General features: G+C 39.0%; 4 protein-coding genes across 4 annotated transcripts; 3 read left to right on the top strand and 1 right to left on the bottom strand.

Moving 5' to 3' along the window:
• Positions 1-1083: 1083 nt before the first annotated feature.
• On the top strand, positions 1084-1565 carry LOC118491398. The gene is made up of 2 exons (XM_035989159.1): positions 1084-1305; positions 1375-1565. Exons 1-2 carry the CDS (start codon positions 1113-1115, stop codon positions 1563-1565), a joined length of 384 nt encoding a protein of 127 aa, XP_035845052.1. The 5' UTR covers positions 1084-1112.
• Positions 1566-12080: 10515 nt separating this feature from the next.
• On the top strand, positions 12081-22249 carry LOC110877298 (probable acyl-activating enzyme 16, chloroplastic). Its single transcript, XM_022125450.2, has 18 exons — positions 12081-12523; positions 13439-13627; positions 13721-13835; positions 14122-14209; positions 14462-14673; positions 14839-14957; positions 15703-15852; positions 16575-16642; positions 16803-16908; positions 16996-17154; positions 17811-17864; positions 19713-19793; positions 19885-20022; positions 20318-20477; positions 20571-20650; positions 21222-21367; positions 21471-21528; positions 21998-22249. Exons 1-18 carry the CDS (start codon positions 12317-12319, stop codon positions 22088-22090), a joined length of 2223 nt encoding a protein of 740 aa, XP_021981142.1. The 5' UTR covers positions 12081-12316; the 3' UTR covers positions 22091-22249.
• A 4466-nt stretch (positions 22250-26715) lies between these two features.
• LOC110877309 (pentatricopeptide repeat-containing protein At4g14050, mitochondrial) lies at positions 26716-28694 on the top strand. The gene has a single exon (XM_022125459.2). The coding sequence runs from the start codon at positions 26792-26794 to the stop codon at positions 28619-28621; it is 1830 nt and encodes a 609-aa protein (XP_021981151.1). The 5' UTR covers positions 26716-26791; the 3' UTR covers positions 28622-28694.
• A 983-nt stretch (positions 28695-29677) lies between these two features.
• LOC110877317 (heat stress transcription factor A-5) lies at positions 29678-32852 on the bottom strand. Its single transcript, XM_022125471.2, has 2 exons — positions 32458-32852; positions 29678-30981 (listed from the first exon to the last, which is right to left on the bottom strand). The coding sequence occupies exons 1-2, from the start codon at positions 32677-32679 to the stop codon at positions 29881-29883; spliced, it is 1323 nt and encodes a 440-aa protein (XP_021981163.1). The 5' UTR covers positions 32680-32852; the 3' UTR covers positions 29678-29880.
• Between the last annotated feature and the right edge of the window lie 35657 nt (positions 32853-68509).

Below are 68509 nucleotides of genomic sequence, written 5' to 3' on the forward strand. Positions count from 1 at the left end.
GTAGAGATATATGTTTTTACCTATTTTTAGGGGTATGTTAAAAAACGACATGCGGTATGGGTTATGGTGCGGTATACCAGAGAAACCGCATGCCGCTTATAATTGGATAATGTAGTCGCTTTTTGTTGCATACGTGGCTGGACGCACGTGTGAGTTGGTGGAAGTTGGTGAGATCTTCCTGGCATGTGCTGAAATGAAAGGACGTTTGCACTGCCCGAGGCATTAAATGCACTGTAGCGAAGAGTGTAAACGTCTCTTGTGTCAGGCGCGTGGGCGGCCACGCGCGCGTGATAACCGTCAGCGGAAACGGCGCTCGACACGTGGTGTCCTATGATTCGCTCTTTTTGAACGTGATCATTTGTTTTCTCCCTCCGCATTAATTGCGATGGGTATATAAAGGGAAACCGTTCGTGGTTTCCCCTCACTTGTTCGAAATTTCAAAAATTTGCCGTTTTGAGAGAGAAACTGTTATCTGTCTTCTCCGACTATTTTTTCTGAAATTCCGGTGAGGTTGCTGGTGTTTCCGTTGACCATCTTTTGTTTTTTGAATATTTCTGATGGCTGAACCATCGAATCCACACAATGTGGAGGGTGAAAACCCTGAACAGCCGGTAATGGCTGAAGAAGAAGACGAGGGGGCTGCCGGAGTTGGTTTACCGGCGTTAAGGTGGACCAAGAAGTCTTTTGACAATCTTATGCTTACTGTCCAAATGCCCCCTGAATATGGGGCTCAATATCCATCGGAGGGTGATACTGGTGCCGACGCTCCGGCCGGTTATGTGACCATGTGGGCCGACTTTTTTGGTGACTGTAATCTCCGGTTACCGTTGACGGTGTTTGTCGTGGATGTCTTGGAGTGGTACAAGGTCCACATTTCTCAAGTGAGTCCGTTTGGTATGATTCGGATTCGAAATTTTGAGTTCACCTTCCGTGCTCTTGGTATAGAGCCTACCGTCGGAGATTTCCGACGGTTCTATCAGATGACAGTGTCCATGGGGTTCTTTTCTTTCCGTCAACGAGACGGTACCCCCAAGCTGATGACTCCCCCCAAGGGGATGACGATGTGGAAGAAGAAATTCTTCTACATCAAAGCTGCTGCCATTGTTGCAGATATGACGTTTCGGAATGTGACCGAGACGATCATCGCGGAGACCATTGCGGTCCCTAGCTCGAAGTCAGTGGAATGGTTTCCTCAGTTGCAGACCATTGAGACCGTGAAGCTGACCAATACGCAACTATGGCTGTTGCGTATGATGCTGAGGAGGAGCAAGAACTCGAAACCCGTGGTGCGGGAGAAGAGCGGTGGTACGTACTTTTTATCTGTTTACGTTCCTTATTTTTGTGTGCGTTACTGATATTTGTGTTTGCTATCAGAAAATGCTCCTGCATGGAGGATGTTTGCCCCGGATTTCCTGGGTACGGTTGAGACCGTGGTTTGTGCGGATGGTGAAGAGGATCACAATACTATCATCCGTAGTAACTTCCGGGTGCCTACTGAGGCTGCACTGGCAGTTGAGTTGCCGTCAGGCAAAGGTATAATATCCAAGCTTTGTCACTTGTGTTGATAATGTTGGTTTATTGACGTATTGATTCCATGCAGGTGATCTTGGGGCCTTGGGGACCCTGAAGCGAAAGGTGTGCCAAAGAGGCAAACTGTGAAGGGCGTGCGCTTTCGCCAAAAGAAGATAAAGGAGGTCACTACTGTGCCTCATCTGGTGCCGCAGGCAGCAGGTATCTCTCATTCCTCTTTTCGTCGACACAAGGATTATGTGATAGTATCTGATACCCTTGAGGGTTTGGGTACAGCCGCGGAGTCACGTTCTGGTGCTGCGAAGAAGCAGGCAGAAGAGGCGGCTGCGGGAGGGACAGCTGCGGGTCCCCCTGTGATTGGTGAGAAGAGGAGGCCAGAGCAGAAAGCTGCTGGTGGTGTTGAAACCAAACGTCGGAGACTAGTAACCAAAAGGTCTGCTCCGACGCAGAAAAAACCTGCGGTTGTCGTTGGTAAGTGTAGGCTATCTAGTCTTAACTGTTGTGTAACTAGTTTTGATAGCTATTTGACTTTTTTGCAGAGCCTCAAGATGAAGATTTTTCTATCTTCGATGCTCCGGAGTCCCCCCCGCGTGCCACGGGTGCGGGTGCAACGGAGGTGCCGTCGACACCTCCCGTCAAGGTGGTACCTGAGTCAACCGTGCAGAAGGAGGGTACCGCAGAGAATGCTGCGGCCCAGATATTTGATACTGTCGACTCGTCCAACAATCTGATCTCTCCCAATGAGGGAGACGATTTGAGTGTGCGGTTCACTGCTACTGGGAAGCAACATTCTGATGCTGAACCGCAAAAAACTGGCGCTGAAGCGCGGCAGCATGATGCTGGGCCGCAGAAGTCTTCGGTTGATAAGGGTACCAGCTCGTCTGTCGGTGGTGCGGGGTATGACGGGCCTCCAATTCAGCCTGGGGAGTCTGAATTGGAGTATTACTACCGCACTTATTCCCCGGGTCGCAGTATGGTGTATCACCGACCCCCCTGGACTGTTATGCAGGGGGATGATATTTCGAATGATCCTGCGGCCTGTAAGGAGATTTTGGGTGGTCTGGGGACCCCCTTTGAAGTTGAGCGCGCCCGTGCCGCACCTCGAGAGTTGCGTATAAACCAGCTCTCAACAATGTTGGTAGGGACTTCCATTGTGGCGAATGCCATTTTGGAAGACTATAAAGTGCTGGGTCGGCGCGAGGAAGATGCTGCTCGTATGCGGGCAGAAGCGGAAAAGCTGGTCCAGGCTGCCCGTGCGGGTGCGGAGCAGCTGGAGAAAGACAAAGCTGCTTTTGAGAAGCAGAAGCAGACTGCTGAGTGGGCTGCCACTGCCCAGCTGAAACAGGTGCGTACCCTTGCTAAACTCCTTGCTGATGAGTGTAAGAGTTGGAACGAAAAGTTGTCCAATGAGCGCAAGAAATGGAATGAATCTTGGGCTAAGCAGAATAACGTTCTGTTTCATACTCGGCAGGAGTTGGCGAATGTCAAGGCGGCAAACGTTGCCTTGGGCAGCGAGAAAGCTGCGGCTGAGGCCATTTCTGTTAAAGCGCTGCAGGCGAAGGCCGACGCCTTGAAGGCGCTTGAAGAGGCCAAAGAAGCCGGGGCTCGTGCCTCAAAGGCCCTTGAAGAGGCCGCGGAGAAGGAGAGCCGTTCTTCCAAGGCTCTGGAAGAGGCGAATGCGGAGCGCATTCGTTTGGATAAGGTTGTTTCCAGCCTTCAGGTATGTTTCGTTACCTCTGTTGTATATTTCCTTTATTGTTTTGAAAATATTTATCGAGTGTACTGTTTGCTGTTCTTGTAACAGGCTGAGGTTCAGGCCCGGGAGGTCGCGGTTACGGACCTTACTGCCCGCGTGTCTGCTGCGGAGAAGCGGGCGGACGCTGCTGCTGAGGCCAAGGATGCCTTGGTGTCCTCTTTTAACCAACTGGAAGCTGACCGTGAGTGGTTGCGGACTCACGGCATCGCGCGTGTAAGTATCCATTGCCTTTACATTGGCTTGGATTAGTAGTTTAAGACTTATGATCCTTTTATTGCAGATTGTCGAGGCTATAATGAATGCCCCTGAGACCTCATCAGGTTTGGACCTGGTTAAGGAACGTGCGCGTGATGCTGGCTTCAAGGCTGGTTATAACCGCTGCATTGGGCATATCAATGTATTAGCCGCAGGCGGTTATACTGATCAGGCATCTGGGTTCCGTGATGTGGATACCGAAGGTCGTCTGAAAGCGGCCGTAGCCTCCTTCTATGATACGCCCCTTGCCTGTGTAGGGGAGCTGGACGAGTGTTTGGAGGTTGCGGACTATGTCGACCGCTTGCGGATGCTTTATCCGGATGTGGAAGAGGAAGAACCCGCTGGTGGTGCCGGAGGAGACGCGGGGACCAGCGGTACAAAATAGGGTTTAGGTTGGCGAGTGTGCCTCCTTTTTTGTATTCCTCTTGTATAGAATAGGAACTTTATGTAAATTCAGTAAGTATCATGTGGATACTTGAATTTTTTGAATATAAAGTTTCTTTGTTCAGTTTGTACAAGTGTTTTTAATTCTTGCATGTCTGAACGTGTGTATGCGTAACTTTACCCATTTATGAACGGGGTCAAGTATACTCCATACTTTTGTTGTATGTGTATGCATCAATTCTGTTATTTACCGTGTGAGGGTTTTAGAATTGCTTTAAGCTTTGTAAAAGCTTATATTACCGGAACTCTACCCATTTGTGAATGGGGTCGAGTGTACTCCATACCTTTGTCGTATGAGTCCGCGTCAATTCCATTGTTTGCCTTTTTGGGCTCAGGAATTGTGTCAAGTGTTTAACAAAACTTGTGTATCCGGCCGGATAAAACATGCAAGTCTTTTTGCCTTTTGCTGGCCTATTACAATATTTGTGTGTGGTTACCACTTTGTATGGGTATCACGAATGAAGATTTTGCCAATCTGTTTTTGGGATACCGCAAAGTGGAACACGCATTTGTAATAGTAATAACAAACAATAATGTAGAAAATTGCTTATTTATTTATTTGCAAATGGCCTGCGGCCCGATAGGTTACATAAAGAAACGTAAGAACATGGCTTACATATAACAGCGTCGAAGCTGTTGTGCATTCCATGTGCGTGCGATAGGTTCGCCTTCTAGTGTTTGCAATCTGTACGCGCCTTTCCCTAAGACCTCTTTGATGAGGTAGGGTCCTTCCCACTTGGGGGCGAGTTTGCCTGGGCGCTCGGCATTAGATGCCTCATTGTCGCGTAGGACGTAGTCTCCTGGGTTGAAAGTACAAACGCGGACGCGCGCGTTGTAGTACTTTTCAAGTTTGGATTTATATTTGGCCTCGTTGATGGCAGCGTTTTCGCGCCTTTCTTCCAAGAGGTCCAAATCGATCCTGCGTTCCATGTTGTTGTCTAGTTTTTCAATAGCCAACATTCTAGGAGAGGGGAGACCTACTTCTGCGGGAATCACCGCTTCTGAACCGTAGACTAGGCTGAAGGGTGTTTCCCCATTGCTTGTTTTTGGGCTTGTGCGGTGAGCCCATAAGATACTTGGGAGTTCATCGACCCAGCCACGCCTGGCCGTTCCCAACCGTGCCTTGATCCCTTCGACTAGGCTTTTATTGATACTATCGACTTGGCCGTTCCCTTGCGGGTGTGCGACTGAGGAGAATATGTGCTCAATGTGTAGTTCCTCTAGCCATTTTTGAAATTCGTCGGCAGCGAAGTTGGTGCCGTTATCGGTGACAATGCACATTGGTAATCCGAAACGGCAGATGATGTGTTCCCAAATGAACTTTCTGGTTATCATAGCAGTGGTTGAGGCGAGTGGTTTTGCTTCTACCCATTTGGTGAAGTAATCAACCGCCACTATGATAAATTTAACCGCACCTGGAGCGTCAGGAAACGGTCCCACAACGTCAATTGCCCATTTCTGGAAGGGCCATGCGGTTGTGACGGGGACTAAGTTGTTTTTTGGCCGCAAGGTTTTTGGAGCATGACGTTGACAGTCGATGCACTTGCGCAACTCTTTGACGGCATCCAGGTGCATGCCGGGCCAGTAATACACGGCATTCATGATTTTGGCCACTACCATGCGTGGTCCAGCGTGTATGCCACATATGCCCTCGTGTATCTCTCGAATGAGGTATGTGGCATCCTGGGGGTTGACGCATCGTAGTAGTGGCCCGAGGTATGATTTGCGGTATAAGATACCGTCTCCCATCTGATAATGGCACGCTTTGTATTGTAGTTTGCGTGCTTCTGATTTGCTTTCGGGAGTCACACCGGATTGTAGATATGCGATAATAGGTGTCATCCATGATGTTGAACCGTATTGGATGACGTTGACTTGGCGCAGGGGTACCGAAGGATTTTGCAGGATTTCGATGCGTATCTCCTTTGCCAAGTGTTGGAAGCTGGTAGATGCAAGTTTTGATAGTGCATCTGCGGACTTGTTTTCGCTTCGATTAATATGGCGAATATTGAATGAAGCGAATTTGGATTTTAGTTGCAGGACTTGTTCGAGGTAGAGGATCATGATATCCCCCTTTGCGGCATAGTCGCCGCGTACTTGGCCTGCAACTAACAAAGAGTCGACGTGGGCTTCCAGATGTTGCACGCCGATTTTGACTGCTAAACGTAGCCCCGCTAACAGAGCCTCATATTCTGCCTCGTTGTTTGTGCTTTTGAATTTGAGGCGGATTGCATATGTGAGTTCTTGGCCGTCGGGGCTGACGAGTCGCAGACCCGCACCTGCACCTTCGTCGTTGGAGGCACCATCTGTGAAGAGTGCCCATGTTTCTGAGGAGGGTGGCGTTGGTGCAGGAGTTTGTGCTTCTTCGCATTCTTGGATGCGATTCACCGGTACTTCGGCGGCGAAATCAGATAAGATCTGGCCTTTAATCGCGGGGCGCGGTTTATAATGTATCGTGTGCGCGCCCAGCTCGATGGCCCATTTCGCTAATCGCCCAGAGATGTCGGGTTTGGAGAGGATCGGGCCGATCCTGTAATTGGTTAGCACCGTGATGACGTGGTTTACGAAGTAGCGTCGCAACCGTCTTGAAGCGTGCACTAATGCTAGCACCAATTTCTCCATTATTGAGTACCTCGTCTCTGGGTCGTTGAGCATCTTGCTGATGTAGTAGATGGGTGTTTGAACCCCCTTTCGCTCCACGATTAGTACCGCACCCACCGCGTTGTCCGCGGCGGATAGGTATAGTATGAGTGGCTCATCCTTGCGTGGTGCGGTTAAAGTTGGGAGTTGTATCAAACACTCCTTCATTTCTCGGAAGGCCTGTTCAGCCTCTGCGGTCCACTGGAATTGTTCTTTCTTTGAACAGCTCCTCAGGGTCTTGATGAACGGATAAGACTTAGCTGCGTGGTTGGCTAAGAATCTGTTAAGTGCCGCTAGCCTGCCGGCTAGCCGTTGCATATCCTTCATCGATGAAGGCGATGGCATGCGCTCGATCGCCTGGACCTTCTCCGGGTTTACCTTGAATCCATCTTTAGTCACGATGAACCCAAGGAATTTGCCTTCTTCCATTCCAAACGAGCATTTCCCTGGATTGAGCTTTATGTTAACGCTTCGCAGAGTTTGGAATGTTCTTTCGATATCTGTGAGCATGGTATCTTCTTCCATGCTCATGACGACCAGGTCGTCCATGTAGATTTCGACACTTTTGCTTATTTGGCCGCGGAAAGTGTCGTTCATCAACTTTTGGTAGGTTGAGCCCGCGTTGCGCAACCCAAACGGCATTTTTGTATAGCAGTAATTTCCGGTGGGAGTCCGGAATGCCGTTTTGTCTTCATCCTCGATTGCCATTTGTACTTGATGGTATCCTTTGTAGCAATCGAGGAAACACTTCCACCTGAATGGTGCGAGATTATCGACCTTTTCGTCGATTTCTGGAAGCGCGTAACAATCCTTGGGGCAGGCTTTGTTAAGGTCTTTGTAATCGACGCACATGCGCCAGCCCCCGGACGGTTTTTCTACCATGACTGGGTTGGACAACCAAGTCTGGTATTTAACTTCCCGCAGGATGCCTGCGGAGAGCAGTTCTTCGATCTGCTCTTGCATCGCCTGATTTTTAGCTGACCCAAGGTGGCGTTGGCCTTGGATCACTGGCTTGATACCTGGCATGGTATTCAAGTGATGTTGCGCAATATCACGTGGGACCCCGGTCATGTCTGCGGGTGTCCACGCGAAGATGTCTTGGTTTCTGAAGAGGAGCTGCTTCAGTTGCGCTTTGGTGGTCGGGGACAAGGCGTGACCCAATGTGACCTTTTGTTCTGGGTATCTCGCGTTGAGAACCCATTTTTCTGGCTGGTCATTGGGGGTGGGCCTTGCGACCTTGGTCGGACGTGCTTCGTCCGACATCATGACGTCCCTGCGGGCATAGATTATCGCGACCCCCGATTCGGTTGGGAAACCAACCGCAGAGTGGGGGACCGACGTAATCATATTGAAATCTCCTTGGGATTCTCTCCCGAGGAGTACGTCATATCTGGAGGTGTGAGGTAAAACCATAAAGTTTACCTCTTCTGTCCGTGTGCGGTTTCCGCTGGAAAGACGCACAGGGAAAGTAATCTGGCCTAGGGGAAAGACAGTTTCCCCTGCGAACCCGGTTAACGGGTAATCTACTGCTTGCAACCGATCTTTGTCCTCCTGGTCGAACTGGTTGAAGCATTGTTCGTAGATTATATCAGATGTACTGCCCGGGTCGATGAATAGACGCTCGGTGCAGTAGTGTGCCAGTTGACCTGAAATGACGACGGCGCGCCTATCGCGCGGTCCGCCTCGGACTTTTGGAAAGACGACTTGCTCGTCCTTCCAGTCACATTCCGGCCTTCTTGCCGCTTTCCGCGGCCTGCCCTTGCCTCCGTGGATCATGTGGGTGGAAGCCACGTGCATGGTTCGCTTCCCGGAGGAGGTACCTTCGCCGTGAGGGGTAATGCGCTTGGTGGGTTTTTGCCCACCTGGCAAAAGATGTTGCAGTTTCCCCTCCTTTAAGGCGCGCTCAATCTCCAGTCGGAGACTGATGCAGCTGTTGGTGGTGTGGCCCGAGTCCTTGTGGTACTCACAGTAGAGTGTGAGGTCCTGATTTTTCTTGGACTTCATTGGTTGGGCCGGTCGCAAGAACTGTGGGTCCGCAAGGAGGACCTCACTTGGCGACATGGTGATCTCGGTCCAGTTGCGGTCCCGAGATTCTTTCTTGGACGCCCGATTGTCTCGGGCGGGGTTGTAGTTCTTTGGGTCGAACGTGTTGGTGTGCGGGAAGTATGGTTTGGAAATATCGCGATTTCCAACGTCCCGGTTGCGTTTATTGTTACGCTTGGACCCTTGTTGGGATGTTTCGGCTTGGGGTTTTGCCTTTGCCACATGCGGTTCGAGTGACCGCTGTGTCTGGGCGTATTTCTTGACCGCAGTCATGACATCTTCCCATTTTTTGGGCAAGCCCTCCTTGCCAGAGATGGTCATGATCATCTCCCTGTCTTTGACGGCCCGGATGAAGTGGTTTCGTGCCATTTGGTCTGCCACGTCACCTATCTCCAGGCACTCTTTATTATAACGGACGACGAATGCTTCGAGCGATTCGTCGTTCCTTCGCCAGATGTTCATGACGTCACACGAATCTCGTTCGTGGCGTCGCTGCTGGCAAAAATGTGCGAGGAACTTGGTACGCAAGTCCTCGAATGAGTCCAGTGATACCACTGGCAAAGAATCGAACCATGCCCTGGCCAGGCCCGTAAGGGTCTGGGGGAAAAAATTGCACCAAGTGGGTTCATCCCACTGGCCGTTGATGCCCGCGCCCATGAAGACGTTCATGTGGTCGTCCGGGTCGGTCGAACCATTGTATTTCCCAACGTTGAATGGGAACTTTGTCGTGGTGACATGGGCGTTGGCAATCCGCGTGCCGAACTTGGAATTTTCGGCCGCTGCCTTTGGCCTGTATGGTTCGTTTGCAGGGTGCTTTGCCGCCCTAAGGTATGTGTTGCGGGGGTGACTGGGAGGAACATAGTTGCGTCCTCCCGGTCTGCTACTGGTGTCATGCGAATCACCGCGGTAGCTATGGTCGTCAGGGTCGGTATGACCGTACCCTTCGGTGTATGGTTGTGGGCCCAATCGGCTCTGAATGCCGGGGCCGCGTCTGGAGGTTGATCGCCTCCTGTCCTCGCCATGGGGGCCAAGGCGGGTGTGTACCGGTCCTCTGGTGTGGGACCCGTATGAGGAATCACCCTCGTTGAGGGTGTGGACCGAACAGTAAGACGATCCCCTTTCTTCACGCCGGCTTCTTGAAGCCGGGCGTGAATGGATCCTGCCGTCGTATTGTAAAATACGCTCAACAGGGGTGTGCGGTGCTGGGGGAAGCCCAGCTCGTATATTCGCTTCAGTACAAGCGCGGTTGTATGCTGCAGTCAGCGTAGCTGCCTGCTGCTCGTACCAGGCATGAATGGTCGTGCCTGGTGGGATCACAGATGGGAACTGTGATAAGTCATGTCCGAACATAAAGGAGGGGCTCCTTTGTGTGGACGTGCCAATGTGTCCGGGTTGGGAGGTCGAGGCATTGACCCCTACCGGGTTTGGGATTGGAGGATTTTGGTTATCCGCAGTGTTGTTTTGGTGATCAGTCATGATCGTGAGAGAGGAGAAAAGGGATGGATTAGAAAATGCTGAGTAGCGGTGGGCGCCAATGATGAAACAATGGTTAACCGGGCAGGGTTAACTCACTGGTCTCGTCAAGAAGGGTTAATCCCTTCCTCTCGAGGATCGCTGGCTGGATCACCGGCGGTTGATCTCCTGCACAAGGAAACAAGCCGTGACTCGTAACAAGGAGGATGGGGTGGGGGGTGCTCCTTGTTACCACTCTCCGGCGTGAGAATCAGTAGTTTGCTTGGGAAGCAAAGTAAGATAGTAGTAGTAGTGAGAGAGTTGTGAGAAGATACCTCAAACCTGGTTTGGGGTTGGTATTTATAGCCGAGGAGTGGAGGAGGATGATGATGGATGGATTGACGACGTGCTGCCCCTTTTCAGGTGTGTCAGGCTCGTCGGTTATGGAGGTTACGCCACGTCAGTCCATTGCTTACGTAGCTCTGACAGGTAACTGTCATTGGTGCCACTTGCACTGTGGTGTCAGTACCACTTGCTTGAGTACATAGGATGCGGTGCAAGCCGCATCGCTACGTGCGGTAACATCTGAAGTTACCGCGTCTCCTACTTGTGATCAAGGAATACGCGAGATGCGGTGCTAGCCGCATCGTCGTCTTGCCTGCATCCCTTGTCGTGACGAAAATGTCCGTATGGTGCGGTGTCAGCCGTACCACTACGTTCATCTTCTTCTATGCCTAAGGTAAGGCTTTTACTGTATTGATAGAAGTGTTCACTGGACGCGGTGCGATGCCGCGTCGCTGTGAATACTTCCGTTTTCGTACACCAGATGTGATGCTATGTCGCATCACTCTACCGTTCTCCTGTTCCATGTAAGTCCTCCTTTGTTACTAGATAGATTGGATTCAACCCTTGTGTCGATGCGTTCCCGCATGGGCACAAGTGGGTTGTTAGCTAGTGGGGGTTTTGATAAGGGTAATGGTCACTCGCGGTCGATGCTGACGCGAGATCTGGGACCATACCCCTTCAATTATCTTACACAAATCCATGGATCCCAACAGTTTGGTTCTTCAATCAAGCCTCATATTGTAGTTCACGATGAATGCTCAAACCAACAACTAAGGGTGGATCACTTTCTCTCAATCCGGCAACCAGTGACCCGTCCAAATTTTACTTTTGTTGTCAACGACACTCCCACTCACATAATTATTATGGATCTACGCTCGATTTCACTCACTAGAAAGGTAAGTTTCTCTATTTCACTCATGCATCATGATCATCTATGTGAGTGGAATCAAGCGTCTGTATGATGATTATGCGAGTGAAATTGTTCTTTGTAACAAAAGTACAAGTTCGAAATGTCATAAGTTAAATTAAGTTAAATGATCAGCGATTACTCACATTTTGAATTATTAAAATCCAACTTGCCTACGGGTATGTTTGGCATAGAGCTTTTAGGAGCTTCTAGCTTAAAGCTTTTAAGAAAAAACTGTTACTCAATAAAAAGTCTTGTTTGGTTGAAGGAGTTTGAAACTTTAGGTTAGGAGCTTGAACCTTTTGGTTGAACGCTCCTACTAGTAGCGTTTAGAAGGAGCTATAAACTTTTAGGGAAAAATGACTATTTTAACCTCTAAAGATAAAGAACTTTTTAATGCACAAACTTTTTAAATTTTTATTTATGTCCATTTTGGTCATTTTATGTATTTTATTAAAAGTTCCAGCTACTATGTCAAACATCAAATATATCTAAAAAGATACTAGCTACCACCAACTACCAACCACCAGCTTTCAACCACTAGCTACTTTTGGTAAACATACCCTACGTTAACAAACTACATATTAAAAAAAAATAAAATAAAAAACATAATAGTTCCATTCATTAAAAAAACACATAATAGTTATAGATAATAACTTTTATAGCAACTAATATAAAACAAGAAAAATACAAAAAGGACATTGTCTTCATCTAATCGAGTAATGGTATATAATAATTATAACTTGAAATGCTCACCTAGTTTCGTCTTCAAATCTGGTAAATCATCTACAATGCCGATCGTCTGAAGCATAAACACTGCCGATGTTACGGAATCTCTCTCTCTCTCTTTTTCTTTTTCTCTCTCTACGTTGTTATCAATTTCGGATAACTCAAAGCTTCACCTACTAAATCACCGATTCAATTCACACACACACACACACCTGATGATAGCTCTGTTTCAACCTCCTTCAGTCTCTAATTCGATGTCGGTTGCGATTACTTCAGTCAACAACGTCTTTTCACCGGCGTATTACCGGTTCCGGTACGTCAACGCCACGGTCAACGCCCGCAGTATGTGTTTTCATAGCAGAAAGGTTGTTCGTGATCGTGCCAGTCGGTGTTATGGAATTCGAGTTTATTCCGAATCTAAGGTATCCGAATTACACTTTTTGTGTTGATGTTTGTTTAAGAAGTTTTTTTTTTTTTTTTTTTTTTTTTTTTTTTTTTTTTTATGTAAGTTGATGCAGAATCGGATTCTGCTAGTTAGTTTGTGTGATTTGATCTGGTGCGTTGATTTTGTTGTTATTGTTATTTATGTGATTATTCTCTAAGCATAATGGAAGTGAAATTAACCTAATTATTGGAAAGTTTTATTGCATAATTTTGTATGAAAAATAGTGCATAGGAAAATGGCAAATAAACAAGTGAATTTATACATGAAGAACATTTAAAAAGGAAGATTAGCTAATTGGAATTTTGTGAGATTCAGATTCAGGAATATTGTGATGTAACAGTCGGATCGCAGTTGATGTTAGTGTTAGTGATATAAACCTGATTCTGTTTGAAATGGACGGTTCGATCTGGTAATTTGACAAGCGATGTGAAAGGTCGAAACACGAATTTTGTTTTGTGCTTGAAATCTGTATATTTAGTACCTGAAAACTGAATGTTTTTATATATAGAGATTACAATGAAAAGGAAGATGATAAAGCTAACCGACTAATCATAATGATAAAACGTCAGCGACTATGACAAATCAAATAATAATAACTGTAATAGATAATAAACTCTATTAGTGTATATATGTTGCTGAGTCAGCTGAGTTTGTTATGTTATGAGTAGTTACGAGTCTGTTAGAGATGTAGGCAGTTATAGTAGTTTGTTAGTCGAGCATCTCATGGCTTCTCATCATCACTATACATGAGACGTGCATTGCATTGTGTCATCATCACATAGCTTGATACCTTGTCTTTAGCTTCACGACTGTTTCTTTGAAGTTGTAAAAGGATTATATAGTAAGCTGTTAATAAAAATGATGATATTTTCAACATATTGCTGATTTGTAGGCAGAAGTAAAGCAAGTCAGAAAGTATTCACCTCTTCTTGAGAGCCCCTTCCCGTCAGAACACAATGTATCAACTACAGAATTTAAGGCAATTCCCGACATTTGGAGATCCTCAGCAGAAAGGTTTGGTGATCGGGTTGCATTGGTCGACCCGCATCATGATCCGCCTACAAATATGACTTACAAGCAGGTCTTCACTTTTATCTTAAACAGACAATTTTTGATTTTTATAACTACATAACTCATTAACCTGAACCTTCACTTTTGATTACGAAATTTGTAGGTGGAGCAGGACATTCTAAATTTCGCTGAAGGTTTAAGAGTGATTGGAATCAAGCCATGTGAAAAGCTAGCACTTTTTGCCGACAATTCCTGTCGGTGGCTTATTGCTGATCAAGGTGGATTGCATTTTGATAATAATTAATCCTTATAATAAACTTAATATCTGCAGTGCATTTTTATTATAATTTCATATTTAATGCATGATTATATCTGTTTGTTCCTTATATCATAACCTTGAAACTATAACATATGTGGTGCTAACAAGTCATCTAAGAAATTATTTTTTTAGAACGGCTAACTCACACGCCCTCGAAACCTAACACACCTTGATACCGCTAGGTTACAAGCCCTTTGGTTATTAAGAAATTAAACGTCTAGTAACACTAACAAGTTTGGGTGTAGGTATTATGGCCACAGGAGCAATAAATGTTGTCAGGGGATCTAGGTCATCCGTCGAAGAGCTGTTACACATTTACAATCATTCCGAAAGGTTAGCATGGTCATTCTCGTTTGACCTTTTGAGAGTCAAACAAAGTACTTTCAACTTCCAAACTGATTTTGAGTGATAGACATATAGCAAGTCTAGAATTAGAATAAAGAGGCTATGTTAGCTTGCAAAAAGATCATGTTAATTGTTAAATGATATCACCTGCTTTCTTTTATACTTTAGAGAATAGAATGACGTTATTCTTTTGTACTTTTTTCATAACAGTGTTATTCTTTTGTACTTTTTCCATAACAGTGTTGCACTTGCTGTGGACAATCCCGAATTATATCACCGGATGGCGGATGCCTTTAACTCTAAGGCATCTGTTAAATTTGTTATTCTACTTTGGGGGGAAAAATCATCCATATCTAGCCATGTGAAGGAGGGAATTCCTGCTTATACATACGAGGAGATCATTGATATGGGTCGTGGAAATCGTGCGAGTTTTGCTGATTCACATGATGCCCGTAAGTCAATTAACATTATTGACTAGCAGATTCATTAAGACTTTAACTGAGAATATAAGTGTGTGTGTGTGTGTGTGAGAAAGAGAGAGAGGGAGAGAGGTATATGGAGTTATGCGTTAAGTAATATACTGGAACTACAATAGTACTGACTTTGTAAATCTTTAGATGAACAGTATGTTTATGAGCCCATCAAGCCTGATGATGTTGCTGCTCTTATATACACAAGTGGGACCACAGGCAACCCAAAAGGAGTAATGCTTACACATAATAATCTTTTACACCAGGTATTAATGTGTATCTTTTGCACCTTCCATTTTTATCCGTATGCTTGGTTAAGAATCTTACGTTTTAAAGGGTCAGTTTAGTTATGCTTTTATCTTGAACGGGTCAAACGGTTAATCACGCATTAAAAAGATTTTAAAATTACTTTCGCAATATTATTGTTTTCTAATCATATTTAGCTCATTAATTATCTATAAAATTAAGCAAAAGAGTAAAGTATACAGATTGTCCCTGTTGTTTACCAAAATTTTGGATTTGGTCCCTAGCTTTCCAAAAGTACAGAGATGGTCTCTGTGGTTTGCACTTTGTAACGCATTGAGCCCCCAGCTAACAAATCTAAAGGTTTTAGCATGTCCAAGTTAGCGACTAAATGTGTTACAAAGTGCAAACCACAAGGACCATCCATGTACTTTTGGAAAAGGTTGGGGACTAAATGTGCTACAAAGTGCAAACCACAGGGACCATGTATGTATTTTTGGTAATCTAGGGACCAAATCCAAAAATTTAGCAAACCACAGGGACCATCCGTGTACTTTACTTTAAGCAAAATGTATAAAAATCTGTTTGGGGATTTGGCCCAACCCATTTCGGTCCACACTTAAAAAGTATCCATTTGAGCCAAGTCCCTTTTGACCCTTTACCTGAGTCCATGACCCACCCATATTTCCACCTAACATAGTTCAGTTTTATGTGCATCTATTATTATTGTATCCCTCAAATGATCATTCTGCTTTCATACTTCTTCAGGTTCATAATTTGTGGGACGTTGTCCCTGCTGGGCCAGGGGATAGATTTCTAAGCATGCTTCCACCTTGGCATGCATATGAACGTGCGTGTGAGTATTTTATACTTTCTTTGGGAATTGAGCAAGTATACACGACAGTTAAACACTTGAAGGTATTTTCATATTTCAGTCGGATTTAGACACAGATAATGGAAAATATATTACCATGCTACTTTCTAGGGGTGTGAATTTCTGACATGACCAGAATACACAACACGAACTTAACATGAAATTCGCAGGTTTGGGTTTGGTCTAAATGGGTTCGGGTCAATTTCAAGTTGAACCCGCAAACCCGTTTACTTAAACGGACCGGGTTCGTGTCAACCCGATCGGGTTGGCGGGTTGACCCATTTAACCCATTTATATTGGATATTTTATTTTTTACAATATGTTTTGCCATAAATTAAATTGGGTTGGTGTTTTATGTCATAATTATAACTTAAAAAAAGAAATTGACATTTAATTTTATAATTAAAATGTAATCGTATTATATACATTTGTGTTTTTTATAGTAAAATTTTAATTTTAATGTATTATTTTGCGAAAAAAAGTTAAAAAATATAAAATTCAGGTTGAACGGGTCGTGTTCGGGTTCATATGTATGACACGATTTTCGAGTTCGGGTCAGGTCGTGTTCTGGTTTGTCTAAAATTTTCTGGTTCGGGTCGGATTGAACCCGCCAACCCATGAACACGACCCGTTTAGCACCCCTACTACTTTCACGTGATCCTGAAAGTATGCTGTATATCCTTAAAATAAGTAACTGTTCTCTCACATTTGCTGATTACACACCCACTCTGTTCACCTGCCTTATGGTATGCAGTTGTTGTTGTAGGATGATTTGCGGGAATATCAACCACAGTATATGATATCCGTCCCTCTAGTATTTCAAACTCTGTACAGGTACATCTTTTCTGTTTATGCTCTACACTGTAGAATGTATAAATAAAAGCAGTGTGATATATTTAATTCGCTGACTGTGTATTAAAAGTACCAAAAAAACAAATCTTCATATATTATGTTTTTCTTGTTCGATGATCAAAACACGGTTCCTGCTCTCCAGTGGGATCCAGAAGCAGATATCCACCAGCTCAGCTATCCGTAAGCTAATTGCAGTATCCTTAATAAGGATCAGTATGGCATACATGGAGTTCAAAAACATTTATGAGGTTCAACCTTCAGCTTCTAGTTTTTATTTACTATCTTTACTTATTTGATAATCTAGAGTTCTAGTTAGTTTTCATATTTCTGTGTAGGGTAAATATTTGTCAAGAGATCCGAAGCAACCTTCTTTCGTTGCTGCAATCTTGGACTGGCTATATGCACGGTCTATTGCTGCAATTTTGTTACCTTTGCATTTATTGGCAAAGAAACTTGTGTACAGTAAAATTCACGCGTCTATTGGGCTTTCAAAGGTTTGATATACTACTCATCTCATGCTCCTTCAGTTTTTATAATGTTTTTAGAGTAAAATGCCAGTTTCGTCCTTGAGGTTTGGCCAGTTTTGCGACTTTGGTCCAAAGGTTTGTGTTTTCACATCTGGATCCAAAAGGTTTGAAATCTTGCTATTTTCATCCGGCTCGTTAACTCCATCCATTTTTCCCCTTAAGACAGGGGTATTTTCGTCTTTTTAGTTAACTTAAAGGGCAATTCGGTCTTTTTTACTTTATGTAAAAAGACCGAATTGACCTTTAAGTTAACAAAAAAGACGGAAATACCTCTGGATTAATGAAGAAAAATGGATGTTGTTAACGAGCCGGATGAAAATGGCAAGATTTCAAACCTTTTGCATCTAGATGCGGAAAAACAAACCTTTGGACCAAAGTCGCGAAACTGGCCAAACCTCAGGGACGAAAATGGCATTTTACTCATGTTCTTTATATTTCAAGATGCTAAGTTCTGATTCTAAATATGCTTCAAGATCTGAAAACTTTTGTGTAATTACTTATATCGTTGAGAATATTACTCAACATATAACAATAATTAATAGAGTGCAATAAATTCAGGATATAAATGGTGATTGAGGTGACGTTAAAGAAATTCTAATCAGGATATTTCTTACATTGTACAGGCTGGCATAAGTGGAGGTGGTAGCTTGCCTATGCATGTCGACAAGTTTTTTGAGGTTGAAGCTTCTGTTTCTATTACATTACCAGTAGTGGAGGCAATTTTGACCCCTTTACTTGTGAATGGGTCAATTGGGTTGTGCTTTATCTCAAACGGGTCAATAAAAATATTTAGTTAAAGGCTAACATGTTAAACGAGTCTATTTTAACTTATAAACAACAACAAAACAACAACCATACCCAGTAAATCCCCCAAATAGCAAGCTAATGGTAGGGTCTGGGGAGGGTGGGATGTAGGCAAACCTTACCTCCATCCGTAGGGACAGAGAAGCCGCTTCCAGATAGACCCCCGGCACTAGTAAAAGACATAGACACAACCAAGTAACAGACCTAAGGTTGTGGATGGGCAAAAAAGTAAGGTATAAACATACAAAGAAGTCATAAGATCACAAATAGCCATAGCTGCAGAAAGATATGACATGCAAATAGGAACTCTAAGCCCCTACCATGGTTTTAAAAAACGCTTGAGGCATGCGCCTCAAGGCGCCTCGAGGCGAAACGGCCAAAAAACGAGTCTGAGGCGCGCCTCATGGGGTTTTTAGTGTTAATACGCCTTAGAGGGGCTGAGGCGCTAAGAAGGCTGCACCTCAGGGGATTTTGATAGTTGTTTTTGATGTTTTTGACTTTTTGTGTCAATTTCAAGCATTGCATGACTTTTTTATGTGTGTTTTTTGATGATTTTGATGAATCTGATGATGAATTAGTTAGTATTATTATTTTCATAATATATGTAATTTTTATATTTATTTATTAATACCGCCTCGGCCTTACGCCTCGTTTCACCTCAAGGCTTAAGCCTCGTGAGGCGAAGGGAAAACGCCTTGAAACTCGTTTCCGTTCTTTTAAACCTTGCCCCCTACAAATCAATCAAATTAGGATCCCCCCTTCCCATCCCCCCTTTCTCTCTCTCAAAAGTCCTTAACCTTAATCCTACATTTCCATAGACCCCTATCATGTACCATGTCCGCATAGAGGTGCAACTCTACCAAATCCTGCCTAATCCGCTCATCCCAAGTAATTTTGGGCCTACCTCTACTCCTCCTCCCCTCCACAGTCAAGGATTTCACTGCTCTAACTGGCGCTATCAACTGTCTCCTCTTGACATGTCCAAACCATCTCAATCTCCCCTCCTGTATCTTATCCGATATACTAGCCACTCCTAACCTTTCCCTAAGAACTTCATTTCTTATCCGATCCAACCTGGGATTACTAAAATGTCAAAGTTATACAACGTCCCAAATCATTTTATCTAATGTTTTGGATTCTAATTGTAGGGTTGGGTTCAATGGGGAACACTAAAAAACTGGGAAACCGACTCAACGAACTCCGATTGGACTCATTCCAACGACATTGGAACCGGCTCGTCTAACCCTAACTAGAAAATCTAAGCCCTAAATCTAAATCATAAGACTAAAACGTAAAATCTAAACTGTAAACCCTAAAAGCTAAAAGCTAAACCGTAAATCCTAAGGATAAACCCTAAAAGCCAAACCCTAAATCCTAATAGCCAAACTCTAACCCTAAATGCAATACCCTAAATATATATATTATAGGGTTCAATCGAGCCGGTTCCAATGACGCTAAATGAGTCCAATCGGAGTTCGTTTGAGTTGGTTCCCCTTACTTCCCCACTTTTTTTGTGTTCCCTATTGAACCTCCTACTATCATTGTACATAGTTATTTGTATATAAAAAAACTAAAGATAGTACAATAAAGTTGTGGGTCGAGCCACGCTGACCCGGACTAAAAATGACCCGTTCTATACTAATCCCATCATCCATCTTGCCTCTGCTAATTACCATGTTGAAGAATAGATACAAGTTGTGCTAATGTTGATGTCTTTACAGGCAATTGGCACAAAAGTCCAAGTTGGGTATGGATTAACAGAGTCATCTCCTGTTGTAGCGGCTCGACGACCACATTGCAATGTAAATATACCAATCTAAGTATGACATTCTTTTAATTATATCTTTTTATGTAAGCTGGAACTGTATGACATCATAGATGTGACATTTGAAGGTTCTTGGCTCAGTTGGGCCTCCTATTCGACACACAGAAATAAAAGTTGTAAACGAGGAAACGGGTGAAGACCTTCCTCCCGGTTCAAAAGGAATTGTCAAAGCCAGGGGCCCGCAGATCATGCAGGGTTATTACAAGGTACCTCAAAAAGAAGGAAATTTGGATTTTAGTAATCCCAACTTTGACATATTGGGACTGCTTATGTGACAGTCCACGTCAGCAAAAACCAACTGATGTAACTTTTAGTTAGTATGTGATAGCTAATAAAAATAGGTTAAAAGTTGGGACTGTCACAAAACATTTCCTTAGTTGCGACTGATGCCTGCCAATATGTCAAAGTTCGGATTATTAAAATCCAATTTTCCCAAAAAGAAAAACATATAAATTGTTTTTTTAGTTTTTGGTAATTAATTTATCTTTATTATTGAAATAGAATCCCATTGCAACAAACCTAGCCTTAGATGAAGATGGTTGGTTAAACACCGGAGATATTGGGTGGATTTCCCCTGTTCATTCAGTAGGACGAAGTCGTAATTCTGGTGGCATTGTTGTTCTTGAAGGACGTGCCAAGGATACGATTGTCCTTTCAACAGGTAATTATGACATTGTTGGTGTTTTCTTTTTTTCTTTTTTTCTTTTTTTGTTTATATTTCCTTATCGGGCTGAATATTTTTAATGGGTAATAGGTGAAAACGTTGAACCGGAACAGCTAGAAGAAGCTGCCATGAGAAGTAGTTTGATACAACAAATTGTTGTCATCGGCCAGGTAACATTTTAATTTAAATTCTCCGGATTCATATCCTTTAATCTCCCTTATATGGAAGTGAGAAAATTGTCGGGTCGGTTATAGGCCCAAACGGGTCTCCACTTTTTCCCTATTTTATACAGAACTAATGGGTTATATGGTTTCCAAAAAGGATGTGGTTGTACACGGATGGTCCCTGTGGTTTACCAAAATTTTGGATTCGGTCCCTAACTTTCCAAAAGTACACAGATGGTCCTGTGGTTTGCACTTTGCAACACATTTAGTCCCCAGCCAACAAATCTAAAGTTTTTAGCATGTCCAAGTTAGGGACTAAACGCGTTACAAATGCAAACCATAGGGACCAATTGTGTACTTTCGTAAAGCTAGGAACCAAATCCAAAATTTTGGTAAATCACAGGGACCATCCGTGTACCTTACTCATCTTTTAATTTGACATGTTTGAGATAAAACATAAACCAAATCGACCCGTTGGTACAAATTGTGATCTCTATCCTTAAACATTACACACAAGTTTGTCCGCATTTACATCATGGGTGATATTTATATGTGTCGTATCACAAATGACAACCAGGATAAACGTCGTCTTGGAGCTATCATTGTTCCAAACAAAGAAGAAATTTTGTTGGCATCCAAAAAGTCATCTACGTCAGATTCAGATGCTGTTGAACTCAGCAAGGAAAAAATAACCGGCTTGTTATCAGAGGAGCTTCGAAAATGGTAATAAAAACTTTATCACAAAATACATCCTCCTTTTTTTATTTATATTTTATTACCCGTTTCCAGTGTCTCCACATATAACTAGATTCATCTCTTCATACAGGACCTCAGATTGCTCGTTTCAGATCGGGCCTATTCTCGTCGTTGAAGAGCCTTTTACGGTAACATGGCTGCATTAATTATACTCCCTTCTTATTACTTAGAGCATCACGCGCTGGTCAAACTACTCATTTGACCCGTTTCCTTGTTTCATTTCTTGTGTTTGACCCATTACAAAAATTACATAACCAAGATTGACTTGTTCATAAATAAATAAAAACCATCACTTTTAATTTTGTTGATTGTTATAACTTTTAAAACCCCTAGCAATGTTCCTTCGACATTTTTTGATGACATCCCGTATAGAATTTCAGTTTGATAGCAGGTCAACACCTTGGTCAAACTACCCATTTGACTCGTTCCTTTTTTCATTTCTTGTGTTTGACCCGTTACATAAGATACATAAACCTGATCAACATGTTTACGAGTACATGGGCCAAAAACTCACTTTTAATTATGTTGATTGCTTTAAAACTCCTGAAATGTTATTTCGACATTATTATCTTGATGACAACCCATATGGAATTTCAGATCGATAGCGGGTTGATGACCGCGACCATGAAGATCAGGAGGAATCAAGTTGTGGAACTATATAAAGAACAGATAGATGATCTATACAAGTAATCTTTAAATGGCTCTTTGTTTAAATGTAATGTAAAAATAAGTGAAATTTATTATTGTTTTACTTTTTTATTTTCTTATATGTATGAGTATGAGAGAAAGCTAATATTTCTCCTATGTTATATTTAATAAGTAAATAATAGTTCACAACTTCACACAACATATTCATTGTCTTTTTAGTTTCTTTTCACTTCATTTCACTTCTCTTTAATCCTTACGTTTTACAATAAAAGAGTTAAGCTCCCGTGAAAATAAAATAAACGTACGAAACGTATGAATACGTATGAATTGAAAGAAAGTCAAAAAAAGTGGCAGTGGCATTTTGGTAATTATCAGCAACTTCAAAATTACTCTAGTAGAGTAATTTTGAGCTTCTGTAGAGTAATTTTGTAAAAGTTCATGTAGAGTAATTTTGGTCGTGTAGGGTAATTATCAAAATTGTAGGGTAATTATCAAAATTATACTAACCCCCCCCCCCCCCCCTCAAAAAAAAACCTACCCCCCCCCCCCCCCAAAAAAAAAAAAAAAAAAAAAAAAAACCTAACCCCCCCCCCCCTCCCAAAAAAAAAAAAAACTAAACCCCCCAACCCACCCCACTAAAAGCTAAAAACTAAACCATAAAGCTAAACCCCATAACTAAATGTTAACAAAATTACTCTACAAGACATTTTCCAAAATTATAGAGTAATTTGATAATTACCCTACATTTCCCAAAATTACTCTACAGATGCTCAAAATTACTCTAGAGATGCTCAAAATTACTCTACAAGACACTTTTTGCTTTTTCCCCAGTAATTTTGAAGTTGCTGATAATTACCAAAATGACACCGCCACTTTTTGCTTTTTCCCTCAATGCGTACGTTTCGTACGTTAATATTATTTTTATTTGATCCTTTACCTACAATAAAATACCTAGTTAAAAAAACATACTTTATGTCTTGACCTAAAATAACTAGGTATTTTATGCTAAAACGTAAAAAATTAAAGAAAACTAGCATCGGGCTTTTTGGTTTAAACGTAATTACTTCATACGAATTTGTATTTAGGGTGGGGTTTGGCTACAAAGTCCATTTTTCCTACAAAGTGTACAAAGTCATAAAACACCACAATTCCAGCCATAAAACACACTCCAAACCCACAATTACAAAGTGAAGATCTCTAAAACACAATATTCAAACCCTAACAATCCATTAAAACTTCAAACATACCATCGTAGAACTATGAATATAAAACACAACATGATAATCAACATAAAAAACATTGATGTTAGTCATTTGATAATCAAAGCCTTATCATCCAAAACACAACACAAAATGCACAAATATGGCGTTTTAGTAATTTTCACTTTGTTATTTGTGGGTTTTGAGTATGTTTTATGGTGAACATTATGGTGTTTTAGACTTTTTACACTTTGTAGGAAAAATTGACTTTGTAGCGAACTCTCACCCTTGTATTTATATTTTTTTTTTACAAGTTATGTAGTTTTAGATTATTAATATGCAAATAAATTAATTAATTATTAAGTTATAGGGTAAAATACATTACACCCGTGGTTCACATGTCTGACATAATTTTTTATTTTTTATCGAGTTTAGCTTGCCAACCTACTACAAAGAAGCATTTAACACCCATATACATAAAAGTTTGTAATTAACTAGTAAAAAGGCAAGTAAAAAGAAAAAGTAAAAACATATTATATTTTGATATAATAAATTTTTAACCCAAGAAAAATATATAATATGGTTAATTGGTCAACTTTAAAACTCGATGAACCCAAATCAATCAACCAACTACCTCATGGTAACCAAAAGTACCTGAATGAACCCGGTTTAATTACGACGGTGTTCTTGATTCACCCGATGAACCTGCACCCAATTTCTAACCTTATTCGAACACTCTTCTTCGTTTTCTCTACGATTCACGAGCCAAAAACTTGATCCCGAATCACAACCCACAATAATTATGGCGGTGTACCCGATGAATCCGGTTCACTTACCTCAAGGTGCCCCTCGCACTAGGAGTGTTTATTATTCGGTTTGAAACCAATTAAACCGAAACCGAACCTAATAATCAATTCAGTTTCCGATTTTGTTTGAAACCTAAATCGAATAAGCAATTCAGTTTTAAACATTACTGAATTCGGTTTGGTACGATTTTCGGTTTCACCCACATAATTAATTTTGAAACCCTAATTAATTAATTTTCCCACACATTTAAGTATGAGTTAATTACACAAATGGGTCTTGTGGTTTATACCTAATTTCGCCTTTGGGTACTAACTTTTTTTTAACAAGTTTAGGTTCTATGGTTTCAATTTTGTAACACCTTTGGGTACTAACATCAAAATTAGTTAATTAACGACTAAAATACCCTTGCATTTCTTTAAGTTTATCAATGTAACACATCTGGGTACTAACACCTAATTTTATTTAAGTTTAAATCAATTTTTCAAAATCTATTTATTTTTTTATTTTCATCTTTTTATTATATCTCTTAATTAACATAAACTCTATTCTTTTTTCATATTTTTATAAAATTTCTTATTTAACATAAAATCTACTTGTTACACCAGTATTTTTTTAAATAGATTTTTTAAATAAAATCTACTAGCTATATAGTTTTATGTAAATTAAATTTCTTACTCGTTTTAAATAATGTAAACCTTACTCATTTTCAATTTTGGATTGAAATGATTGATAATAATAAATATCTTTCATGTAAAAAAATTTAAGCCTTTTTTTAACTCATTTTTTTATTCATTGACATTTTACTATTTTAGAAAGATATTTAATTTACATAAAACTATATAGCTAGGTATTTTAGATAAAACTATATAGCTAGGTATTTTAGATAAAACTAAAAAAATTTAAGGAGAAAAATGCCCGGATAGTCCCTGTGGTTTCGTCTTTTTTCACCTATAGTCCCCAACTTTCTAAAATTACCTGAATAGTCCCCAAGTTTTCATTTTTTGTTCCCGGATAGTCCCTGGGTCTAACTTCAGTTTGTTTTCTCTGTTAAGAGGGTGTGAAATGACAAAAATACCCTTTCCTTAAAAGGCCAAACCATAGGGACTATCCGCGAATCTTCCACCACACTTCATCTTCAACCTCCACCCACCATCACCCTCCTCCACCCTCCACCATCACCCTCCACGCAAGAAACCAATTCAATTAAACAAACAGCTTTGTCGATACGCAATATTATGCTGAGCGAGTTGGAACTGAAATCAATTACGGCAGAATTGTAAATACCTGCTTGCTATAACATTTGAGACTTCAACTATTGCCTATCAACAACAAAATATTGAGTTCACTGTAAAGGAATACTTAATAGAATGTGAAAGGTTGACAAATTAAGAGGAAATGGGGAATACCCGAGAAGAAAGGAGACTAAAGTCAACGCCACAACAGCCATTGATGACTGAAAAGTCGGTGGAAATTGGGGGTGGGGTTGCCGCTGAAAGGGAGGCAACTTTCTAGAGAATAAGAGGTCCGATTGGCTGCCAGCTTGCCATCACCTGGCTACCATAACTTTGTGAATGGAATAAAGTATAAAATGGTGAAGATGGCGGCGGTGGTGGTTGTGACAGGGATGGTTGTGGCTGTGGTGGTTATGGTGAAGTGGGGGGGGGGAGGAGGGAGATGGTGGTGGTGGTGGTGTGGAGTGAGGAAGATGAAGATGAAGTGTGGTGGAGGTTGAAGATGAAGTGTGGTGGAAGATGCCCGGATAGTCCTTATGGTTTGGCCTTTTAAGGAAAGGGTATTTTTGTCATTTCACACCCTCTTAACAGAGAAAACAAACTGAAGTTAGACCCAGGGACTATCCGGGAACAAAAAATGAAAAATTGGGGACTATTCAGGTAATTTTAGAAAGTTGGGACTATAGGTGAAAAAAGGCGAAACCACAGGGACTATCCGGGCATTTTTCTCAAATTTAAGCCTTTTTTTAACTCGTTTTTTGTAGAAAAGATATTTAATTTACATAAAACTATATAGCTAGTAGATTTTACTGGTGCAACTAGTAGATTTTATGTAAATTAAATATCTTTCTAAAATAGTAAAATGTAAATGAACAAAAAAAACGAGTTAAAAATGGCTTATTTTTTTTACATGAAAGATATTTGTTATTATTATTATTATTATCAATCATATATATCCAAAATTGAAAACGAGTAAGGTTTACATTATTTAAAACTAGTAAGAAATTTAATTTACATAAAACTATATAGCTAGTATATTTTATTTAAAAAATCTATTTAAAAAAAATACTGGTGTAACAAGTAGATTTTATGTTAAATAAGAAGTTTTATAAAAAATATGAAAATAAAAAAATAAATAGACTTTATGTTAGTTAAGAGATATAATAAAAAGATGAAAATAAACAAATAAATAAAATTGATTTAAACTTAAATAAAATTAGGTGTTAGTACCCAAATGTGTTACATTGATAAACTTAAAAAAAATGCAAGGGTATTTTAGTCATTAATTAACTAATTTTGGTGTTAGTACCTAAAGGTGTTACAAAATTGAAACCATAGAACCTAAACATGTTAAAAAAATAAGTTAGTACCCAAAGACAAAACTAGGTATAAACCACATGACTCATTTGTGTAATTAACTCTTTATGTATCTATCTATTTTAAAGGGGTACTAGGCTACCGGCACTCAAAACATCAATGACTTTAGCTGCCTAAAACCGTCATGAATGCATCACCATCTCCTCCAATCCCTCCGCCTCTGCGCCACCGGCAGCAACCCAGTTCCCGGCAAGACTCTCCATGCCCACATTCTCAAGCTTGGTCTCGACCAATACGGAGCCCTTCCCAACACCCTCATCTCCATGTACTCCAAACATGGTCTCATAAAAGACGCCCACCAACTGTTCGACGAAATGCCTCAACGAGACCCTGTCTCATGGGCCTCTATTCTCACCGCTTTCAACCGAGCTAACCTCCCTAACCGGTCCATTTCCATCTTCCCCAACATGTTTGTTCATGACTGCTTGCAGCCTGATCACTTTGTTTTCGCTAGTTTACTGAATTCTTGTGCTGCGTTGAACGCGTTACACCTCGGTCGTCAAGTGCACGCCCAATTCGTGTTGTCCGCGTTCTCATCGGATGATATCACGAAATCGTCTTTGGTTGACATGTATGTAAAATGTGGAGCAGTGGACATTGCCCGAGCTGTTTTCGATACCATTCGTTTAAAGAATTCGGTTTCTTGGACTGCTATGATTTCCGGGTATGCCCGGAGTGGAAGAAAATCGGAAGCGGTTGAACTTCTTCGAGACATGAAAGTACAAAATCTGTTTTCATGGACTGCTTTGGTTTCAGGGTTGATTCAAAGTGGACATTTCGTTAGTGCGTTGCGTCTATTCGTTGAAATGAAACAAGAAGGGATCAAGATCGTTGATCCGTTTATTCTGTCGAGTGTTCTTGGAGCTTCGGCTAATCTTGCAGCGTTAGAGCTTGGTAAACAAGTTCACTGTTTGGTTACAAAACTTGGTTTTGAATCCAGTTTATACGTCTGCAACGCGCTTATCGATATGTACGCGAAATGCAGTGATATAATCGCTGCAAAAATCACGTTTCGTTATACGATTAAAAAAGACGTTGTCTCGTGGACGTCGATAATCGTCGGGCTGGCTCAACATGGAAAAGCTAAAGAAGCATTGGCGTTATACGATGATATGATATTGACCGGACTTAAACCGAACGAAGTAACATTTGTCGGGTTGATTTATGCTTGTAGCCATGTCGGTTTGGTCAACACGGGTCGTGATCTTTTCAAGTCTATGGTAGATGATTACGGTATAAACCCTAATCTTCAACATTATACATGTTTATTGGATCTTTATAGCCGATCAGGGTACCTCGATGAGGCGGAGAATCTCCTTAACACCATGCCGTTTGAGGTTGATGAGGCGGTTTGGGCTTCTTTGTTAAGTGCTTGTAAGCGATTCGGGAAAACCCAAATGGGAATTCGGGTTGCGGATCGGTTAATGGGGATAGGTGTTGAAGATCCATCGACGTATATACTTTTATCTAACGCGTATGCTGGTGCTTCCATGTGGGAAAATGTAGCAAAAGTTAGGAAACTAATGGTGGTCACTGATGTGAAGAAGGAACCGGGTTATAGTTGTGTTCATTTAGGAAAAGAATCCGAGGTTTTTTATGCTGGTGAGACGTGTCATCCGATGAAGAACGAGATGCGCGTTTTGCTTGAAGATTTAGATGAGGAAATGAGGAAAAGAGGGTATGTTCCTGATGTTAGTTATGTGTTGCATGATATGGGGAAACAGGAGAAGGAAAACCAGTTGTTTTGGCATAGTGAGAGGCTTGCAGTGGCGTATGGGCTGCTTAATGGTGTCCCGGGATCTGTTATTCGTGTTGTGAAGAATCTTCGGGTTTGTGGAGATTGTCATACGGTTTTGAAGTTTATATGTAGTATTGTTGGTCGGGAGATTGTCGTTCGTGATGCTAGTCGGTTTCATCATTTTAAAGATGGGAAGTGTTCATGCTCTGATTTTTGGTAATCAGTAGTCATCTGTGATGGTGTGGTGGGATAATGAACAAATTTTTCATTTGTATTATGTTACTTTTCTAGTTGAGTTAATTACTGTTTTCGTCCCTGTGGTTTGTCAAAAATCACTATTTCAGTCCATTAGTTTAAAAATTACGATTTCAGTCCCTGTGGTTTCACTTTCGTAACAATTTCAGTCCCTGTGGTTTCACTTTCGTAACCATTTCAATCCATTTATTCTGTTAAGTACAGGGACTGAAATGGTTACGAGGTAGACTGAAATGGTTACGAAAGTGAAAACCATAGGGACTGAAATCGCAATTTTTAAACTAATGGACTGAAATAGTGATTTTTAACAAACCACGGGGACAAAAATAGTAATTAACTCTTTCTAGTTAATGTCTTGAAGTGTGTGTGTGTGTAGCGAAATATATGTACACACACCCAATAAACTTTCATTATTGGATGGTACAGCTTCAGTTTTTTTTAATAGCAATCGCCCATTACTATATATACAAGAACAGAAGCGGTCTAACAAACCACCTGACTACTACATGCTAACTAACACAATAACGGACTCAACTAACTGTACTCATATCATATACATTCTAATAGAATCTCCTTTTCAGATTTGAAATATTGATTTGAAGTGATTGTCTTTTCAGATGTGAAATCAACGGTTTATGCTTGCATTTGAAGTATGTTGTTACATTCTTATCTCAATTGAAGTGATTTCTTATATATAACAACTATGACTGAAATCCACTCCATTTGTAACATCTAGTATAGATGTCTTACAACGACGAGAGATATTTAGAATTTCAATCAGTAACGGTTACGAACAATACATCTGAAAGATTATCAAGTATGAGCCATGTATTGTTAGTTTTGAATTCCGGGTCCAAGAGGTTTAATCCAACAAACTTCGACGCGTTTGAATAGCTAGTCTAAGACGATCTTGATCTGTTTCTAATCAAACTTTACAAAATTTGTTTAAAAACATGCAATTCCTTTTCCACAAGATCTTCCCGCGTAAACATGACTATGATAAATCAAGCTTCCTCCAAAATACATCAACCAAGTCTAACGGAATACACTAATGTGCGCAGAATGTCAAATATTCTTTTAGTTTACATCTTATTAAACATATAGATAAAAGTCAGATGAAAGTAAAGTATATATAGACTAACATATAGATAAAAGTCAGATGAAAGTAAAGTATATATAGACTAATATACTTAAGTCTATACAAAGGGAGAAGAACCTGGAGGCTCAAAGAGTCAAATTTCGCAAGTTCCTAGAATTCCCATGGCCCGATCGTCTATCCTCTTGTTCATATGCCATTGACCTTAAATTCGAGCCCGTATCCTCGACATCCGACGACCCCGGCCTTTCGGTTAAAAACTGCTCCCAAAACACATCATTAACCCGAGGCTGAACACTTGCAGGCGCTGCTGCATTTTTAGCCGGGTCATCACGTGCAGAAGATAAACTCACGTTTTGACCTGAAGGTTTTGCAACACCCTCAAATGATTCAGGGATTGTATCTGTATCTGGACTCCGGTTGATTTGAGATACACAAGATGCTAAAGTGAGATTCAATTGACAGGATAAATGGCCCTCGGGTTCTTCATTAGCATCTAAACACGGCCCGGTCTTGTGCATGAAAGAAGATTCCATGTTAAAACCAAACGATGTGCAGGTGTCTGAAAGCTCTTGAGGCCCGCCAGGTGTCAACTCATTATTCGTTCGGCAGTCTTCGGTTAATCTGATTTGTGGACTTCCACCGTCTTCGTTTGAGCTTTGAGTGCTGTTGGAGACGAAATTGACATCGGAAACGGCTGGTGATAACTCGAGCCGAAGCTTGTTTGAAAAATCATGATGAAAAACATTCCCGAAATCAGGCCTCGACGGGCTGTGATTGTCTACAAGACTATCTTCAGGGGAAACGCGAGACCCGGGCAATCTTCGTTTCTTGTTATCAGCTGAAAAATCCATGGACTCGAGCTTTTGAGCAAGGCGTTCGACAAATTCGGGATTTTGAGATGCTTTCTTTAAAAAGTTCAACAGTGTGTCTTGTTTTTGTTCCATATTGTTGACACGTTGAGTAAGATCTTCGAGTTGAAGTTTTGTACTGGGTTGTTGTTGTTTAAACCTTTGAATGTTCTTCTCGAGTGAATTCTTTTCACGTGTAAGTGTGTCGATTTGTTCCTCAAACGCTGCTCTTTCAGGGTCGGCTGTTGAAGATTGAGGATTGTTACTGTGACTGTGAATAGGTTTTCTTCGATGAATGTTCTTCAACAGGTGTTTTTTATCTTTGATAAATTCTTCATTGGCGAATTCCCATCTTTCAGGATCGATCTTTCTGAACCCCTGTAAAATTTGTAGTAATTACAATTAAATGTAGATCTTCTTGAATAAGTAAGCAATTGATTTACTGAACTTGAATTTCCTTTTGGTAATCAATATTTCATGACTTCGTTTACTACTCTTAGCACATACATGTAAGTACCAAGAACATGTTAGTATCTTTCTACATAAAATTGAAACCAGACCAGCCTATCATAACAACGTTATACGTATATAAGAAATTTTGCATGTCATAGTAATTTTACATTTATAGATAGACTCCATGCACATGTTCATGGGAAACCTGCACCAGATGAAACATATTGCCCACAAAGTATAGGTTGAAGGTTTTCAGGGTAGCGGGCTGAATTGATGAACCTGAACACGACCGATATATTTATTCGTGGCACTGACATCAACCCTAACCCATACACGCACTTAAAATCGTGGAAACCATTTACCTAAACATAACAAACCGTTGACGAATTGTAATCAAGTTACAAATGGAACATAAAAGGTTGTCGGGCTGTAATATTTATTCGTGTAGTGTCATGAATTGCCACCCCTACCCACAAGGAACATGCAACAATCTGAAGTAGACCGGGATCGGCTTTAAGGGAATCTGGGACACACCCCACTGCCAGATCTGGCAAATCTAATTTAAAAGAACTAAGCCACGAGAACTCACATTCAAAACAGACAGTTTGTTATTCTAAAAGATCCTAACAGGATGGCTGGACCTACTGCCATCATGAAGAGAACCAAATAAACGATTTCAACTTTGAACAAGATCATTAATCCGGTTACCTATCATCGACAATGCGAGACACAAATGAATCAATATTCTTCTCTTTATCCTGCACTATTTACCCTAATTAAGCCTATATACCAAACTATCACCAAACTCTAAGATCTACTTATCAATTCACAGGCTAATCCACCATCATTTAACTCATTTCCACCACACGCACACCAGACCACTGGTTAAGATAAATTAGGTCAAATTTAACCTAACACTAGATCAATCAAAATTTCGATCACATATTCTACAAAACAAAGGATCTACTCACAAACACATCAACTCAAAATCAAATTAGGTCAAACTTGATCCAAACAATTCATTCAAAACTTATATTAGGTCAAATTTGAACTAACACCAGATCAATCAAATATTCTACAAAACAAAGGACCTACTCACGAACACATTATATCAACTTCAAATTAGGTCAAACTCGATCCAAACAATTCATTCAAAACATATCAAATGCAATTGAAACAGGCAAATGGCAACATCAATAACTTACATAAGTATTCATTTACACCACACGCACACCGATTAGGATGAATTAGGTCAAATTTGAGCTAACACTATCAAATATTCGATCTACTCACAAATCCATCAAATCAGAATCAAATTAGGTCAAACTCGATCCAAACAACTCATTCAAAACATATAAAACGTAACTAAAACAAGCAAAAATAGCAACATCAATCACTTACATAAGTATTAAGCTGTCTAATGAAGCTAGAGAAGTTGTTATGCTTGAAATACGTCGGTAATAATAATCGAGCAAACTCCGGTGGATTCCATACGACGAAACTGTTTCCTTTCGTGCTCCACGACACGATTTCGTCGGTGACGGAGTCGTCAACCATCTCATACGTCTTGATTAGGAACGGCGCCGGTCCACCGCCGCCGGAAGTCGCCGGAGTAACGTCCATTTCTCAGAGATGTACGGTTGCACCGGTAGAAGATTCTGGAAACCCTAAATTGAATGAAGTCTGTTAACAAAGAAGATGATGATAGTTGACTCTTTACCGGATGCAGATAGTCGTGTTTCAACAGCGGAACGACGCCGTAACATGCGGAAATCGCCACTCTACTTTTTGGTTGTGTGCAAGTAGACCCATGTGTTTGTTTTTGATTTACAATATGGTCCTTGTTTTGCAAACAAACCAAACGTTTAGCGAGCTGAGAACCGTTCGATGCGAAGTTCGTTTGTGTTCATTCGTTTAATAAGTTATTGAACACGAACAAGAATTCCGTTCGTTTAGTTATATGAACGGATATGAACATAGGTTGTTTTCGTTTATTACGTTCGTGAACGTTTAGTAACGTATTCGTTTATATTCGATAGTTCTTTACGGTTTTTAATTTTTATATTTTATGTAAATAATTCAAAATTCCTATTAATCCCGTACTTAACAAATATTGGTGTATGTATATTCCATATATTTTAATAAGCGTTCACGAGTTACAACCTTAAGCCTTCAAAAATTTCTCATCACAATCTACATTGTCAACGTCGTCTTCTCGAAGACCATTGGCTTTGTCTTCTTGATCATCACTGGCTTCATCTTCTCTATCATTAGGGTTCACAACCTTCTCCAGCTTCGTGTCATGAACGCTCGCGACTTAAAATTAACGAAAGAACACAAAAAAAATCTTATTTGGTAAGTGTTTATGAGCTGTTCATGAACAAATTTATTTCTTTAACGAACAAAAACCTTATTTATGTTTGACCGGTTCGTTTACAGCCTTGTACATGTTTAGTGACTAACATACGAACTACATCACAAAACACACACTTTTAAGGCTCTGTTACAATACCTTAGGGTGTTTAGTGTAACTTTAAAGCTTTTTGCTTTTTTATAATTTATAAGTTTTTTAAACGAACACGCATACCACAATATATTTTGTTTATGTTTATTAAAAATTTTAAATGCAGACCCCGTGACTTTATCTTTTTTTTTTTTTTTGAAGGGTGACTTTGTCACCGGGTTCATGTCGATGACAATCCCCCGTTAGCCCCGCTCTTCCGGACGCGATGTTCGATCGGGCCCCGGCCGTTGCGCAAGCTGATCTTCGCCCGGAAATCATACTGCCCCCACACGAGAGACTCGCTGGGGTAACAACTGGGTAAAACCGGGTTGCCCTCAAGACCGCACCATGCCTCGGTAGGTACGATCCATCATTGGGACGTCCTCCCCCCGAAATGCCGCAGCCGGGTTTCGAACCTGTGACCTCCCAAAGGAAGACACAAGCCCAACCACATGGGACCCCGTGACTTTATCACATCAAACTTTTTGTTTCTTCTATATTTTCTAAGCACTTCTTTCACTCCTAATATTACTTTTTATTTCTATATTCATATATATATATATATATATATATATATATATATATATATATAGGGTAAGATTATTGTAAAAAAGACTAAAAGTGTGAGAAAGAGAATAAAGAATCTTAGTCATTAGATCTAAATTAATTGAAAAGAGTAAACAAGTAATTTTATCATTAATTCAATTAATTAAAAACTTCCCATAACCGTCACCTTAATTATAGGAAATATATAACATCATTCAGCAAGTGTATAACACCATTCAGCAAGTATATAACACCATTCAGCATTCAGCAAGTATATAACACCATTCAGTAAGTATATATAACACCATTCAGCAAGTATATAACACCATTCAGTAAGTATATAACATCATTCACCAAGTATATAACATCATTCAGCATTCAGCAAGTATATAACACCATTCATTAACTAAACATTTGATCGAAACATATTTTTTTCTCTATATAAGTATAGCAATATGGAACTCATATTAAAGATAAAAAAAACGCTCGTTATTATGGTGTAATTTTTTTTTAAAAAAGTTACGTATAAAAAGTTATTGACGTTTAAAAAAGACGGGGGGAAGTTACATGTGCATTACCTAATTTCTAGTGGGTTTAAAAGACTATATTGCCCCTAGATATTTCAAATCAGTCCAAATTAATGAAAATATTTTACAATTTGGTCCTTATTGATCTCAACCATTAGATCAAAAGATCTAATGGCTGAGATTCTTTCTTACCCTTCTCATACTTTAGGCCTTTTTTACATGATCCTCTACCTATATATATATATATATATATAGTGTGGGGTTCATTGGGGAACACCAAAAAAGTGGGGAACCGGGGAACCCCTCTCAAAACCGTTGGATCATAATAATAGGAGGCTGAGATCTATCCTCAACTTCAAGTGTAAATCTCAACTGAAAAAACACGGAGGGGTAGATTTGGAATTAAAAAAAATGATTCTAACTCCAATCAGGATGATACACATAGAAACCCTAACCCATCCCTGTACGAACAATCAACAACCTCTCCGCCTCCTTCATCTCGTTCGACCTCCTCCTCCGCCCCCTCGCCGCCAACGATCCAGATCCACCATTTCAAATAGATCAATCGTCCATCTTTGAATTCAACAGACAACACTGTCAATTTCTTCCTCATCGTGTCATCGGACTCCACTGTCACCTTCACATCGACATCAACATCAACATCAACATCAACATCGTCAACCGACAACGCTCGCCGAAGAATCGAGTACAACTTCTACTTCTGAATTGAACGAACACTACATAGCGGCAAAGCCGTAATAGTAGATCTTGATGAGGTTGATGAATTAGACGACACTAATTCGGTTAATCTTTCATTTTACAGGTTTGTGCGAGTACTTTACAGGTTTATGGATGAGGTTAAAATTTTACAGGTTTTGTATTGTTATTATATATTTCCATGACTCATAAATTAATAATAAGTTTTTTTTAACATGTTAAAGTATTTTGTAAACAAATGGAAAATGCATAATATGTTGTTTCAGGCTGCTAACTACTTGACAATGTTCTCAATTTATTTATGTTAATCTTTCATTTTGAAGTTCGATGTTTCATTCTCCATAGTATGAAACTGTAGTGTTATTTCACATTTCCATGAATTATAAATTAAAAATAAGTTTTATGAACATGTAAAAGTATTTTAGTGGATTTAAGGTAAATGAAGTTCCGATTACTTTTTTGAACATGTATTACAGTGATTGGATTGTGATTCACGGAATTTGTGAGGTTATTTTGTTTCCGAAACCGGATGACGAGGTTAGTGATGGAGAATAGTGATGGAGATCCGTTTGATGATACTCCGGAGAATACTTCCGGTAGAGAATTGATTGCTTCTGGTCCGGATCGTTCTGAGTTTTGACTCAGTAGGTAAGGCACATGACTCAGTAGATGCATATAATAACTGCTTTGTACTAAAAAGGATGCATGTAGAGTTATTGATACATGTACGACTCGGATTCGGTTAGGTGATCTTATTCTTGTTCTGTAAAATTCTCCGTTATTTTTTCTTCAATTTGATTAGGAGTTTTGTGACAATTAGTGATCTAAGCTTTTGAAAATGGATTTGGTATGATCAACTTACAGTTGAGTACATAATCTGCTTACATATTTTGGTAAATATAAGTGTTTAAGGATAAAGGCATATACTTGAGTTTGAATATGTCTGCGGTGGAGAAGAGGGATAGTGACAATGGCAACACTACTCGCGTCCTCCTTAGTATTCCTGGACTCAAGAGACAGGATGATGATGCCAAGGGCACGACACGCCTCGAAGACAACACTTTGCTCTTGCAAGTCAGAAAGTATGAACATACCTACTTTGGTGGCAAAGCACCTGGACGAGTCTATGATGTCGTCGTCTTGCCCCCGACTCTTCTTTTACTATCATCAACACGATTTGGAGTTAAATGTTTCATTTCCATATGGAGTTTGGTTTCACAAGGGTATCCAAAATGTTAAAATAAGTAAATTTGACATTTTAAATGAGCTTTCTCATTGAACAACTAATGTTGATTCGACTTTATTTGACCAAACATGTTAAAATAAGTTTTGTAGGATAAACTTTAACATGTTAAATGAAATTTTGCATTGATCAACGGCATTCGATTCAACTTTATTTAACCAAATTTATATTAAATTTTGGATTATAGTTCAAAATATGAAAATAAAGTTGTGTAGATTCCAAGGGGCCTCAAAATATTAAATTAAATAAATTTAACATGTTAAATGAGCTTTTACATTGAAAAACTAAACTCTACTTGAATTTATTTGATCAAACATGTTAAAATAAGTTTTGTACGATAAACTTTAACATGTTAAATGAAATTTTGTACTAATCAACTAGGTTCAATTCAACTATTTTACTAAATTATATATTGAATTTCGGATTATAGTTCAAAGTATTAAAATAAAGTTTTATGTAGAGTCTAAGGGGCCTCAAAATATTAAATTAAATAAATTTAACATGTTAAATGAGCTTTTACATTGAACAACTAAACTCAACTTCACTTTATTTGACCAAACATCTTAAAATAAGTTTTGTACAATAAACTTTAACATGTTAAATAAATTTTTGCATTGATCAACTAGGTATGATTCAACATTATTTGACCAAATTATATATTAAATTTCTGAATACAGATCAGAATATTAAAATAAAGTTTTGTGTGGGGTCAAGAGGGCCTTAAAATATTAAATTAAATAAATTTGCCATGTTAAATAAAGTTTGTATTGATCAACTAGGTTCGATTCAACTTTATTTAATCAAATTATATATTGAATTTCATATTAGAGTTCAAAATATTAAAATAAATTTTTGTGAATAGTTTATGCGGGCTTAAAATTTTAAAATAAATAAATTTAACATGTTACATTAGCGTTTGCATTGATCAAGTAAACTCGATTAGACTTTATTTGGCCAAACATGTTAAAATAAGTATTTTGAACTCAACACATAAAACTTTATTTAAGTATTTTGAACTCTAGGCTGAAATTCAATATAAAATTTGGTTAAATAAAGTTGAATCGCACCTAGTTGATAAATGCAAACTCTCATTTAACATGTTAAAGTTTATCGTACAAAAATTATTTTAACATGTTTGGTCAAATAAATTCCAATCGAGTTTAGTTGATCAATGTAAACGCTCATTTAACATGTTAAATTTATTTATTTTAATATTTTAAGCGCGCAAGAACTCCACACAAAACTTTATTTTAGTATTTTAAACCCTAATCCAAATTTTAATTTATAATTTGGTCAAATAAAATTAATTCGAACCTTGTAGATCAAAACAAACTCCCATTTAACGTGTTAAAGTTTATTGTACAAAACTTATTTTAACATGTTTGGTCAAATAAAGTCGAATCAAGTTTAGTTGATCAATGCAAACGTTTCTTTAACATGTTAAATTAATTTATTTTAGAGTAAACTGTCATTTTGGTCCCTGTGGTTTGGTCACTTTTGCCACTTTATTTTAAAACTCAAACCTTTTGCATCTAGGTCCCTGTGGTTTCAGTTTTATTGCCATTTTGGTACAAAAATAAATCAGGTCATATTTGTCATATAAAATCCTGCTATTTTGTCTTTTTTTTTCAGGGGCAAAATGGTCATTTCTTTTTTATAAATAAATACCAAATATTATAAGACAAATATGAACTGATTTGCCCCTAAGGAAAAGGACAAAATTGCAGGATTTTATTAGACAAATATGACCTGATTTCATTTCTGGACCAAAATGGCAATAAAACTGAAACCACAAGGACCCAGATGCAAAAGGTTTGTGTTTTGGACTAAAATGGCAAAAGTGACCAAACCTCAGGGACCAAAATGGCAGTATACTCTTTATTTTAATATTTTTAGTCTGCATAAACTCCATACAAAACTTTATTTTAGTATTTTAAACTCTTATCTAGAATTTAAAATATAATTTGGTCAAATAAATTTAAATCGAACCTAGTAGAACAAGTCAACTCATCATCATGTTAAAGTTTATTATACAAAACTTATTTTAATATATTTGGTCAAATAAAGTCAAATCAAGTTTAGTTGATCAATGGAAATGTTTTTTTAACATGTTAAATTAATTTATTTTAGTATTTTGAGCCCACATAGATTACACACAAAACTTTATTTAAGTATTTTGAACTCTAAGCTGAAATTCAATATATAATTTGGTTAAATAAAGTTGAATCGCGCCTAGTTGATCAACGCAAACTCTCATTTAACATGTTAAAGTTTATCGTACAAAAATTATTTTAACATGTTTGGTCAAATAAATTCCAGTCGAGTTTAGTTGATCAATGTAAACGCTCATTTAACATGTTAAATTTATTTATTTTAATATTTTAAGCCCGCATAAACTCCACACAAAACTTTATTTTAGTATTTTATACTCTAATCCAAAATTTAATATATAATTTGGTCAAATAAAGTTAAATCGAACCTAGTAGATCAAGGCAAACTCTCATTTAACATGATAAAGTTTATTATACAAAACTTATTTTAACATGTTTGGTCAAATAAAGTCGAATCAAGTTTAGTTGATAGATGCAAACTTTTCTTTAACATGTTAAATTAATTTATTTTAATATTTTGAGCCCGCATAAACTACACACAAAACTTTATTTTAATATTTTGGACTCTACTCCGAAATTCAATATATAATTTGGTTAAATAAAGTTGAATCACACCTAGTTGATCAATTTAAACTCTCATTTAACATGTTAAGGTTTATCGTACAAAACTTATCTTAAAATGTTTGGTCAAATAAATTCGAATCGAGTTTAGTTGATCAATGTAAACGCTCGTTTAACATGTTAGATTTATTTATTTTAATATTTTTAGCCATCATAAACTCTACACAAAACTTTATTTTAGTATTTTAAACTCTAATCCAAATTTTAATTTATAATTTGGTCAAATAAAGTTAAATTGAACCTTGTATATCAAGGCAAACTCTCATTTAACGTGTTAAAGTTTATTGTACAAAACTTATTTTAACATGTTTCGTCAAATAAAGTCTAATCAAGTTTAGTTGATCAATGCAAACCTTTTTTAACATGTTAAATTAATTTATTTTAATATTTTGAGCCCACATAAACTCCATACAAAACTTTATTTTAGTATTTTTAAACTCTTATCCAGAATTTAATATATAATTGGCAAATAAATTTAAATCGAACCTAGTAGAACAAGTCAACCTTTCATCATGTTAAAATTTATTGTACAAAACTTATTTTAATATGTTTGTTCATATAAATTCAAATCAAGTTTAGCTATCAATGCAAACGTTTTTTTTAACATGTTAAATTAATTTATTTTATTATTTTGAGCCCGCATAAACTACACACAAAACTTTATTTAAGTATTTTGAACTTTAGGCCGAAATTCAATATATAATTTGGTTAAATAAAGTTGAATCGCACCTAGTTGATCAACGTAAACTCTCATTTAACATTTTAAAGTTTATCGAACAAAACTTATCTTAACATGTTTGGTAAAATAAATTCGAATCGAGTTTAGTTGATCAATATAAACGCTCGTTTAACATGTTAGATTTATTTATTTTAGTATTTTTAGCCAACATAAACTCTACACAAAACTTTATTTTAGTATTTTAAACTCTAATCCAAAATTTAATTTATAATTTGGTCAAATAAAGTTAAATCGAACCTTGTAGATCAACGAAAACTTTCATTTAACGTGTTAAATTTTAATCTACAAAACTTATTTTAACATGTTTGGTCAAATAAAGTTGAATCAAGTTTAGTTGATCAAAGCAAACTTTTCTTTAACATGTTAAATTAATTTATTTTAAAATTTTGAGCCCGCATAAACTACACACAGAACTTTATTTTAATATTTTAGACTCTAGGCCGAAATTCAATATATAATTTGGTTAAATAAAGTTGAATCGCACCTAATTGATCAATGCAAACTCTTATTTAACATTTTAAAGTGTATCGTACAAAACTTATCTTAACATGTTTGGTAAAATAAATTCGAATCAAGTTTAGTTGATCAATGTAAACGCTCATTTAACATGTTAGATTTATTTATTTTAATATTTTTAGCCAGCATAAACTCTATACAAAACTTTATTTTAGTATTTTAAACTCTAATCCAAAATTTCATTTATAATTTGGTCAGATAAAGTAAAATCGAACCTTGTAGATCAAGACAAACTCTCATTTAACGTGTTAAAGTTTATTGTACAAAACTTATTTTAACATGTTTGGTCAAATAAAGTCGAATTAAGTTTAGCTGATCAATGCAAACTTTTCTTTAACATGTTAAATTGATTTATTTTAATATTTTTAGCCTGCATAAACTCCATACAAAACTTTATTTTAGTATTTTAAATTCTTATCCAGAATTTAATATATAATCTGGTCAAATAAATTTAAATCAAACCTAGTAGAACAAGTCAACCTTTTATCATGTTAAAGTTTATTGTACAAAACTTATTTTAATATATTTGTTAAAATAAAGTCAAATCAAGTTTAGTTGATCAATGCAAACGTTTTTTAACATGTTAAATTAATTTATTTTAGTATTTTGAGCCCGCATAGACTACATATAAAACTTTATTTAAGTATTTTGAACTCTAGGCTGAAATTCAATATAAAATTTGGTTAAATAAAGTTGAATCGCACCTCGTTGATCAACGCAAACTTTCATTTAACATGTTAAAGTTTATCGTACAAAAATTAGTTTAACATGTTTTGGTCAAATAAATTCCAATCGAGTTTAGTTGATCAATGTAAACGCTCATTTAACATGTTAAATTTATTTATTTTAATATTTTAAGCCCGCATAAACTCCACACAAAACTTTATTTTAGTATTTTATACTCTAATCCAAAATTTAATATCTAATTGGTCAATAAAGTTAAATCGAACCTAGTAGATCAAGGCAAACTCTCATTTGACATGATAAAGTTTATTGTACAAAACTTATTTTAACATGTTTGGTTAAATAAAGTCGAATCAAGTTTAGTTGATCAATGCAAACTTTTCTTTAACATGTTAAATTAATTTATTTTAATATTTTGAGCTCGCATAAACTACACACAAAACTTTATTTTAATATTTTGGACTCTACGCCGAAATTCAATATATAATTTGTTTAAATAAAGTTGAATCACACCTAGTTGATCAATTTAAACTCTCATTTAACATGTTAAAGTTCATCGTACAAAATTTATCTTAAAATGTTTGGTCAAATAAATTCGAATCGAGTTTAGTTGATCAATGTAAACGCTCATTTAACATGTTAGATTTATTTATTTTAATATTTTTAGCTAGCATAAACTCTACATAAAACTTTATTCTAGTATTATAAACTCTAATCCAAAGTTTAATTTATAATTTGGTCAAATAAAGTTAAATTGAACCTTGTAGATCAAGGCAAACTCTCATTTAACGTGTTAAAGTTTATTGTACAAAACTTATTTTAACATGTTTGGTCAAATAAAGTCGAATCAAGTTTAGTTGATCAATGCAAACTTTTCTTTAACATGTTAAATTAATTTATTTTAATATTTTTAGCCCGCATAAACTCCATACAAAACTTTATTTTAGTATTTTAAACTCTTATCCAAAATTTAATATATAATTTGGTCAAATAAATTTAAATCGAACCTAGTAGAACAAGTCAACCTTTCATCATGTTAATGTTTATTGTACAAAACTTATTTTAATATGTTTGTTCAAATAGAGTTAAATCAAGTTTAGTTGATCAATGCACACGTTTTTTTAACATGTTAAATTAATTTTTTTTATTATTTTGGGCCCGCATAGACTACACACAAAACTTTATTTAAGTATTTTGAACTCTAGGCCGAACTTCAATATATAATTTGGTTAAATAAAGTTGAATTGCACCTAGTTGATCAACGAAAACTCTCATTTAACATGTTAAAGTTTATCGTACAAAAATTATTTTAACATGTTTAATCAAAACATACACCCACCAGAACAGAGTTATCTGCCAATTTACATCACATGAGCCAAACTAGACCAAAGAACGAAGAACAAAAAACAAAAAAACAAAAAACAAAACCGCTCAGCCTCCATCATCCAGCATCAAACACATTAAATGTTTTCCATCGAGCCCATGTAATTGAATGCTTCTTAGATCTGTTTGTCACCCCTCTGAAGCCCATGGCCTTTACCTCTTGAACAACCTTCTTTAATGAAACCTCCCCGGCCTTGATTGAAAACAATATCGTTTCTCAATTGGCAAACACACCATATTCCTGTTAAAATAACAACATAGAAAGCTTTTTTTTTCTTTGTGCCTTGGATAAATTCGTGCAGCCGCAATAGCTCTCGGAAACGAAATGCATAGATGGATTGAACGTTTGCACCACTGAGAGATGATTTGCCACAAACTTTGCACGAAGGAGCGCGACACAAATATGTGTTCACACGATTCTATTGCATCCCCACATAAGACACATAAATCCTAAATCACGAAAATATTCCTTTTTGCGAGTGCTTCCAGTGTAACCTGCCCTTTCTACCTTCCTCCTAGTGACTTTTGTGACTTTTTTAGGACCCAATACTGAACACATAATCTGGAGGTCTGTATTTCAGTGACTACAACCTGTTTTTGAGACTGCACACCGAAAACAACCCAATATCCTGCAGCCCCCACGCCCATCCATCCGCGTTATCAGAAAGAAGAACCAAGTGACACATAGAGGCAAGCTGAGACAGTTTCGTTAGCTCCGCTGATCACTTTTCCTGTGTGTTCAACTTTTGGAGAACACGAGCTACCTCTATGAACACCCTTTCTTTTCCTGATTTTCAATTTTAGCTTAAATAAGACAGTAAATAATGACGATATCCTATTAATGGAAATGAAAGATATACAGGTTGGATAAAGGGCTAAAATTACTTCAGTCTTTGAGTCATTATTCAACTCTCTCTCCTTCCCCTCTTCTTCCCCTTTGCGGTAAACACTCACCGCTTCTTTACTCAATCACCAGGATGGTGAGGGTCGGCAGCAGTGTTACCGCGCGGCAAACCTGTTCACCGATGCCTTCCCTACACCCACCCCATGGACCCTTACAATCCTTTGCTCTAGCTTTCCAAAATTGTAAATTCTTCTCATCACTATGCAAATTGAAGAAAATATGCTCCAATATGTCTCCTAGAACCTCAAATGCTCTAGATATATCAGGTGTCAGCCTGGATCAAGGAGCATCTGCAAATTACAAAATTATCATGTTATAATACATCTTCAACTGTTCAGGTATAGTTCAACTTCAAATTATTAGAAGAATGTGAAGCAATAACCAGGTATAAGACAACCCTAATTTACCAACCGAATAAAATATGCTCCAATATTTCCTCCTAGAACCTCATACACTCAAGATGCATCAGATATCAGTTTCGATCATGGAGCATATGCTAGATTCAACAATATTGTTCAAATACAAAGGCCAATTAACCAAAAACCAATCATTTTTAGAGACTACAATAACCAAAAAAACTACAAAACAGAAACATAAATCTACATAACAGAAACAATGAAAAGAATCAGGTTAAATTAAATAAAACAATTAAAATTTATTAACATGTTAAAACATTTTTTTTCTAAAAAAGCTACAAAACAGAAACATAAATCTACATATAATCATAATTTCATATAAACAGGTTAAATTAAATAAAACTTAATTGATAATCACAAATAAATGATACCTTAAACTACAAAGAATCAATGAAAAGAATGAAACGCACATAGAATGTTATATATAACACATCTCTATATAAATCAAATTTAATTAAAAATTATTAACATGTTAAAACAATTTTTTTTCTAAAAAAGCTACAAAACAGAAACATAAATCGACATAATCATAATTTCATATAATCAGGTTAAGTTAAATAAAACTTAATTGATAATCATAAATAAATGATACCTTAAACTGAGATTTAAGATCTGAAACTCTAGAAGCTAATACTGCATAGATCTCAGTCAAAATCGACACCAGCTAAAGTTTTGTAATAGTTTTCCGCAAGCAGAGCTGAATAATATGTAGATTATTAATGTAGATTCGAAAAATCTCAGCCAAAATCTGAAAAATCGTACACGGATGGTGCTAGACCTTCTATTAAATCGCAGTGGTTGTTGCTGGTGGTGTTTAATGTTTGCGTTCGCTGATGCTGGTGGCGTATTGTGGTGGTGGTGGTGGTGTATGGTGGTGATGGTGGCGGTGTATGACGGTGATTTAGAGAGAAGCTAGGGTTTCAAAGCGTGGATGGATTTTGTTTGTAAAGCTGGAAGTAATTAGATATTATTTTTGGACAAAAATGCCCTTGTTCCCTTGTTCCCCACTTTTTTAGTGTTCCCCAATGAACCCTACCCTATATATATATATATATATATATATATATATATATATATATAGGATAATGCTAGATAAAAAACCCTAAAATTCTTAGAAAACTCTGGAAACCCAAATGGGAAGCCATTTTTACCCAACCTCCCGACATTTTTTTTTTTGAAAAAAATTACACATGTAATATACATGTTTTAGAGTGTTTTGGGCCAAAAAAAACAAAAAAGCGCCGAAGGGATTTTTTTAAAAAAAATAAACAAATTTCAGCTCCTAACACGTGTTAAGCAAAAAAAACATAATTTCGCTGAAAATTGCTGAAACTTGTTTTTTTTTTTAAATATCCCTTCAGCGCTTTTTTGATTTTTTTGGCCCAAAAGTCTTAAAAACATGTATATTACATGTGTTATTTTTTTCAAAAAAAAAATGTCGGGAGCTTGGGTTTTCTCGGGTTTTTTATATATATAGGGTTTTCTATCTAGCCCTACCCTATATATATATATATATATATATATATATATATATATATATATATATATATATATATATATATATACTATCTTAAAATACAAATCTTTAAGATAAAAAAAAAGTAATTTTATCATAATTTTAAGACAGTTAGGGGATTTTGTAATATTTAAAATGAGAGTAAAATTACTCTTCCGTCCTACTACTTAAAATTGGAACTCTTAAAACATTTGCATTTTCGCTCATCCCACATCGGATGAGTAAGAAAGTCTCGATGAAATGAAAGAAATAACTACACTCCCCATTTCCTAAAGAATTCATATATTCCATTGTTCCTTTATCCTACATTGATGGGAAAAAAAAAGTTGAGCGATCACCTACTTTATAAAGGCAAGTTAAGTCACTAAAAGAGTTAAATAATTATGTAACTTACGCACTCGGTCATTCGGCTAAGTAAAGTTTTATTTTTAGTCTTTTGGCAAGAATAAGTTATATTATTTGGTTGAGTGAGCTAATTTGATTTTTCAGTTGAGCCGAGCTCGAGTTGAAGATTCCAGCCCGATTTTAATTTTAAGCCGACTCAAGCCAGCTCGATAAGAAGATAAAGTCAAGCTCGAGCTAGCCTTGGCTCAGCTCAGCCTTTAAGTGTTGTGTTCCTCGCCGCTCGGCACAACCGTTAAGTGTCGTACAGATCCCTATTCACCATCGGTTATCTTAGTTTGAAGATTTTACGGTTAAAGCCGAAAAGTGAATCGAACTATATTCAAAGTTGGTAAAGAAAAAACGAAAACTGAATTCTAATTTGGTTTGGTTTCAATTTCAAACATAAAAAAATAAAAAATAAAACTTGTTTTTAACCAAAAAATTAAAATGTAATTTAGGTGTTCTTTGTTTTAACAAAATTAAGTTTTTTAGAAAGTCAGTTTAAAACGAACCAAAAACTATGTATGTTGTTCAGTTTTTGCAAACGGTTTTAGTTTGTTCCAGTTTCGGTTTAATCAATTTGAAAGTGAGTACTTAATTTATTTATTATCTTCTTTTCAACTTATATATATAGAGTCGAGTTAATTGGCTTTATGCTACAAAACGTACTAATTGAAGTTTTTCAAATCTCGTGCAGTGGCAAAAGTGTAACTAAAAGACAATCCATAAAATTCAACCGTCCATTCATTTTCTACCCTGAACCAAAACTGATTCGGTTTCAAAAAGAAGCAAACCAAAATTCTCCTAAAAACCTAATCAGATTTAAATCCAAAATCATTTGATTCAGCTCCAAAATCATCTGATTCAGTTCCAAAATGATTCAATTCTGTAATCATTCAATTAAGTTCCAAAATTCTTTGATTCAAGTTCTAAAATCATCGAAATCAAACAAGATTCAACTCTAAATCATGTCTACGAAAGGTGATTACAAATTGTTTGTAGCGTAATTTGTTCTATTGTGTATAAATTCACTTATGATTTTTTTTTACTTTAAGAATTAATTAAACAGATGGACCATGTGTTTTATAGCTAGTTTCGTCTTTTGGTACTAACTTTTTTTAACAAGTTCAGGTTTCATGGTTTCAATTTTGTAACACGGTACTGATGTATTGCAAAATACATCTATTTATCGAGTACAGTATGTATATTTTTAGTTAGTTTTTATTCGGTTTTTAGTTAGAATGTGATACTGCTGATTCGTTTGTGTTTAGCAGGTCTTGGGTGATGATAGTTGCTGAAAAAGGTGAGAACGAGTTTAAATACAAAGAAACCAAGCACCGAAACGAGACCAGGAGAGCGTATGCTGAAAAGGAACGAAAATCGAGAAAACTAGTCTCCTTGCCACCCACGAGGAGATGAGAGTGTTGTTTCCACGAGCCGCGAGAAGGCCCTTTGACCCAGTTGACCTATTAGCTTCTTCGTGGGCCGCGAGGAAGAGTGAGCAAACTTCTCGCGGGTGGCGAGAAAGTGTTTTCGGCAGCGAGTTGTTTGTTTGGAGCTGGGTGTTTGATGAGAAACCTATAAATACATCTCTTAAAAAGATGTCCAACCCTAATTATGAAAATTGAAGAACTTAGATGAATTTTGGAGCTTGGAGATCAAGGTTTCGCAAGGTTTTCGAGCTAGGAATCATCGGTGTGAAGCTAGAAGACTCAAGAGAGAAGAATCATCGGATTTTGTTTTCCTGTTTGTTTCACTTTTTAGTTTCTTCATAATTTTTCCCATGAATTCTTCATTGATACTTTGTGTTTTAATTTCTTTGAACATGATTTGAGGCTAATAACCTTAAACTACCTAGATTGTAATGAACGGAATGATAAAGTTTTGATTTTTTTAGTTTGGATGCTTGTTAATTATGGATCTTTTATCTTAAAGGAGCAAACTTGCTTATTGATTCGTTGTGTATGCATGTCTAGAATTATTTAATCGTCATTTATTGATTCGTGTGATCTTTGATGAATGTCTTTCATGTAATAGGGTCATGCTAGATCATTAACTTGCGTTTGTGATTTGTTTGGTTAATTGGGCAATATACCTTAGAAACAATATTCGATAATTAAGTAGGTCTAGGTGTTCTACTAATCTTAATAACCGATAGGTGCGAGATTATTGGTAGGTCTAAGTTGGCAAATTGCTTGGTAAGTCTTCGAGAGGCCTATTGTGGACAAACCAACTCCTTGCTAAGATCCAACAAGAAGTTTGAGAGGGGGGTTGTTGTTTTGTTAGTTATATTGCTTTCCCTACACATAATGAGTATAATGGAGTCACGCCCCGTTGACATATCCGTTAACCCAACGAGAAACTCTGTCGATGGTGTCACACCCCAACCGATGGCGGAAACATCGGGGCGCGACATTGAGCGAAACAGATTGTCCAGTAGAATTCCATAACAACTAATATTACCAAATAATTAACGTTAAGTCCCATACCAAAACATATCCAGCAAAATAATTATTACAGACATAGATATCTCATAGACAAATCATTGTTCCGACAACTCAAAATTTAAATTGTTTGTTTCTAGACTCTCCTAAGCTTGATTCCACCTAGCAGCAAAGCAAAAGCATCCTAAACACCTGTCACATACGTTAAAATAAAAGTCAATACACATAGTGTAAAGGTGAGCATACAAGTTTAATAGTATAGTAGATAGCGAAAGTGAGTTACGCATAACTAGCATGTAACATGTAGCAAAGTGAAGCTAGTAGGTTATCGACAATGAAATATGCACATACGTGACTGCGAGTTGTAGAGTGCGCAATACATATCACCACCGTGACACGTGCAGAAATACCCTTAGCAACCCCCGTCCACGACAGGTGCTGAGTTCAAACTATAGTACTATCGTTGCTAAGGTGTCAGGCAACAATCACTATGCAAACATAACATACAAGCATTCATCAAATAACACGTATAACATGCGAGAGCAGTTAGCGTATAAAATGTGTTTGCATTGTGTGATCAATGTGATTTGATATAGATAACGTATGTAACACCCAAAAGTGTGTAAAGCAAAAAGTGATCGAGTATACTCACAGATTGTGTTAAATGAATAACACATCCTTGGATTGAATGGAGCGCTAGAAAGTTAGCCTGATTACAGAACGATAGCATAAGCGACGAAATGTGCGTAAAACAGTGCGAATGAACGGAATGACGAAGGGCCATTCGATCAGATGACAATCCGTATGGATGGTCATCCGGACGGATGGCCATTCGGTCGGATTGTCCTTCGTTTGGGATGGATGTTTTTGTGTATGATGGCTTTGAAGTTTTCGTTGTAGCATTTTAAAAACAGAGAAGTATCTCTACCTTTCAGGTCGTCCGGTCGAACAGTCGTCCGGTCGGATGGTCGTTCGCTCGGATGGCGATCCGTTCCAAGTGAGACATTTCAGAGAACAAGTTCACAGCAGGATGGTCATTCGATCGGATGGTTGTCCGATCGGATGACTATTCGTCAGAAACTGATGATCTTTGATAATTTGTAAAAATATTTAAGTGTTGAGATTACAAGTCGTCCGATCGGAGTGTCGTTCGATCGGATGGCAATCCGATCGGACGGCAGTCCGTTGGTGACTTGCTCGTTTTGAAACTTGGAAATTTTGTTAAGTTTAGAAAGTTTCGCGGTTTGACCGAGACAGTATGACAACGTGTTAAACAACGGAAACCCCATCAAGTCCGATCAGTTAACCGCTCTTGGCGGTTGTTCATGTTCAACCCGTGAATCGGTTGTCTCTTTGATAGGAATCAGTTCCCAAACCGATACTTCACTAGGGAATGAGTAGAAGGCCTGAATGGGCTCCGATTCTATCGGTTTTGAGTGCAAGAGTGTAAAAGAGTTGAAAGAAAGTTATGAAAACATCTTTCAATCCATTTTAATCTAGAAAATGTGTTAGATTCGAGTTGTTCTTGGTGAAATGAAGTCACACTTTGAAGTTCATGAGAACCCATGATGACATCACCCTAAAACACCCCAAATCGGGTAGATTCCATGGTTAAAAGTTGAGATTTGATGGTGAAAATGATGAAGAAGTGTGTATAGATCATAGAAGTACAAGATTTGAGTGGAAAAATTACAAGAATCGCGAGGAATCGAGAGAAATAAGAGCTGGAACGTGCTGGTCGGACGAGAGAGCTGTCACATCATGAATAGTGATGTGACAGGTGGTATTTATAGGTGAAGGGAGAGTGAGACGGTGTGCAGTGGTGGATCGAAGGGTGGTTCGATCGGATGGCCATCCGATCAGATGGTTATCCGGACGGATGACCATCCGATCGAATAGTCATTCGGTCGAACGTCTCCGGCGAGTTGAGTTGAGTTGTTTCGTTTCGTGCGTTGAGCATTGCGATGCGTTGCGAGTAAGCGATGCGATAGTATTAAACAATAGTTACACAAATAACCTAACTAACATACAATAACATAAGTAACCATACATCTCGAGTTTGCGATGATATTGCGTTGCGATTGCGTTTTCGAATAATCACCACAAAACAAATGTAAACATGCACAAGTAACACATAAGTAGCACACACGTAAAACAATATCCAGAACACATAATTCGAGTTGCGATGTGATAGCGATTGCGGTAACGTTAAGTAGATTGCGATAAACTGCGATTATTAGCATTTGCTCCACATAATACAACTAAAGTTACACAAAATAGAGTATCGATTACAAGTCAAGGAGTACAATCAATAATTAAGCAAGGAATGACAGATCGCATTTAGCAATCTTTTCTTCCTTAGACTTTGACTTTGACTTGTACTTTGACTTCAAAACGCGGGGTGTTACAGATGGGATGTTAGAGGGGTAACCGCCATAACACATAGGGAGAGATCAAGGGAGTCGTTGGTTTGTGAGACCACACTAGGGCTGAACAAATGGTACAGGGTATCAATTTGGAACCGGTACCGGTATCGGATTTCCCGAGCCGACTTAATTTTCGGTACCTATTCGGTACCGACATTTAGCGTTTTGGGTATCCGTTTTACTTTCAAATACCGGTTCGTACCGGTACCAAACCGTACCGTACTAGGTATTTTCGAGACTGGTACCCATAATTGGGATTTTTGGTACCGGTACTAGTTGGTACCGAGCTCATCTCTAGACTACACCCACTTCCAACGGTTATTTTGATTTTTAGAAAAAAAAATTAATTTAAATTTATATATATACCAAACTATCTCCTTTTTTACATACATCACAACCCAACACTCTCTCATTACTCTCAATAGTTATAAAAGCATTTCCAACATTTAAAAAAACGAATAACCTACCCTACTCATCAGGGCCGGCCCTGAGAATTCATGTACCTTGTTCGAGCTCGAAAAAACGTGCCCTTAGGCCTTAACAAAATTGGGTATTGGGCTCACTAAAAGTCTAAACCTAATGTCAATGAGCTAATAACTAATCTAAACCATAAAAATAGTTTTGTAAGTGAGCCTATGTTGGTGTTTGTATGGGTATACCTAGGGCTGCAAATGAACCAAACGTTCGGCGGACAGTTCGTGAACCGTTCGGCAGGAAGTTCGTTTGTGTTCGTCCGTTTATTAAACAAACGAACACGAACAAGAAATTTCGTTCATTTAGTTAAATGAACAAACATGAACAGAGGTCGTGTTCGTTCATTTATGTTCGTGAACGTTCGGTAATGTGTTCGTTTGTGTTCGATAGTTCATTTGTGTTTTTAGTTTTTATATATATTTAAATACTTCAAATTTCTGACAAATTAAATATATAATAAGTGTCAGTGTATTATATTTTCTGTTCATGAACGATTGTTCGTGTTCATTTGTTTCCATTTATTTTCATGAACATTAGTTTGTGCTCATTTATGTTTGTCAACATTTGTTGCCTAAAACTAACAAACAAACACAAACGAACACGAACAAGTTCATTTCCTTAACAAACGAACACGAACATAAAATCTCGTTCGATAATTGTTCATGAACGGTTCGCGAACACATATATTTCTTAACAAACGAACACGAACAAGGTCTTGTTCGTGTTTGTTCGGTTCGTTTGCAGCCCTAGGTATACCCTATTAATTTATTTATTTTTACATATACATAGCAGAGTTTTATAAAAAATGACATGCCCTTTGAAATATCGGGCCCTGGTCGGTGGTCCTCCCCGCCCACCTTTAGGGTCGACCATGCTACTCATCATCCGATTCAGACTAGGAAGATCAAACAATTATTTCTACATAGGCGTTTTAGGATCCAACTTTTACATGAGTATGCTGGATCTTCACAACCATGTACAAGAGTAAAGAGAGTCATGAGGGATCGTTAAGGTGCCCATAATCGTTTGGTAAACGATTATTTTTTAGAAAATCCTGTCTATAATGCAGCTACGTTTTGACGTCGTTTTCGCATGAATCCACAATTATTCGTATAAATTGTGAATGATTGACTAGTTGAATATTTTCAACAAAGGGATGATGCTTGACGTCTACTAGGCACCGCATTACAAATTAAAATGCGCGTCAACAATTCATCAATTGGTGTACGGCACGACGCACGATACATGGGACGAATGCTTGAAAATGTCCCAAAAAACGTCTTGAGATAGTCTCCACAATTTTGCGATGATATGATTATTGTTGTGGTTTTTAATAATATTATTGTTAAATATTATTCTTTTTTATAATTTAAGAACATGACATATACATCAATCTCGTGTGAATGTTCTAACATATAATGGCCGCATCATGAGAATTGCACTTAATGCGGAAAAATATCGGTTATTGGTTAAGGACCGATATTTGAGATATCGTTTATCGCGGTGAGATATCGATGGGATATCGGTAATTCATAATATTATGCATATATAGGAACATGATCAGGAGAGAACGCCTCAAAGTGTGAGAACGATTCTCAGCCACAAGATCTTAGTGGTTTGTGGCTGAGATTGATGCGGTGACATTTTTGTAAATAATAGGGGCCTTGGAACTATCAGGAGGGGTAAAATAGGAAGATCCAAACAAAGGTGCACATGCTAATTACATGCCATTTTCTCCCATCATATTTAAACGACAATAACTTTTTATACGTGATTATTTTTCGAAAAAAATTACACCATAAAACTCAACGTTTTTTTATCTTTCCAACGAGTATACTATTGATATACTTTTCGAAAAAAAATTAACTGGGTTTTATGGCGTTTTTCTGAACTGGGTGTTTTATGGCGTTTTAGACTAGGTATTTTCATGACGTTTTTCTGAACTAAGTGTTTTTATGGCGTTTTAACTAGATATTTTCATGGCGTTTTTCTGAACTGAGTGTTTTATGGCGTTTTCAACTGAGTTTTTCATGGCGTTTTTCTGAACTGAGTTTTATGGCGTTTTCAACTGAGTTTTTCATGGCGTTTTTCTGAACTGGTGTTTTATGGCGTTTTTACACTAGTACAAATTATGATTTTTCTGAGCTCAAAAAATATTAATTTAGGCGGTTAGTGTAACACCTCGAATTTTTGTGTCCAATAATGTGTTAACACGTGTCATTTGTTTACACGTGGCATTGATATTAAATAAAGGATTAATATTGACAAACCTTGAAAGTATATAAATTCGAGGGTTATAAATGTCAAACAAGGGTAAATATACTATATAGTAACCCTAAATGGTGCTTGTACCTTCAAACGAATAAATCATGGATCGTACGGAAGCGAAACGCGGAAGAAAGTGAGAGATTACAAGCTACAGGGGTTAACTGTGTCAACATGTTTAATTATACCTCTGAGTGACCCTTTAACGCTCCCGAGGCTTTGTAACGGTATTATACGCTCACAAGAACATATTGTATAAATTCCACGAAGTTCCGTTTTAAAACGAGAAAGTTATAATCAAATTCGTATGAGAAGGGTTAAAAGCGTCAACAATGAAAGTTAAGGCTTTCTGAATAATTAATAAACTAAAAGGGGACTTAACAACGCGGGTAAATAACACGAGGTCCTTAGTTGTAATTAACCGAGAGCCAAACCGCAAAGTTACCCCTTCAAACCCGAAAGGTCAGGTTAATCATTACGAAAGATTTCGTTATTAATTACCAGGATTTCGTAATGATTATAAAAGATTTTAAAAACTTGAAAATCCAACCTCTCGCGACCCGCATTAGGTTTCGGGTTAAGTTGAGGCGGGCCGCGAGCCTCCTCTTTTGCACGCCTGATATTTGAATCTGAGGCGGCCCGCGTAAAAGTAGCATGGATTCTCCATGCGGGCCGCATTAGACGCCCAGATGCAGAATAATTGTAACTTCTTGCCTTTTGAGCTTGTGAACGATCAAATCTCCAATAAATGAGGCATGGGTGCCCCCTACTCGACCCATAACACTTAGGGACACCTGCCCATCATCCATACTCAGTTGTAGAATGAGTTGTGATGATCTAAAGGCCTTTTGAACACTATAAATAGCCACATTGTGAGCATATGTTCACCACACCTCAAACACACTTATCTGATCATTCCAAGAGCTCTAAAGTGTTCCTCTGTGTTCTTAAGTCTTGCCTTAAACTTCTGTAAGTGGTCTAGCCCTTTGTGGTTTCATATTTCCATAGTTATAGCTTGAAAGTCAATCCGTCGTAACTATCGGTTGACTTTGCGATAACTCACAGATGGTTCAGTCTTGTGACGAATCAAAGATAGTTATGAGTTGGTATTTATGTGGGTAACAAACCCCTAAAAGGGTTCCCTCTGATCATCACTCTAACTATGTCAAATGTCGAGTCAAACGTGCACTTAAAAAGTCAACAGAAAGCTATTTTGCCGTTTTGTACATAATCTGTAATGTATATGTTATGAAACCTGTTTTGATGATCATAAAACATGATATTAAGAATATAAACTTGTTTACGCTCGTTTGAATCAACCATTTGCTATATTGACCCGGTTCGGAGCCGAATGTCGCAAAAGTTTGACTTTTGCTTTGACTTCAGTTCTGACCCGTGTTAGTGAGGTATAGATATGCCTTAGGACTCTCTTAGGACCAGGTTACATGATGGTATAAACCTCTGTGATCGGTTCATGAGTTATCCGAGTCTTTTGCGCATTTCCGTTAATCGCCTAAAAGTTGACCGTAACGCCATTTTGAAAATAAAACGAGTATTTCGGACACGCGAACGGACCAGAACCTTGCTTATTAAATTTTAAGCATGTCCTTAAAGTTTCACGTCAATCCGAGGTCTAGAATGAGAGTTATGCTAAAAAGCGCAATTAAAGTAAACTTTAGTAATTAACGGCGCAATTAGCATAACGCCCATCTAAACCAAGATTTCGTCACCAAAACTTTTACCCACTGTATTAAAATAATATTTTGGGAATTTTAAAGATTTTTAATAAATTTTACCTTGCTCATAACCTGCGGTTATGGCTACGGTTCGGTAAATACCGAATATGCCCTTTTCGGCCAAAACTTGAGTTCTACAAGGTCTTTTGACCCGATTCCAGTTGCTACTGATTTTAAATAATAAATAAAGTATTTTAGACTTTACAAACTGATCGGGAAACTCAGATTTCCTGTAGAACTCGAAAAGCTCTTTAAAAGTCTTTAAAATGACCGGAAAACCCCTACGGGGCGTAATATTAACTTAAACTCGTTACGGGCATCACGGAAGGTATCCTACTGATACCACAACCTCTTTAAGGCATATTGACTTAGGAAATAAGCGTAAGACTCTCACGGTTAACCGTTTCGCCTATTGCGCGCGCGGTTCGGCTTATGAAACTAGTTTTCATAAAATAGCCGATACGGGTCAAATTATATTATTTGGACCCCAAAATCCAGAGTGTGAACCTTGAACCCATATAAAACAAGTCTCTGAACTTGTTTGGGGCAGAGTCACATTCCATTCTCGGTTTTCGCCTTTTCGCGCGATTAAACCATATTTATATTCCGGAACCAACCGGTCTAGGCTACGGCCAATATAAAGACCCGTTAGGATTCTAAGAGGTTAATTAAAACCTTCGTTCCAGATTAGGAGCCCAGTAAAAGCTATCGGTGATTTAATCGAACTAAGGAATAATACTTGCAAAGGTAAATACTTTAACTTATTTCCCCTATACGGGCTTGGGTTACGGTATGTTAATACCGCTTGATTGAGCATTATATTTTTCCATCGCTTAGGTGGTTAATTAAATAATATGATTGGCTCATTTAAACAGTTTTGTTTCTTAAAAGCCTTTGGGGGGTTTAATGACCGTTGTCCCGGATATCCTTGGCATCATTTTACGAAATGGCCACGACCATCGACATCCCGGTGTAGGCGTACACCCGGTATACATTGTCGACATTAAATTAAAAGACGTAGCTGTTGGTTTTTATACTACGGTTTTACGCAATGTGGTGTGTCTATAAATCTTTAACCCGGCACGACCCGGGCTACTGAACGCATAAAAGAACATGTAAAACGTTCACAAGATTTTAATAATTTTCCCAAGTTATAAAAGAGTTTGTGCCTTGTGCATTCAAATCAATTTTAATAAACATTTTCAAATGTGTCAGTTGAATGTATTTACCAGTGTAAACTCACGTATTTTCCCCAAAAAGATTAAGTGCAGGTACTATACGAAATGGGCTGGTATTAGCTTCCTAAGCATCACGAATAGTCTCGCAAACTCGATGCCGTATCTGAATGAACAATATTTTATTATTATTTTGATCCGCTGTGGATATATTCGACTTCTCTAATACATTTGATATTACAACCAGAGGTTGAAGTATATATTTATCTTTAAGCTTCCGCTGTGCATTTATATAATTGTGTGGTTTGACTATATTGTTGCCAACATCGTCACGGTAATCCCCCACCGGGCCCACCGGTGAGACACGTGGAAATCGGGGTGTGACAGGTTGGTATCAGAGCCAACGTTGAGTGAATTAAACACTATCCTAATGTGTTTAATCTCAATGACACAATTGCACATACTTGAGTCTAGACAAGAACTTAGGACAAATTCGAATTGTTATTCCAATTTTGTCTTTTTCTTTTATTATTGGTATTTAAAGTTTTATAAAGCAGGAAAAAAATGCCACCTGTTATATTCCGAGGAAGAGGAAGGGGAAGAAGAGGCAGAGGAGATATCGTGACACATCACGATCACGAAGCTGGACCGTCAGGTACAAGACCTCCTTCAATGACACGGAGTGAAGAACCACAACGACGAAGAGATCTTTACGAACCCGCGAGGCATTCCACCTTGCACAGCTCGACGCCGTCATACCGGCACTCCTTTGGGCCAAACTCAGAGAATGATCCCAACAACCCACAACCTTCCTTCATACCTCTACAACGTTCGGTATCGCACCGAAATTACGACGACCCTACTCCATACTTCATAGGTCAGTTTAATCCGGCTGACTACATACAGGAACCTTCAGGCTTTGTTCCATTAGGGCCACAAGATCACTTCTCCGAAGACCATATGGATGAAGATACTGATCCAACAGAACCTGCTCGTGGTACGCTCACGCATCCGATAGAAGTCTCTGATGGGTCATCCTTCCATGGCACACCCTATCAGGGACCAGACAGTTTCCAAGCGTTGTTCGACCGACATGAGTGGTACTACACGCCACCTCAACAGACATCACAACAACCGCGACATCCACAGGATCCCTCTGAGGATTCACGCTTTGAGGCAGTTACGCCACCACCTCCGCCACCGGCGCAACCAGTAATGCCTGATCCGCCAAGGCGTAGGAGGACAAATGCTCGTATGTCCACACGAGGAAGAGGGGGTATCCACTTCAGCACCCCTCGACACTCTAGTAGTAGCCACTATCCGCCACTACAAGAAGAAGGACCTTCAAGTCCTATACAGGAGGCGAACTCCGCACCAGCTGCACCAAATTCGCCGCCATTTGGGTATGACCAACCCATACCTGCTTACACGGGTCCAACGGCTTACAACCCGTTCGAACCGTCACAAGCACAATACAACTATAATTATGAGCGCGACCCATATGTGGTGTCGGCTAGATATAATGCGCGCTACTCCGACGGAGCTCATGGGAACATGGGACCACCGGACTACTCAGCTCATGGGTATCCAATCCCTCCCAGACCTCCAGTTCCGCAACAAGCGCCACAACCACGATTCTCTCCTCCTGAACAGGAAGAGATACTCCATCGACTAGATCGTGTGGAGAGAGAGTTCGAGGAAGAGAAAAAGAGCCACCGAGGATTTCTCAAAGGCTTGGCGAACCTACTAAAGGGCAAAAAGAAGAAACGTGACCACTAGCCCTTAATAGTTGTACTAATGTAATTTCTACTTTGAAATAAGTCCCTGCGTGGACACTTATCGTATTTCAGTCCCTACGTGGACTTATCTTTTAGTCCTTGCATGGACACCTATCTTGTATTAGTCCCTGCGTGGACTTGTCACTTATTTTAAACCTCTATGGAGGTATGTACTATTTGAAAGACCCGTTTAGGGCAGTATGTAATTGTATTTAAGATTATGGAATGTATTTTATGAGTTTTGTTTTAATATATATGAAATAAATCAAAACCATTCCTTTTATATTGATCTGCCTAAATAAGGAATCTTACAAGTGAAACCTAGCCTGGTGTCTTTTAAAGATCCGGCCAAGATGGTAGGACTTAATTAAAAGATTCAGATTCCCTATTAACCTCTGCAAGCACGTTGACATTCATGGCAGATGTGATTCGTTAAAATCACGCACGTCATTCTTATACAATAATCCTTTAAGGATTTCAAAACCCAACTAAATGATTTATAAATTGTGGGTTGAATCACCCATAAAGGTGATCAATTATATTAAAACATCCATTAGCGATGTAGTGCCTACGGGCCAATCATATTAAACATCCATTGTGATGTAGTGCCTACGGGCCAACCTTATTAAAACATCCATTAGTGATGTAGTGCCTACGGGCCAATCTTATTAAAACATCCATTAGTGATGTAGTGCCTACGGGCCAATCTTATTAAAACATCCATTAGTGATGTAGTGCCTACGGGCCAACCATATTGAAACATCCATTAGAGGTGTAGTGCCTATGGGCCATAATAATTGTCTTATAAAGACAAAAGGCAGTGGTGGTCTATGACTCTCTGTCAGAAAGAGATAAAAGAACTACGGTTCAAATCTCTATGCCTTTGATTCTCTGAAATCTCGGCTAATAATATAAAACATCCTCGTAATTAGGCTTTATGCCGCCAATGTTATTGATATAGCTGAAATAGGATATATTCAAATCCTAATAATTAATGAGTAATAAGTTAACCAAATATGGTCTCTGTTACCATGGTTGACAAATTGTCATAAAAGACAATTATATAATAATCTCCTGAATAAAATTTTGTTATCTTCTATAGCAGATTCAAGTTACAATGGCGGATCCCAATGGAGAGAACAGCCATACAAATGAAGATGACTACGACAATGCGCCAGTGCATCTGACAGGCGCACAGCTAAAGGCTCTGATTGACAATGCTGTCCAGGCAGCTCTTGATCGTCAATATACTGAGTCCCAAGGCAGAACCGTATCAAAACCACCCTCTAAACCAAAGACACACTCCAAACCACCCTCTCAACCCAAGAAAGATGACGACAAACACTCGTCCACTGAGAACAGCGTTCATCGCGATAGAGAATATACTGATGCATCCAATGCTAAGGGTTGCACCTACAAATACTTTGTATCTTGTAAGCCCCGGGAATTTACAGGGGAGAAAGGTGCTGTTGATTGTATCACCTGGCTAGATGAGATGGACACTATTGTGGACATCAACGGGTGTGCAGAGAGGGATGTGGTGAAGTATGTGTCCCAGTCATTTAAGGGCGAGGCCCTGGCATGGTGGAGAGCGTTGGTGCAGGCATCAGGTAAGTCTGCTTTATACAAGATGACATGGGAGGAATTTATTGCTCTCATTAAGGAAAACTACTGCCCTCAGCATGAGGTCGAGAAGATCGAGGCTGACTTTGTGTCACTGGTGATGACGAACCTGGACTGCCAGGCTTATTTGACGAGCTTCAATACGATGTCTCGCCTGGTTCCGTACCTTGTGACACCAGAACCCCGAAGAATTGCCCGTTTCATTGGGGGCTTGGAGCCTGCGATAAAGGCAAGTGTAAAGGCCTCCCGGCCGACGACCTTCAGGTCAGTTACTGACCTCTCCTTGTCTCTCACCTTAGACGCTGTCCGTCTGAGGACACTAAGGAGCAAGGAGGCTGAGAAGAGAAAACGTGAGGATGATACCTCACGAAGATCTGGAAAGAAGCACCGTGGAAACGGTGACGGCAAGAAAGGGGCTGAGACAAAGAAAGATGGGCAAGCTGGTGAAAGGCCCAACTGCAAAATCTGCAAGAAACCCCACTCTGGGAAGTGCAGGTTTGCATCAAATTCACAGTCACAACCAAAGACTCCTTCCTGTGGACTGTGCAAGTCTAAGGATCATAAGACTGTGGAATGCAAGAAGATCAAGGATGCAACCTGCTATGGTTGCAACGAAAAGGGGCATATCAAGAGTAACTGCCCTAAGAACGCCAAGAAGGCGGAGGAGACCAAGAAGTCAAATGCGAGAGTCTTCCGCATGGATGCAAAGGAGGCAGTACAGAACGACAATGTACTTACAGGTACTTTTCTCGTAAATAGTATATTTGCAAGAGTACTTTTCGATTCTGGCGCTGATAAGTCCTTTGTAGACCAAAAGTTTTGTAAACTATTGAACATGCCGATCAAAACCCTAGATACGAAATACGAGGTAGAGTTAGCAGACGGCACGATAGAAACCGTCTCCACTGTTCTAGAAGGATGTGAAATGTCCATTAAGAACCATTCTTTTCCTCTATCTCTACTTCCCTTCAAACTAGCGGGTTTCGACATAGTCCTAGGCATGGACTGGTTATCCCGTAATCAGGCCCAAATCATTTGCGGCAAGAGGCATATAGTGCTAAAGACTCCGAGTGGTGAATCGCTTACCATTCGAGGAGACACGCAGTACGGGTTACCCGAGGACGTATCTATGCTCAAAGCTTCAAGGTGTTTGAACAGAGGCTGCGTAATTTACATGGCTCAGGTGATAATAGAAGAACCTAAGCCGAAGATCGAGGATCTTCCTGTCATTTCTGAATACCCCGAGGTTTTTCCTGAAGAACTACCTGGTTTGCCACCAGATAGACAAGTGGAGTTCAGAATAGACATCATTCCTGGAGCGGCTCCGATAGCAAGAGCACCTTACAGGCTAGCTCCAACGGAAATGAAAGAACTGAGGACCCAGTTGGATGAACTGCTGGCGAAAGGTTTTATCAGACCTAGTTCATCTCCCAGGGGAGCACCAGTCCTATTTGTAAAGAAGAAGGACGGATCGATGCGTTTGTGCATCGATTATCGTGAGCTGAACAAAGTTACCATAAAGAATAGATATCCTTTGCCAAGTATCGACGATCTGTTCGATCAGCTGCAAGGAGCGAGCTATTTCTCGAAGATCGACTTGAGGTCGGGTTATCATCAGCTAAGGGTCAGAGATGAGGATGTACATAAGACAGCATTTAGGACTCGCTATGGTCATTACGAGTTCCTAGTGATGCCTTTTGGGCTCACAAATGCACCGGCTGCGTTCATGGATCTCATGAATCGCGTCTGCAAGCCGTATTTGGACAAATTTGTCATAGTCTTCATCGACGATATCCTTATATATTCCAAGAACCAAGCTGGCCACGAGAAGCACCTCCGTTGCATTCTCGAATTACTACAGCGTGAGAAACTCTACGCCAAATTCTCGAAATGTGAATTCTGGCTACGAGAGGTTCAGTTTTTAGGTCACGTTGTAAGTGAACATGGTATCCAAGTGGATCCCGCTAAGGTAGAGGCAGTCATGAACTGGCAAGAGCCAAAGACGCCTACCGAAATCCGTAGTTTCCTGGGGTTAGCAGGATACTACAGGAGGTTTATTGAAAATTTTTCGAGGATTGCTGCGCCCTTGACTTCCCTAACCAAGAAGAAAGAAAAGTTTATTTGGGGCCCAAAGCAGCAAGAGTCCTTCGAAATACTGAAGCAAAAGCTGAGCAACGCACCTGTGTTGACCTTACCTGAGGGTACAGAAGAATTCGTAGTTTACTGCGATGCATCGCACACAGGCATGGGGTGTGTGCTTATGCAGAAGGGCAAGGTTATTGCCTACGCTTCACGACAATTAAAGGTGCACGAAAAGAATTACACCACCCATGATTTGGAGTTGGGTGCCGTTGTATTTGCACTAAAATTGTGGAGGCATTACCTTTATGGTATTAAATTTGTGATTTATTCTGATCACAAAAGCCTCCAGCACTTGTTCAACCAGAAGGAGTTGAACATGAGGCAGCGTCGTTGGATGGAAACCTTGAATGACTATGATTACGAGATCAGGTACCATCCCAGCAAAGCGAATGTGGTCGCTGATGCCTTAAGCAGGAAAGAAAGGGTAAAACCTATTCGAATCAATGCCAAGAGCGTTGAGGTCAAGAACAATTTAATTGAAAGGATTTTAGCTGCACAGCGAGAGGCTGTGTTGGAAGCTAATTATCCTAATGAAAAATTAGGAGTAACTGAGGAGCAGTTGATTCTTAGCAAGGATGGAATCCTTAGATTAAACGGACGAATATGGGTTCCGATTTATGGAGGACTACGAGATGTTATCCTCCAGGAAGCCCATAGTTCCAAATATTCGGTCCATCCTGGTGCAGACAAGATGTATCAAGATTTAAAGGCAAACTATTGGTGGATAGGCTTGAAAAAGTCTGTGGCCGCCCATGTAGCAAAGTGCTTGACTTGTGCTCAAGTCAAAGCCGAGCACCAAAAGCCGTCCGGCTTGCTACAACAGCCTGAGCTTCCCGAGTGGAAGTGGGAATGCGTAACTATGGACTTCATAACCAAGTTACCCAAAACCAGGAAAGGAAACGATACAATATGGGTCATAGTTGATAGGCTGACTAAATCAGCTCATTTTCTACCCATCAAGGAGACGTATAGCTCCGATATGTTCGCCCAACTTTATGTGGATAAGATTGTAGCCTTACACGGCATACCTGTGCCTATTATCTCCGACCGGGATACTAGATACACGTCTCACTTCTGGAAGAGTTTCCAGCAATTTTTGGGCACGCGTTTAAACTTTAGTACGGCTTACCATCCACAGACGGACGGTCAAGTGAGCGTACTATTCAAACGCTAGAAGACATGCTTCGTGCATGTGCAATCGATTTAGGCGGTAACTGGGATAAGAATCTACCCCTGATCGAATTCTCCTACAATAATAGCTACCACACCAGCATAAAGGCTGCGCCTTTCGAGGCATTATACGGTAGGAAATGTAGATCGCCTGTTTGTTGGGCGGAAGTAGGAGAGGTCCAATTATCGGGACCAGAGATAGTTTTCCAGACAACGGACAAGATTGTCCAGATACGGGAACGTCTCAAGGCTGCCTGCGATAGGCAGAAGAGCTACGCTGATCCAAAGCGTAAGGATTTTCACTTCGAAGTGGGTGAAAAGGTGTTGCTTAAAGTATCGCCCTGGAAAGGGGTGATGCGTTTCGGCAAGAAGGGCAAACTGAGTCCGAGATACATAGGACCTTTTGAGGTCATTGAACGTGTCGGATCAGTCGCCTATAAGTTGAACTTGCCTGAAGAGCTCAATGGAATTCACAATGTGTTCCACATCTGCAATCTCAAAAAGTGCTTCGCCGATGAATCATTGGTGATTCCACACACAGATGTGCATATAGATGAGAGCTTAAAGTTTATAGAAAAACCTTTGTGATTGAAGATCGACAGGTGAAAAAGCTTCGAAGGAAGCACGTACCGATTGTAAAGGTCAAATGGGATGCTCGTAGAGGTCCCGAATATACGTGGGAAGTCGAAGACACAATGAAAGAAAAGTACCCCTATTTATTTGAGTAAATCTCGGGTCGAGATTTATTTTAAGGGGGTGAGGATGTAACACCTCGAATTTTTGTGTCCAATAATGTGTTAACACGTGTCATTTGTTTACACGTGGCATTGATATTAAATAAAGGATTAATATTGACAAACCTTGAAAGTATATAAATTCGAGGGTTATAAATGTCAAACAAGGGTAAATATACTATATAGTAACCCTAAATGGTGCTTGTACCTTCAAACGAATAAATCATGGATCGTACGGAAGCGAAACGCGGAAGAAAGTGAGAGATTACAAGCTACAGGGGTTAACTGTGTCAACATGTTTAATTATACCTCTGAGTGACCCTTTAACGCTCCCGAGGCTTTGTAACGGTATTATACGCTCACTAAGAACATATTGTATAAATTCCGCGAAGTTCCGTTTTAAAACGAGAAAGTTATGATCGAATTCGTATGAGAAGGGTTAAAAGCGTCAACAATGAAAGTTAAGGCTTTCTGAATAATTAATAAACTAAACGGGGACTTAACAACGCGGGTAAATAACACGAGGTCCTTAGTTGTAATTAACCGAGGGCCAAACCGCAAAGTTACCCCTTCAAACCCGAAAGGTCAGGTTAATCATTACGAAAGATTTCGTTATTAATTACCAGGATTTCGTAATGATTATAAAAGATTTTAAAAACTTGAAAATCCAACCTCTCGCGACCCGCATTAGGTTTCGGGTTAAGTTGAGGCGGGCCGCGAGCCTCCTCTTTTGCACGCCTGATATTTGAATCTGAGGCGGCCCGCGTAAAAGTAGCATGGATTCTCCATGCGGGCCGCATTAGACGCCCAGATGCAGAATAATTGTAACTTCTTGCCTTTTGAGCTTGTGAACGATCAAATCTCCAATAAATGAGGCATGGGTGCCCCCTACTCGACCCATAACACTTAGGGACACCTGCCCATCATCCATACTCAGTTGTAGAATGAGTTGTGATGATCTAAAGGCCTTTTGAACACTATAAATAGCCACATTGTGAGCATATGTTCACCACACCTCAAACACACTTATCTGATCATTCCAAGAGCTCTAAAGTGTTCCTCTGTGTTCTTAAGTCTTGCCTTAAACTTCTGTAAGTGGTCTAACCCTTTGTGGTTTCATATTTCCATAGTTATAGCTTGAAAGTCAATCCGTCGTAACTATCGGTTGACTTTGCGATAACTCACAGATGGTTCAGTCTTGTGACGAATCAAAGATAGTTATGAGTTGGTATTTATGTGGGTAACAAACCCCTAAAAGGGTTCCCTCTGATCATCACTCTAACTATGTCAAATGTCGAGTCAAACGTGCACTTAAAAAGTCAACAGAAAGCTATTTTGCCGTTTTGTACATAATCTGTAATGTATATGTTATGAAACCTGTTTTGATGATCATAAAACATGATATTAAGAATATAAACTTGTTTACGCTCGTTTGAATCAACCATTTGCTATATTGACCCGGTTCGGAGCCGAATGTCGCAAAAGTTTGACTTTTGCTTTGACTTCAGTTCTGACCCGTGTTAGTGAGGTATAGATATGCCTTAGGACTCTCTTAGGACCAGGTTACATGATGGTATAAACCTCTGTGATCGGTTCATGAGTTATCCGAGTCTTTTGCGCATTTCCGTTAATCGCCTAAAAGTTGACCGTAACGCCATTTTGAAAATAAAACGAGTATTTCGGACACGTGAACGGACCAGAACCTTGCTTATTAAATTATAAGCATGTCCTTAAAGTTTCACGTCAATCCGAGGTCTAGAATGAGAGTTATGCTAAATAGCGCAATTAAAGTAAACTTTGTAATAAACGGCGCAATTAGCATAACGCCTATCTAAACCAAGATTTCGTCACCAAAACTTTTACCCACTGTATTAAAATAATATTTTGGGAATTTTAAAGATTTTTAATAATTTTACCTCGCTCATAACCTGCGGTTATGGCTACGGTTCGGTAAATACCGAATATGCCCTTTTCGGCCAAAACTTGAGTTCTACAAGGTCTTTTGACCCGATTCCAGTTGCTACTGATTTTAAATAATAAATAAAGTATTTTAGACTTTATAAACTGTTCGGGAAACTCAGATTTCCTGTAGAACTCGAAAAGCTCTTTAAAAGTCTTTAAAATGACCGAAAACCCCTACGGGGCGTAATATTAACTTAAACTCGTTACGGGCATCACGGAGGTATCCTACTGATACCACAACCTCTTTAAGGCATATTGACTTAGGAAATAAGCGTAAGACTCTCATGGTTAACCGTTTCGCCTATTGCGCGCACGGTTCGGCTTATGAAACTAGTTTTCATAAATTAGCCGATACGGGTCAAATTATATTATTTGAACCCCAAAATCCAGAGTGTGAACCTTGAACCCATATAAAACAAGTCTCTGAACTTGTTTGGGGCAGAATCACATTCCATTCTCGGTTTTCGCCTTTCACGCGATTAAACCATATTTATATTCCGGAACCAACCGGTCTAGGCTACGGCCAATATAAAGACCCGTTAGGATTCTAAGAGGTTAATTAAAACCTTCGTTCCAGATTAGGAGCCCAGTAAAAGCTATCGGTGATTTAATCAAACTAAGGAATAATACTTGCAAAGGTAAATACTTTAACTTATTTCCCCTATACGGGCTTGGGTTACGGTATGTTAATACCGCTTGATTGAGCATTATATTTTTCCATCGCTTAGGTGGTTAATTAAATAATATGATTGGCTCATTTAAACAGTTTTGTTTCTTAAAAGCCTTTGGGGGGTTTAATGACCGTTGTCCCGGATATCCTTGGCATCATTTTACGAAATGGCCACGACCATCGACATCCCGGTGTAGGCGTACACCCGGTATATATTGTCGACATTAAATTAAAAGACGTAGCCGTTGGTTTTTATACTACGGTTTTACGCAATGTGGTGTGTCTATAAATCTTTAACCCGGCACGACCCGGGCTACTGAACGCATAAAAGAACATGTAAAACGTTCACAAGATTTTAATAATTTTCCCAAGTTATAAAAGAGTTTGTGCCTTGTGCATTCAAATCAATTTTAATAAACATTTTCAAATGTGTCAGTTGAATGTATTTACCAGTGTAAACTGACGTATTTTCCCCAAAAGATTAAGTGCAGGTACTATACGAAATGGGCTGGTATAGCTTCCTAAGCATCACGAATAGTCTCGCAAACTCGATGCCGTATCTGAATGAACAATATTTATTATTATTTTGATCCGCTGTGGATACATTCGACTTCTGTAATACATTTGATATTACAACCAGAGGTTGAAGTATATATTTATCTTTAAAGCTTCCGCTGTGCATTTATATAATTGTGTGGTTTGACTATATTGTTGCCAACATCGTCACGGTAATCCCCCACCGGGCCCACCGGTGAGACACGTGGAAATCGGGGTGTGACAGGTTGGTATCAGAGCCAACATTGAGTGAATTAAACACTATCCTAATGTGTTTAATCTCAATGACACAATTGCACATACTTGAGTCTAGACAAGAACTTAGGACAAATTCGAATTGTTATTCCAATTTTGTCTTTTTCTTTTATTATTGGTATTTAAAGTTTTATAAAGCAGGAAAAATGCCGCCAGTAATATTCCGAGGAAGAGGAAGGGGAAGAAGAGGCAGAGGAGATATCGTGACACATCACGATCACGAAGCTGGACCGTCAGGTACAAGACCTCCTTCAATGACAAGGAGCGAAGAACCACAACGACGAAGAGATCTTTACGAACCTGCGAGGCATTCCACCTCGCACAGCTCGACGCCATCATACCGGCACTCCTTTGGGCCAAACTCAGAGAATGATCCCAACAACCCACAACCTTCCTTCATACCTCTACAACGTTCGGTATCGCACCGAAATTACGACGACCCTACTCCATACTTCATAGGTCAGTTTAATCCGGCTGACTACATACAGGAACCTTCAGGCTTTGTTCCATTAGGGCCACAAGATCACTTCTCCGAAGACCATATGGATGAAGATACTGATCCAACTGAACCTGCTCGTGGTACGCCCACGCATCCGATAGAAGTCTCTGATGGGTCATCCTTCCATGGCACACCCTATCAGGGACCAGACAGTTTCCAAGCGTTGTTTGACCGACATGAGTGGTACTACACGCCACCTCAACAGACATCACAACAACCGCGACATCCACAGGATCCCTCTGAGGATTCACGCTTTGTGGCAGTTACGCCACCACCTCCGCCACCGGCGCAACCAGTAATGCCTGATCCGCCAAGGCGTAGGAGGACAAATGCTCGTATGTCCACACGAGGAGGAGGGGGTATCCACTTCAGCACCCCTCGACACTCTAGTAGTAGCCACTATCCGCCACTACAAGAAGAAGGACCTTCAAGTCCTATACAGGAGGCGAACTCCGCACCAGCTGCACCAAATTCGCCACCATTTGGGTATGACCAACCCATACCTGCTTACACGGGTCCAACGGCTTACAACCCGTTCGAACCGTCACAAGCACAATACAACTACAATTATGAGCGCGACCCATATGTGGTGTCGGCTAGATATAATGCACGCTACCCTGACGGAGCTCATGGGAACATGGGACCACCGGACTACTCAGCTCATGGGTATCCAATACCTCCCAGACCTCCAGTTCCGCAACACGCGCCACAACCACGATTTTCTCCTCCTGAACA

The sequence above is a fragment of the Helianthus annuus genome, chromosome 1 (assembly GCF_002127325.2).
Source record: "Helianthus annuus cultivar XRQ/B chromosome 1, HanXRQr2.0-SUNRISE, whole genome shotgun sequence".
NCBI lineage: Eukaryota > Viridiplantae > Streptophyta > Magnoliopsida > Asterales > Asteraceae > Helianthus > Helianthus annuus.

Excerpts from the sequence above, each read along its gene's own strand:
- LOC110877298 (XM_022125450.2), top strand. The coding sequence starts at position 12,317 with ATGATAGCTCTGTTTCAACCTCCTTCAGTCTCTAATTCGATGTCGGTT. Across the intron at positions 14,210-14,461 it reads ATTTACAATCATTCCGAAAG|TGTTGCACTTGCTGTGGACA; the intron begins GTTAGCATGGTC and ends TTTCCATAACAG. Across the intron at positions 17,865-19,712 it reads ATGTCGACAAGTTTTTTGAG|GCAATTGGCACAAAAGTCCA; the intron begins GTTGAAGCTTCT and ends ATGTCTTTACAG.
- LOC110877317 (XM_022125471.2), bottom strand. The coding sequence starts at position 32,679 with ATGGACGTTACTCCGGCGACTTCCGGCGGCGGTGGACCGGCGCCGTTC. Across the intron at positions 30,982-32,457 it reads TTAGACAGCTTAATACTTAT|GGGTTCAGAAAGATCGATCC; the intron begins GTAAGTGATTGA and ends CAAATTTTACAG.
- LOC118491398 (XM_035989159.1), top strand. The coding sequence starts at position 1,113 with ATGACGTTTCGGAATGTGACCGAGACGATCATCGCGGAGACCATTGCG. Across the intron at positions 1,306-1,374 it reads GGTGCGGGAGAAGAGCGGTG|AAAATGCTCCTGCATGGAGG; the intron begins GTACGTACTTTT and ends GTTTGCTATCAG.
- LOC110877309 (XM_022125459.2), top strand. The coding sequence starts at position 26,792 with ATGCATCACCATCTCCTCCAATCCCTCCGCCTCTGCGCCACCGGCAGC.